The sequence below is a fragment of the Arvicanthis niloticus genome, chromosome 17 (assembly GCF_011762505.2).
Source record: "Arvicanthis niloticus isolate mArvNil1 chromosome 17, mArvNil1.pat.X, whole genome shotgun sequence".
NCBI classification, from domain to species: domain Eukaryota; kingdom Metazoa; phylum Chordata; class Mammalia; order Rodentia; family Muridae; genus Arvicanthis; species Arvicanthis niloticus.
In genome coordinates, this window is record NC_047674.1 from 59,252,453 (window position 1) to 59,324,541 (window position 72,089).

Here is a 72,089-nt window from a genome sequence, read left to right on the forward strand (position 1 = left end):
TCAGATACAAAACAAGCCTTAACAGATACAAGAAGATTGAAATAATCCCATGCTTTCTATCAGATCACTATAGACTAAGGCTAGTCTTCAATAACAACAAAAGCAACAGAAAATGCACATACTCATGGAAATTGAATAACTCTCTACTCAATAATAACTTGGTCAGGGAAAAATTAACGAAAGAAATGAAAGACTTCTAGAATTTAATAAAAATTAAGGTACAACATAGCTAAACTAATGGGACACAATGAAAGCAGCACTAAGAGAAAAATTCATAGCACTGAGGACCTTCATAAAGAAATTGGAGAAGTTTTACACTAGTAACTTAACAGCATATCTGAAACCTCTGGAACAAGAAGAAGTAAACACACCCAAGAGGAGTATATGGCAGGAAATAAATAAACTCGGAGCTGAAATCAACCAATAGAAACAAACAAACAAACAAAAACTATACAAAGAATCAACAAAATTAAGTGCTGGTTCTTTGAGAAAATCAACAAGATAGATAAACCCATAGCCAAAACTAACTAAAGGGTACAGATACAGTATCCAAATTATCAAAATCAAAAATAAAAATGATGAGAGATCTCTCATGCTCCTGAATCACTAGGATTAACATAGTAAAAGTGGCCATCTTATCCAAAGCAATCTACAGATTCAATGCAATAACCATCAAAACTCTAACTCACTTCTTTACAGATATAGAAAGAGCAAGAAAGAGCAATTCTCAACTGCATCTGGAACAAAAAAAATCTAGGATAGTGAAAAAAATTCTTAACAGTAAAAGAACTTATGGGGGAATCACCATCCCTGACCTCAAGCTGTATGTACTACAGACCAATAGTGATAAAACCCATGTGGTATTGGTATAGAAACAGACAGGTCGATCAATGCAACAGAATTGAAAACCCAGAAGTAAACCTACACACCTATGGTCACTTGATCTTTGACAAATAAGCCAAAACCATACAGTGAAAAAAAAGACAGCATTGTCAACAAATGGTACTGGTTCAACTGGCAGTCAGCATGTAGAAGAATGCAAATTTACCCATTTGTATCTCCTTGTACAAAGCTCAAGTCCAAGTGGATCAAGGACCTCCACATAAAACCAGATACACTGAAACTAATAGAAGAGAAAGTAGGGAAGAGCCTTGAACACATGGGCACAGGGGAAAATTTCCTGAACAGATCACCAATGGCTTATGCTCTGAGACCAACAATCAACAAATGGGACCTCATAAAATTAAAAACCTTCTGTAAGATAAAGGACACTGCCTGTAGGACAAAATGGCAACCTACAGATTGGGAAAAGATCTTTACCAACACTACATGAAATAGAGGGCTAATATCCAAAATATACAAAGAGCTCAGGAAGTTAGACTCCAAAAACCCAAATAGCCCAATTAAAAATGGGTTGCAGAGCTAAACAAAGAATTCTCAACTGAAGAATCTAGAATGGCCAAGAAGCACCTAAAGAAATGTTCAACATACTTATTCATTAGTGAAGTGCAAATCAAAATGAACCTGAGATTCCACCTTACACCAATCAGAATGGTTAAGATCAAAAGCTCAGGTGACAGCACATGCTGGCAGGATGTGGAGAAGGAGGAATACTCTTCCATTACTGATGGGATTGCAAGCTGGTACAACTACTCCGAAAATTAGTCTGGTGGTTCCTCAAAAAATTGGAAATAGTTCTACCTGAAGACCTAGCTATACCACTAGTGGACATATATCCAAAAGATTCTCCAACATATAACAAGGACACACGCTCCACTATGTTCGTAGCAGCTTTATTTATAATAGCCAGAATCTGGAAACAATCCAGTTATCCCTCAACGAAAGGATGGATACAGAAAATGTGGTACATTTACATAATGGAATACCACTCAGCTATTAAAAATGACAACTTCACGAACTTTGTAGCTAAATGGATGGAACTCAGAAAGATCATCCTGAGTGAGGTAACCCAGACCCAAAAGGACATACATGGTATACACTCATGAATAAGTGGATATTGGCCCAAAAGCTCAGAATACCCATGATACAACTCATAGACCATATAAAGCTTAACAAGAAGAAAGGCCAAAGTGTGGATGCTTCAACCCCACTTAGAACAAAATAATCATGGGAGGCAGAAGGAGGGAGAGACCTGTGTGGGAGAGAGGAGGAGGAGAAGGAAAAAAGGAGGGGCAGGACCAGGTAAGGGAAGAGACATAAGAAAAATCCAAAAGGCCAGGAGAATGAATAGAAATAAGTAGCAGTGGGGGATGGGGAACTTGGGAAACCACTAGAAAGTCCCAGATGCTAGAGATACAAGAGGCTCCCAGAACCCAATGGGGGAGGAGATAGAGCCTGAAGAGACCACCTCCAGTAGTTAAACATGGTCTCCAATGGAGGGATGGGGTCACCCATCTATCTCAAAACGCTTAACCCAGAATTGTCCCTGTCTAAAGGAAATGCAGAGACAAAAAAATGGAGCAGAGGCAGAAGGAAAGGCCATCCAGAGACTGCCTCACTGTGCCATCCATTCTATCTGCAGACACCAAACCCTGAGGCCTTTGCTGATGCCAAGATGTGCTTGCAGACAGGACTTTAATATGGTTGTCTTCTGAGAGTCTCTGCCAGCACCCGACTAAGATAGATGCAGATACTCACAGCCAACCATTGGACTGAGCCCAGGAACACTAATGGAAGAGTTATGGGAAGGGCTGAAGGGATTGCAACCCCATAGGAAGAACTACAGTATCAACAAACCTGACACCTCAAAACTCCCAGGGTCTAAACCACCAACCAAAGGATATACATGGCCTGGTCCAGGGCTCCCATTACATATGTAGCAGAGGACTGGCTTATCTGTCATCAGTGGGAGGGGAGACTCTTGGTCCTGTGGAGGCTTGATGCCCCAGAGAACGGGGATGCTAGAGGGGTGAGGCGGGAGTGGATGGGTGGGGGAGCACCCTCTTAGAGGCAAAGGGGTAGGGGGTTTGTGGACGGGAGACCTGGAAGGGAGATAACATTTGAAATGTAAACAAATAAAATGATTAATAAATTAAAAAAATAAAATGTTTAAACATTTCTAAAACCAGATACATATCTCCAAAGATATTTAAACTTCAAAAGAAATTCATCATTTTCATCAGTAAAATGCAATTTTTGTAAAGATTTTATTTTTACTTGTATGTGTGTATGTGTGTGTGTGTGTGTGTGTGTGTGTGTGTAGTGTGCACCTGAATGCAGGTGCTTGTGGTGGTCACACGACTGCATCAGATTCCCCAATGCTCTGGAAACTAAACTTAGATCCTCTCCAAGAGCAGTAAATGCACTCAATTGCTGAAACATCTTTTTAGCCCCTATCAAATATAACTTTTAAGACTGAATACATGATAATTAAATAAAAGCTTCATGCTCTGTACCTTAAATATATCTAATATTTTAAATACAAACCAATAGAATCATTTGCTTCTAAACATTCTGCTTCTTTTGTGTCCGTGGTCTTTTGGATACATATTGTATTCAATGAATGTTTTCAAAGGCAAACAAGAAAATGTTCTAAAGTATTTCCTTATCAGCTTTCACTGAGATACTCTGCAGCACAAACAGATTTTAAAGAGCAGGCACGTCTCCCCCAGTGTGTCCTATTGTCTCTGCAGAAACTGAGAATCTGCAAAGCGAGAACCGCCGTCCAGTGTATAGCACTTACAAAGATGCTCTTACTTTTGAGGAAACACATAAGAGGACAGGGCTGGTCTTTCACGACTGTACAAGCTACCGTTGGCATAGTCTGAGAAGGTTCCTGTTCCCGTGCCATAAAACCCTGTTGCTTTAATGAATCTTGGTTTTGTATGTCTGCTTTGTATCACATAAATTTTACTAGGCTATTTTCAGCCTTCTAAAGCAAAGGTAGATTTGAATGATTCACAGAAATTTTATTAAGGCTAAAGTATCTGATCTAGGCAGGCAAATTAAAAGTGTGAACATATATGTATATGCATAATTACAGACAAATATATATACACATACATATGCAGTCACTGTGTGAGCATATACTGATTAAACACACATACCATGTATTAACATACATATATAAAGGAAACAGGGAATAACTATTTCTATAGATAGATAGACAGATAGATGATTTGTGTAAATATAAAAATCATCAGTGGTAATAAGTAGAGTACAGCTTTATTTACTTATATTTATTGATTACATATGGATACATATGTGTACATTTACATGTGCAGACAAGCCAATATATGATAGATCAATAGGTAGGCAGATAGATAAAGAACACGTTGTGCTTGAACCCTATCGGAGATTCTGATTAAATTCATTCTGTTAGGCTCAGTGGAAAAGGGTGTTTTCAAAACTTTGCAGGTGATTATAAATTGTAGCCAGATTGGAGAATTGCTGTGTCAGCGTTAGATAAATGATTAAAAAAAAAAAAAAGAACAAATAGTAAAACTAAATACTAAAAGTGTTGCTACAGTTTGGATGTCTACCTGAAATTTCATGTGTTGGGAACTTAGCCTCTAAATCATACACTAATGGTCTTTAAGAAGCAGCTATGTCTTGGTATCGCTGCCCTCATAGATGATCAGTGGATTAACGAATCTCTCCATAACTGATAAATTGTTGTGTGACTTTGTTATATGAGAACTCATTATGATTATCTTGAACAGTTTCATCATATAATGTCCTAGGCAGAGTCCCCAACATTGAGATGGTACTCACCAGATGGGCACCTCCTCAAAAACTGTACATTATCTGATAGAAATGTATCTTCTCTCTAATACGCTTTGCCCGTGGCTTCAACCCTAAAGCCAAGCTGTATTTTTGCATTTGATTATCCATTGAAAGCTCATCCTCCAGCCCTTCTCCAGGAGGCAGCCCACCCTTCACAGTAAACCTCTCACAAACCCATGACTAAAAACCTCTTGAGATCTAGTAGCAGGAGAGCTAAATTCACTCCACTTCCTGTGTCCACATTCTATATCCATCTGCATTGGAACATTTACTTTATTCAGAAGAAAATTAACCAGTGCCTTCATAGCAGAAGCATAATTTCCAGTTGCTTTCACCGTTCTTTCCTTCACAGTGGGTACTAAATGTTCTTAGCTAACAAAATAAACCCAGGACTCTTCTCTCTCTCTCTCTCTCTCTCTCTCTCTCTCTCTCTCTCTCTCTCTCTCTCTCTTTCTCCCTCTCTCCATCTCTCTGTCTCTCTCTCCATCTCTCTCTCATTCTTGGAAGCCAATAATCACCAATGTACAGGCCTTAGACTGGGTCTTATTAATAATAACCTTTGTATCCAGATTTGTATCTTTACCTACAAATCTAGATTTCCTGATTGTCCCCATCAGCTGGAGTTTTATATTCACATCTTCACAGCACTACTCCTGGGAGCTAGAGCTCTAGTCCCTACAGCCCTAATGTATTCATGATGAGATGGCCTTTCTTTCCACACCCCCAGCGCCCCCCCCCCTGCTTATCCAGGGTATAAGTTACAGGATATCACCACACGGAGCCGGCCTAGACTTTCTTGCTTTCCAGACCTTGGTCTAAATCACTACCATTCTTAAGAAAATACTTGTACTGGTTGATATCTGCCAACTTGACAGAGACTTAAGGATATCTGAGGAGGAAGAATTCGGCTGAGGAAATACCCTTACAGAATTCCCTGTAGGCATGTCTGTGTGGCATTTTCTTGGTTGATGACTGACGTGGAAGGGCTTATTCCATGGTGGACTGTGCCTTCCCTGGGTCGGTGTGCTGGTTGGTGTAAGACTTCAGGCTGAGGTCAGACCAGGCAGCCTGTGATATAGATATAGATATAGATATAGATATAGATATAGATATAGATATAGATTGATATAGATGATATAGATGATATATAGATATATAGATGATATATAGATATATAGATATATAGATGATATATAGATATATAGATATATAGATATATAGATATATAGATATATAGATATATAGATATATAGATATATAGATATATAGATATATAGATATATAGATATATAGATATATAGATATATAGATATATAGATATATAGATATATAGATATATAGATATATAGATATATAGATATATAGATATATAGATATATAGATATATAGATATATAGATATATAGATATATAGATATATAGATATATAGATATATAGATATATAGATATATAGATATATAGATATATAGATATATAGATATATAGATATATAGATATATAGATATATAGATATATAGATATATAGATATATAGATATATAGATATATAGATATATAGATATATAGATATATAGATATATAGATATATAGATATATAGATATATAGATATATAGATATATAGATATCTCCGTCCATCCCAGGGGCCTCAGACCAGCTCCTGGTTGGTGACTCAGTCTCTGGGAGCTCCCTGGGTCTGGGTTAGTTGAGATTGCTGGTTTTCCTATGGGGTCACTCTCCCCTTCAGCTTCTTCAATCCTTTCCCTAATTCAATCATAGGGGTCCCCTACTTCATTCCAATGATTGGGTGTAAGTATCTGCATCTGTTTTAGTCAGCACTAGTAGGGCTTCAGGGGACACCCATGCCAGGCTCCCATCTGTAAGTTCTTCATAGCATCAGTAAAAATGTCAGGCCTTGGTAACCCCCTTCAAGATTCTTTTGTTGTGAATCCTCTGTTTAGCTCTGTATATTTTAATTGGGTTATTTGGTTTTTTGGAGATTAACTTCTCAAGTTCTTTATACATTTTGGATATTAGTCCTCTATCAGATGTGTAGGGTTAGTGAAGATTTTTCCCCATCTGTAGGTTGCTGTTTTGCCCTATTGACGGTGTCTTTTGCCTTACAAAAGCTTCCAGTTTCATGAGATCTCATTTATCAACTGTTGATCTCAGAGCCTGAGCCATTGTTGATCTGTTGAGAAATTTTCTTTTTATGCCAGTGAATCTGAGGCTCTTTTCCTCTTTCTCTTCTATTAGATTCAGCACATCTGGTTTTACATTGAGGCCCTTGAGTCACTTGGACTTGAGCCTTGCACAAGGTGATAAATATGGATCTACTTCTTCTACATACAGACTAACCGACCAGGGCCATTTATTGAAGATGCTGCTTTCCTTTTTCCATTGTGTGTTTTGGCCTCAGTAGGAGACAGTGAGCCTAATCCTCCAGAGACTTGAGGCCCCCAGGGAAGGGGGAAAGCTGGCGGGAGCAGAGCACCCTCCAGAGGCAGCGGGGAGGAGGAATGGGAGAAAGAACTGTAAGAGGGGGGATTGGGAGACAGGCAGAGACTGGAATGTAAATAAAAAAGAGTTTAGGCTGAGGAAACCATGTGAAAGCAAGTCACTAAGCAGTGTTCCTCCGTGGGCTCTGCTTCAGTTCCTGCCCCCAGCTTCCTATATTGAGTTCCCGTTCTCACTTCCCCCAGATGATGAACTATAAGCTGTAAGATGAAACAAACACTTTCATCCTCAAGTTACTTTTGGTCATGGTGGTTATTGCAGCAATAGACAACAAACTAGCAAAGTCCTCGAAATACAGGACATAAGGACATAAAATACACGACATAAGCCACACAAGAGAGAAAAGATATCCTTTGGGTAACAGTTTCGGAGAGTCCAGCCCATAGTTGCCAGGTTCCATTGTCCTGGGACTGAGTATCACAAGGCAGAAAATGAGCCTCTTTGTTTCATGTTATGCAGGAGGAAGAGCAGAATACTCACTTCACAGCTATCCAGAAGGATAATGAACCTAAAACAGGAGGAAGCCAGGGCAAGACACAATGCAAAAGATCTAGGAAGAGTGAAGGAAAATAGGTACTTCCTGGAAAAAATTAAGTATAAACTAGAATTTAATGTAGCTCTCTCCTATTTCATATTGAAGTTGAAGAACTTGGGGTGACAGTGGGCTCCTTGGGGAATCCTGTTTGCATTAATACACAATCCTGTCTTGGAAGAAAGAGCCTATTACATTTTCTGTGCTTTTTGGCAAGACTCACTGTGAGGCATTGGCCAAGGACTTCTGAAAGTATTTTTGTCTGCATGACTCACAGAAGAAAAGTCAAGCAAACACCATACATAATATGTCATTACATAAGGGCTGCAGCTACAGATGAAGAGTAAATTGGCACCTGCTTCCCTTCCATGGCCGTGACTATGTAAAAGGTCGCGTCTCTTAAATGTACTTCTTCCTGTATACGTGAAAACATTCTAAAGAAGGTGGTGAAAAGCTCACACATTAAACACTGCACACTTTATCGTGTAAGAGCTTTTAAATCATTCTGTCAGAATCCAAAGAAGAAATAATCTCCAGGGGATGACTTATTGGGGAGATTGCTCTCACTGTTCTGAGAACAGGAAGCTGATGTCTCCACCTTGGAGTTCCAGTCGCAGATAGGTACGGGTTCACAGACCAGCTTTCAGGAAGCAAATGTGGATGTAAACAAAGATGGTCAATCTGAAGTTTGTTCAGCCTTGGTGCTGTGATGACCTGCAGCGTGTGGAGGTGATCTAGTGTTACTTCACACTGGTCTAAGCCCCCCTGGAAGCTAATGGAGAACAATTCTGGGATCTGGAGGAGCTATGATTTGAAGGCTGGCCCTGGCAGATCAATGACAGTGTAGTTGACCTGCCAGTGCCCACCACTCCCTACTTTCATCTTTCTAGCACTGTGTAAAGTATCTCCTGGGGCCAAAGCTGGAATTACGAATAGAAGAGAAGGCTGAGAAAAGCAGTACCAGTTATACTGAGTCAACAAAGTGTCATCACACCATAGAGCTCAGAAGATTTGTCAACGTTGATTCTCTTGCTCACAACCACACTGGATCCATCCTGTTAAACTTTCCTTTTCAGTTTATTTCCCTCTTATTTCTCCTTTTCTTTCATGACTACTTTCTTCCTAGACAGACTTCCTGATTTGGCTACTCCTTTCTTCAGTGTACGCTGGGGGGAAAACATCTGATCTATTCCTCAACTCCAGAGGCTAATCAGTGTCCTCTTCCTAATGGCTTAAACCCCAGCCCTAGAAACTTGCTTTAGTACTGAAAACTAGAGTCCTGTGAGATGTTACAGTTTGTCTTGAACTTCTGTCCTACTGCTCAAGTCTTATTTGATTACGCCCATCCTTCTTATATCCAGATGTAACTCAACCTGGCTATTCCAAGCTCAACCGGCAAGATGAGATACCATGGGCATCTCAGCTGAGCTATCTTATATTGCAATAGTCACTGATCTACTTGATCTGGCTGTTCTAATACCCTCTTCTCATTTCTTACCATTGTTCCATGTCTAGTGTATTAAGCATGTAGAATTCCTGGCTCTTACATCTCCTGCTTTTCAAAGCTCCTGACACATCTGCTTCTGCAATGCCATGGCTTTCAACAGAATCAACACTGGTGACTGAGTGCCCCTGATCACAGTAGATTGCTTCAGCTCCTATCCAGTTATGGAATCTATGACTTGGAAACATGTTTGACACGTCTCCTTTTCATCCATCACCACGGTCTTCTAATTGTAAGTACCACATTTGAATTTTTCCCATTTCCTCATGCCAATGATTTAATTGACAAAGAACATACATGAAGCCCATACTACACGGCCACTGTTGGTCAGCTGCACTCTGCTGCATATTGCTTGTAATCTGTGATTCTAGCTGACAGAATGTTGCTGATGATCCAGTGGAGAATGTGATGAACAAAAACTTGCTTTCAGAAATCTCAACGTTAGCTGGATATGACGGTGCATGCTTGTAATCCTGACACTCGGGAAGACTGTGAGTTTAAGGCCAGCTTGGCCTACCTAGTAACACTGCTTCAAGAAGTAAACAGAGAAATCCTCATGTTGAACACGGCTCCCATATGGATTTTACTGATCAGAATAACTCACACGGCCATGCCTGGGGTCAACAAGGCAGGTTGCAAGTCTTCTGTCTTGGATAGGGAATTCAGTTAAGAATATTAATCAAGGTAGGGAGACATAGCCCAAGGCTATAGACTGTAGTCTGAGGAGAACTCCCCATAGAGGCTTCTACTCAGAGTGGGATATCAACTTTTACAACAGAATTTCAGGACAAATACGAAGTAAAGCTGGGAATTAATGAGAAGCATATAGTGCATGCTTTATATTCAAGCATGGGAGAAAGTGAGAGAGTGATTGAGAGTGAGACTCTGCCAGTGTCTTAGATACACAACTATACAACTTTATGCAGTTGTGGCTTTTGAGATTATATTGCTGAAAACATAACTTATTACGAGGTTCTAACATTAAACAAAGTCTTAAAGCTTAAGTTTAAAATACAAGATAGTTTGCTCACTTTGCTTACTTTAAAGAAATCCCCCTTTGTAGTAAAGTTACAAAATAGATCATGGAGGTGCATTGTTCAGGTTTAGGGATGAGAGAGGGTGCTGGTAAGGTTAAATTCAATGGTCACGCACATTTAAATCTTCAGCATTGGCCGTTTGCTGATTTAACAGTCTTGTTTGAAACCTCTTTCAGAAAAGAGAGCATTGTTTCTGTACAGGCCATCTTCACAGGGAAGTTCTTCCTCCTGCCTTTTCCCAGCCATATCAAAAAAGAAGAAGAAGAAGAAGAAGAAGAAGAAGAAGAAGAAGAAGAAGAAGAAGAAGAAGAAGAAGAAGAAGAAGAAGAAGAAGAAGAAGAAGAAAAAGAATTGAGTTTTAGCCAGAGAGAAATGCAAATTGCATCCACCTAGGGAGAGTGAAGACTTTTTTTTTCTTCCAAAGCCCCCTTAACTTCCCTCTTGCTATCCTTCCTCAGATGGTCTACATGAAACATCTTTACTATCACCCTACTCAGAATTTCTAATCTAAGCTATTGCAATAGTCCCCGAATCAGGCAGGGTTTTATCACAGAAGCAAAATCACTAAAAGTGATATTGAAGTGATGTATTATGGGACGCTAGAAGTTGAGCAGATGCTAAGGCTGGTGGAGTAGTCTGTGCAGGTGATGAGCAGACAGATGTATGTGTCATTATGTTTAGTCTTGGGCTTGGAGTTCCTAGACAGATCACTCATGGTAGTGGCTGGAAACTGACCTAGCTTGCTTTCTATTGCTACAATAAACACCCCCCCCCAACAAAACAAAACAAACAAAAAGCATGGAAGGGAAAAGATTTCTTTGGCTTACAAGTTGGAGTCTATGATCAAAGGAATCTGCAGTAGGAGCTCAAGCTAGAGGATCTGAAACGGAGACCATGATAAGAATACTGTTTCCGCCCTTGATATTTATGGTTTGTTCAGCTTGCTTTTGTTATATAACCCGAGGCCAACTGCTTAGGAGAGGCACTGCTCATGGTGACCTGGATCCTCCTTCATCAATTGTTAATCAAGAAAATTCTCCTACAAACTTGTCTATAGTCCAACACGATGGAGACAATTCCACAGCTAAGGTTCCCTTTACTCAGGTGACTCCAGTGTGTATTAAGCTGACAAAAATTAACCAGCCCAGAATCAGAAGCTAGGTGTTCAGGACAGCAAAGGTTAAAGGTAAACCAGGGATAAAGCAGACCCATGAGGGCAAAATAGGGGCTTCTCTTTCCCTCTCCACACCCTCGAAGCCTAGGTGACCTGTAGGAGAAGCCAGCCATTTTCCTACTGAAACACATGCACATTCAGTCAGGATCCAGAAGAAAACAAAACAACAACAACAACAACAAAGGAGGGAGACCAGAAGGAGAAGAGGCATATGTGAGCCACTTCACTGTGACTGACCCTGGGAATTCAAAGCATAACTGATGCTCCCTTTTTATCAAGTAAAATGTATCTGTGTCTACCCAGACTGAATGATTGGTGCACAGCTTACCGTCTCACTGCCCAGCTGGTCTACATGTATGCAGCCTTGCATTATTCCTGCCTCTTCTCCACCTGAAACTTGAGTGATATTTTTAAAGTTTAGCAGATCCTATTACTCATCTGTTTAAAGATTCCCTATACTCATGCCCCACCTGGCCTGCACAGTCCTGTGGGGTTTGGTCTTTGCTTCCCTCTGCTAGGGTCTACTTAACATGTGATGGCTTTTCCATCTGAGATATTCTTGAGTTTTGGCTTTTTCTGGTTAGCCCTGACTCATCCTTTAGCTTTGACCTCAATTTTAAATTTTCTTAAGCAATGTCTTGTTGCTCTGATTAGGTCAACTCCTTTTTTTTTCTTTTTTCTTTTTTCTTTTTTTTTCTTGAACTGCCAGGGCAATGAATATTCCACATTCATGGCACTTAACAAAGCCGTGATTGATGTATAATGATTATACATAGTTATGGGATGCGATATGACTTATTTTTGAATAAATTTTTTCTCAATTAATTATTTTATTTATTTATATCCCAAATGTTGTCGCCATCCCTGCCCCCCACCCCCACAGGAATGAAGTCTCTACAGGATTAGGCACACATCGTCTCCCACGGAGGCCAGACAAGGCAGCCCTCTGCTACATATGTGCTAGGGACCTTGGACCAGCACATGTATGCTTTTTGGTTGGTGGCTTAGTTTCTGGGAGGTTCAGGGGTCCAGCTTGTTATCCCCTTCATTTCCTTCAATCCTTCCCCTAACTCTGTTATAGGGGTCCCCATCTTCAGTCCAGTGATTGGTTGTAAGCATCTGCTATCTGCATCTGTCTCAGTCAGCTGCTGGTAGAGCCTCTCTGAGGACAGCCATGCTAGGCTCCTTCCTGTCTGTAAGCACAACATAGCATCAGTAATAGTGTCAGGGATTGGTGCCTGCCCATGAGAGAGATCCCATTTTTCAGACATGTATGTATTCTATATTAATCAAATTGGGGTAATTAGCCATGTCCAGTGCTCTAAAGGTTTATCATTTCTTTATTCTAAGTACATTAAAAGTGTTCTAGCTATTTTGAAATATGGTACAGATTTTCTTCAAAAAAATATTTCCTCTTCTATGCCACAGGTGCCAGATCTAACTGTAACAGGATACCTGTGGACCAGCCTTTCTCCAGTCTTTTATCTGAGACTCTTCAGATTTTGTTCATCATCATTGTGGCCTTAACTGTCCTAAGATCAAAATTTCTAGATAGCTGAGAAGAATGAGGTTCCACAGTACACATCTACACCACTGCCTCATTCTGCAATGTCCTCTGGGATATGCCTGTCGTCACAAATGTCATCAGATGTATTTTCACAACATTTCCTTCCTTCCTCCACTGCTGGATAATTAGGCCGATTCTACCTTGTGCTTAACACTGGAATGCAGGTGCCAGATAGTCTACACTTTTACGTGTTTGTGATTATTTAACTAATATCTCTCTTTTCATATTAATGTATGCAAGACCAGAGATTCATACACAGACACACACACAGACACACACACACACACATATATATTACAAAATAGTGAATATTTTAGACTCTTGCAGCTACCCAACCATAAATTAATCATTCATAACAAAATATGAAAGAATGACTTTGGATGTGTTTTTGATATAATGTAATCACTTAAAAAATAGCTGGGGGTGGGTGGGTGGAGAGATAGTTCATAGGTTAAGTACACTGATTACTCTACCAGAGGTCCTAGTTCAATTCCCAGCAACCACATGGTGGCTCACAATCATCTGTAATAAAGTCCAAAGCCCTTTACTGGTGTGCCTGAAGACAGGCACAGTGTACTCATATAGATTAAAAATAAATAATAAATACTTTTAATAAATAATTAAAAGTAGCTAGGGGCTTATATTAGGTATCCACCTTAATATTTGACACCTGAAAATCTAAGACATTAGACATTTTTTAAATTTTATTTTCCATCATAGCCCCAGTTCATGGGACACTGCTTTATTTATAGTAGGCATTAAAAAAAAGCATTGCTGAATGAATGAATTCTATTTATTGCCATACAAACAAATATCTGTCTTCTTGTCTTTCTAAAATTTATTCAAGCCATCAAACCTTGTACCTATCTCCAATCCAAACACTGTATTTCACTTCCCACTTCTTGTTTACCATTCCCCCAAAGCCATCTATGATTACCTGTCATTCCCTGCCAGACACTGTGATGCATGATTACAACCCCAGCACTTGAAAAAACTAAGAGAAGAGAAGAGAGTTCAAGGCTAACCTGAACTAGGTAAAGAGACTGTTCCAAAAATATAACAATGAACAACCAACATCAACAAATACACAGAAACAAACAAACAACCTTGCTTTGTATCCCAGTAACTAGCTAGAGTTTACTTGTAATAAGACTTTAACTTTATAGATTAATAAAGCAATGTCCTCTAGGTCCTATGTGTTCCTGTGAGGTAAAGGGGGAAAGTAGTGAGAACCAAACACAACAGTAAGTTAACAACTTGCCTTTCTGTGTATGAGCCAGCAAGCATTGCTAACTCTGCAGCCTGCATAGGGCCGAGGTGGTAGTGAGCCCACTTGCACAGGTAAAGATAGATGTTATCAAGAAAATGAGACCTTAGGTAATTTATTCTAAAAATCCATGTGTTTCCTATATTTTGAAAATACCATAAGCTTAATTTGATCCCCTGCATTACCAAAGACTTCATTAAGAAACTTTTCAATCATAACACAAGTTAAACAATGACTACTAACAACTTATTGCTTCTACCCACAGATAAATGCATCTCTGAACTCTCATCAGAGAAGCTTCTTCTTGCAGTAGGCAGCAGTTGATACAGAGATTCACAACTGGTCAACATGCAGAGAGTGAAAGACTGGAGTCCTCAGGCTGTATGGGATGTCCCACTCCACACAAGGCTCCGGGGCCTTTCAGAAGAAGAGGTAAGAGGATTAGAAGACTTAGAGATGGGGTTGACTACAAGCAAACAGTGTTATCTGGGCAAATGCACATATAAACTCACAGTAGCTGCAACAACATGCATAAAGCTCACACAAACTCAAGACAGACAAACTCCCAGCATGGAGGGGAAGCCTGGTGGGCATGGAGTCCACTCTTACCTGAGGAAGTATTGACCTGGGGGACAAAGGGTGTACATATCAATTTCCTTTGAGGACCTAATTCCTGCTAGGTCAAGCACTTCCCAAAGCAGGCCCACATCCAAGAGCATTCGAGCCACAGACATACCCACAGGAGGATACGAAGTTGGGGGAGCGTGGAGCTAGGAGGATAGCTGGGAGGAGACGGGGAAGATGGCTGAATAGAATCAAAATACACTTGTGAAATTCTCAAAAAAATTATAAAAATACTTTTAAAAACCACATTTAAACATTTTTAGAAAGGACTACACAAAAAACTGAGTTTAGAGAACCTACCATTTCAACCCAGCAATTGCTAATGCTTTGCTATGTTTGTTTCTCCTTCTCTCTGTATTTTTTTCTTCTTGGAAGTAACTCACAGACACCGAGCATTCTAGGGAAATGACTTGTGTACATTTCCTAAGAGTAAGGATAGTCTCCTGTGTAACCAAAGCACCACCATACTATCATCTAATAGCCAGGCCACATTCAAATAGCCTACTTACCTCTTAAAATGTCTTTTATAGATGTTTAACAAGATCCAGTCCACTCAGTTATCAAGCGAGTTTGACTCAAAAGAAAATAGAAGTTCTTAAGTACCAAGCAACTGAAACATTAAGAGTAGGCACTAGCAGGTACAAAAACAACAAAGTCTTGAAAGGTTAAAGAGAAAAGAGATATTCTGTGACCAGCCGCCCCCATGCAACTGGGGGAAATGACTTTATGAGGGGGTGAAGAACCAGAGGTTTCAGTGTATTTTTCTCTTGATATTGGTTTTACCATCTATCTTAGGGGTTCCATTACTATGAAGAGCACCATGCCCAAGGCAATTCTTATCAAGGACAATATTTATTGGGGCTGGCTTAGAGGTTCAGAGGCTCAGTCCATTATCATCAAGGTGGAAGCACTGGCAGCTTCCAGGCAGGCATGGCACTGGAGAAGGAGCTGAGAGTTCTACATCTTGTTCTGAAGGGACCCAGGAGAAGACTGTCTTCTAGACTGAAGGCAGATAGGAGGAGGTCTCAAAACCTACCCCCACAGTGACACACTTCCTCCAACAAGGTCACACCTATCTACTTCAATAAGGCCACACTTCCTAAGAGTACCACTCCCTGGGCCAAGCTTATTCAAAGTGACAGTGTCAAGACTGAGTACTGAAGGGGTAATTTCATTAGCATATCTATTAGTATTAGTTTCAATATTCTTTGGCCCCTTTCTCTGAAGCATCTTAGATGATCAGATCTTACTGTGGCTGACAGAGCTGACCTTATTCAAATTTTGCTCACAAGAGACAGCTGGTATAACATCTAGCAAAGGACTTCTTTCCCTCTCAGAGTAAACTAAGTGATTCCAAAGGTCACTGGCCACCTGTTGGGAGCCGCAGTGATTCGCCATTCCAAGATGGTGCGGGCATCCTGTCCTCCCACTAGTAAACAATTGACTGTACAGTTGCAAAAGGCAGAAAGCGTGCCAAAGTCACTGCCCATCCTGGGCGTAATATGGGGTGATGAGTGAACAGCCAATCAGAAATGAACACGTCACTCTAGGGTATATATAGCAGTGCCTTTCCCGGGCTTGGGGCCTTTTCCGCTTCTGCTGTTACAAGAAGTAAAGCCTCGTCTGTAATGATACCCGATTACTGCCTCCGTGTCCTTTTTCGCGGGCGAAGGGGACACAAAAGAGGTGCGCACAACAGCCACCCAAGAACATGACCCCTTCCTCTGCTTTCTTGAATGCCTATCAGAGATTTTATTTACCACAGCCTCTGTGGGGCCAGAGCCTGTTGTGTGCGTTGTTGATAAGGATAACCGTGTGCCTTTTCTGATATGAAAATCTATGTTATTTATACCAGTTACAATTGGATTACCAGCCATATAAACCCTGCATGTAATTCAGTATTTTCCTCTTTTATTCATAGTTGGGGACTCAAAGGTCAACAGAGCTTAAATTGCTTTTCTGGGCTCTAAGTGCAAGACAGTGGTAAATGGCAACCAGAGCAGCTGGCTGGCCCTACCACTGCGTGCCTTACTCATGTGATGTCTCTGGTGCAGTTGCCTGATAGACTCACCTGTTGGAGTCACATAGTATCAAATATCCAGGGAACCTGTGGCTCCATTTTCAATACCTTTTTAAACTGTTCCCATAATCCCACAACACCCTGGCTAGCTGTTACACTTTCATTCTATTGCTTTGTCAAACTATTCTACCCAAAGCCACTTCAAGAGGACAAGGTTAATTTGCCTTATAATTGAAGGAGGTAGTCCATCACTGAGGGAGGTCTGGGCAAAAACTCAAAGCAGAAACCTGTAGGTGGGAATCATGAAGCAATGCTTACTTTCTGGCTTGCTCACTAACTTTCTTATACTTGCCCAAGAATAGCACTGCCCACAATGAGCTGGGTCCTCCCACTCAAACATCGATAGAGACACTCTCTCACAGATGGGGCTAGGAAAGTGCTACAGGTCAAGATCTATATTAACTATATTAACTAGTCAACCATCAGTAGACAGAAAATCTGCTTGAATATTCTGCTCAGTGTGTGGGTTTATAAAAGAGAAAAGCAACAAATATTATCATTCCCCTTTTCCATATTTTTATTGGTTATTTTATTTATTTATATTTTAAATATAAATTTATATTTATTTTAAATGTTATCCCTGTTCCCATTTTCCCCTCCACAAACCCCCTATCCCCTCCCCTAACCCCATGCCTCAATGAGGGTCCTCCTCCACCCACCCACCCACTCCTGCCTCAGCACCCTAGCATTCCCCTACGCCGAGTCATCAAGCCTCCACAGGACCACTCTTACAATTATCATTCCTTTCAGGAGATCATCATCATCCTCATCATTGTGGTCCTCATCATCTCCATCCTCACCTTCTTCATTTGTAGTAGAGTATAATTTAGGAAACAGTGTAGCAGACTCTTAGGGCCAACAACCTGAGTACCCTTTTACTAATTTTCCCTTTGCCTCAGGCTCTGTGGAATGGTACACCCACTGACCTAGTCTTTATTTAAAATTCATGTATTTTGTTCACCATAGATAATTTTGCATCACTTCTGAGTTTAAATAATGCTTTAAAGCATTTCAAGACTGATTACTGAGCTTTTTCGTACCAGGACAACTGCCTCATTTCTTCATCCTGGACTCAGTTCTCCTGTTCTTATGATTTAGCTCTATAAAGCCTTCATTCAGGTCACTAAATGAGCTAAATACTTTCTTTCTTATTAAAAAACATTTTCTTTTTTAAATTACATTTATTTACTTACTTTGAGGAGGTCAAGGGACAGTTTGAAAAAACTTAGTTCTGTCCTTCCACCATGTGAGTGTTGAGAGTCAAACACAGGATGTCATGCTTGGCGTTAAGTGCCCTTACCTTCTGAGCCATTTTGCTGACCCATAGAAATTTTCTGTGAATACATATATCTTAGAATCATCTGTGTACCTATTTACTTATTGATACTACCTCCTTCAGTTATAAAACCCAGTTTTGGTTCACCTTTCCATGATCAAAATTCACATCTATTAAAGCCTACTGTATATAAAATTTTATTTAAAAAATAAAAAATAATATCATGTGGCAGGAACCTTCTAAATACATGTTAGAAGGATTTACACCAAAATGATTCCAGTATTTTATATTTTTAAAATGAAGATGCTCAGATAACCTTTAGACTACACTGGAAATTTACTTGATACATGTATGAAGCAGAATGAATACTCATGCATTTCACTAAACTTCTGTCTTCTTGGCTGGTAGTTTTGAAAGAGAATTGCCCCTTAGGCTCCCGGGTTTGAATACTTGGTCCCCAGATGGTAGAACTGAGAAGGATTAAGAGGTGTGACTTTGTTGGAAAAAATGTGATTCTGGGAGAGGGCTTTGAGCTTTCAAAAGACTCACACCATTCCCAGGGTGTTCTCTCTGCTCATTGTGCCTCAGTGTGTGAGCTCTCAGCTGTTTCTGCTGCTATGCCTTTGTTCCACCACCAGGCACTCTGACCCTTCAAACGGTATGCCCAGTCAAGGCCCTTCTTTTATAAACTGCCTTGGTCATGGTGTTTTGTTACAGCACTAGAAAAGAAAGGAATACACACAGAAGAAAGAGGCATATAAAAGAAATGTACATGGGTAGGAAAAGGAACAGAGAAAAGAGATACAAACCAAGAACTTAATGTTTGTCTATGGTAATCTACAGAAAAGGTTCTATATTCGGAGACTCGGAGTTGACTGTACAATTTATCTTTAAGCAATTGGAGATAGCATTGCCATAGGATGGGCTACGGTAATTTATTTCTAAAATGTTAGGCTGTGTTAGTATTTTCAGATTAAACTTTGTTTACTTCTTGACATAACTGATTACTGCTTTCATTAGGATTTATTTGAAAGTTGATTCTGTACTGAAGAACTTGAAAGGAAAAAGGAAAGTGCACATTTCTCTGTCACGGCAGCTCTGTCTACAGCAGCACAAGGGAGCCTATTATTTTGCTATTTTATGAATCTATGTCTATTGCTGTATTTGTTGTAGAAGAACGACAGTCACACATTAGCCTTTTGGATAAAGATGATTTGGGCACAAAATGGAAAGCATCCTACAATCATTAGTAGCGGTGTAAGATGTGGAACACAGGAATTTCAAGGTGCTCTCGAATGTCTTCTGAAGATGTTTTACTTCTGCTATATACTCAGGTCTTCGTCATGTTTCCATTGTGTGTTTGCATGCATCAGTTAGCTATTGCTGTGTAATAAAACCTACTCAATTTTATTTCTCATGTCCAGCTTCCAATCTTGAGAAATAAATGTATTTGGGCAGGGAAAGGAATTATTGAATTCATAGAGAAGTTCGACTTGCCTGGATCAGGCTCTGCTGGTCCTTAACAGGCTCATTCAAGGGTATGAGGTCAGCTGATGGGCCAGCTGAGGTCTGAACATGCAGGTTTTGCCAAGATGGGAGCTTATTTTTGCTTTACGCACTATGTCATTCATTATGTAGCAGGAAATAAACCTGGGTTTGTTACCGTATTAATGGTATAGTTCAAAGGCAAAGAGAATGGGCATACATGACATATAATTTCATTTTCTCTTTGAGTATGAGAAAGGGACATAATAGAAAAGTCTCTCACTCTTGAGACCAGGTCTCGCTGAACAGCTCTAGCTGGGCTGGAACATGATCTGCCTGACCCCTCCTCTGCTTTTGCTAGGATTAACCCTGTACCTGGCCACGGGAGAGTCACTCCCTGGATCATCAGCTTACAGAATGTGGCAAAAGTGTTCAAATAGTGAGAGGACATTCATGTCATCACAGACTCTGTCTTTGCCAATTGGAAAGGCTCTTCTACTTTTAAAGAAGTAAGCTGCCTCAGAGTAGGATGTGGCATCCGGGGAATGGCAAAGTCTCGGTGGAGTTGACAGTGACCTCTGGTTGACAGCCAGAAAACAAAGACTTCAGTCCTAGAACCACATGGAAGTGGAATTTTGCCAACAGTCACTTGACCTTGAGCTCTTAAAAAGAATATTGGCTTGTTCATTCTCACACTGTAGTTTTGTGAAAGTTGGACAGAATCAAGTAAGCTGTATACAGAATCCTGACCACGGAAACAGTAAGAATAGGGCTATGCTGGAAGCCACTGACTATGTAGTGATGTGGTCTGCAGCAGTAGAAAACTAATACATAAGTGGAGGTGGGTATTTTTTTAAAAAGGCTTTAAACTCATTATAAACAGAATATAAGAAAACGTTATATAAACACCAGAGACAGGGGTTTTAGTTAGGCATCAAGTTGAAAGATAAACTTTAACTCTTAGATTCCTGGTGGCCAATGTTAAGAGGAAAACACAAACATCTGTTATTATTTCTGCATTTGTTTTTGCACATGTAACACAGGATTTCTAATGGCAGATGTAAATAACACAGGTATCATAATATTAAGTACTGGTGCTGGGGTAGCTCCAGAAGGATGCTAATGTATAAGCCTTTGGGCTTATTGGTGAGTAAGACCTCAAGAGGAAAGACTAATTCTATCACTGTTGGGTTGGAGAGCTGAAGAGAGTTGTTTATAATGTCCTGATATAAAAGCACTAGCATGGTGGGTGAGATTGCTCCCAGAGAGCTTGGCAGGTCTCAGAGCTGAGGAAGTTAGAACACTGAATGGTCTAGAGTCCTGCACATATTATGGAACATTTGATATGGAAGTGAACAGTAATTAAGTGCCAATGGTGTGTGTGTATGTGTACTCATGAATATATATTTGCATGCATGTGGATGGGGGCCAGAGGAGCCATTTGTTTCTTCTTCCATAGTGATGGGATTACAAGCCCATACCACCCAGTCAGCTTTTTACACAGGTCAGACTTAAATCGTGTGCGTGTTCAATATACTTTGTTTATGGGCTACACGATCTTCCCAGCTCTAGATGACAGATTGTACTTTTGTTGTTTTCAGATAAGGTCTCACTTTGTAACTTATGCTGGTCTCAAATGCATGATATAACCCAGGCTGGCTTTTAACTTGCAATCATCCTTCCTCTTTAAACAAAGTCTGTATGCCGCCCCTTCTCTCCAAGACCTGGATGAGTGAGAGGGAAGTACAATGGCCCATGTTGTTTGTAACCTACAAAGGTAGAAGAGATTTCATCTCCCTTCTCCACTACTGTATCACATCCTGCCATACTGTCTTACTTGTTTGTTGCTGAGTTACATTGCTGAGAAGAGGTTTCTTAGATTGTCTGCTGCCTGAAAGTGGTCCAGAGCAGCAGTTTTTGTGAGTCTTCAGCCATATTGGGGATGACTTGTTTAAGTCATCCCAGCTCTGGAAATAACCCCTCGCCCATAATTCTGTTAGTAACCCCAATTAAAATTCATTGGTTCACTAAGTTGTTCTGTCATGGGTTCTTTTTCTGAAGTGAATCTCTCTCTCTCTCTCTCTCTCTCTCTCTCTCTCTCTCTCTCTCTCTCTCACACACACACACACACACACACACACACACACACATGTGTAGAAGTCTACCATGTAACAAGGGCCCTCCAAGCTGCAAACAGAAGCAAATGAAGCCAGAGATTGGTTCTCAATAGAGTTGAGTGGCAGGTGATAGGGTGTGACACTGTCAGAGTCTAGGATGAGAGAGGCCATATTTTTTACCTGATAGCAGATGTGCAGAGCTGAAGCCATGGACACTATGTGAGAAGACACAATAACACCTGAGTGTGTAAGCTCAGGGAACTTCTCCAGCCTGACCTTAGACTCTCATCTTTTCACCTTATCACTTTCCAGCTGACTCTAGCTGTTGAACTTCAGGTTTTGGTGCCAGGCCTAGTTTGCATTGAGAATCTTGTCCAGAAGCTAGGACACTCCCTTGAAGGGTCTCAGCCTATGATAGAATTAGTAACTGGGGCATGTTGGGGGCATGGATTACCTTCAACTGTAATCACCAACTAGATGGCTTGGAGCTTGAACTAAAAGAGAAAGTAGATGTGCATTAGAAAATACTTCTGTAGAGATCAAACACTGAGATACACACCCTCAAGACAAGAGTGTAGATAGAGATGAGGAGTAGACTTTCATTTTCAAGACAGTGGCCAAGAACTAGAAATAAGAGCCAAAGTCTGGAGAAATGGCTCTGTGATTAAGAGCACTGACTGCTCTTCCATTGTATCTGGGTTCCATTCCCATCACTCACAAGGCAGCTCACAACTGTCTACAACTCCAGTTCCAGAGATCTGGAATAGAGTAGACAATGTATGCACAAGGTACACAAACATCTATGCAAGCAAAATACCCAAACACATAATTTTTTTTAAAAAAAAATAAAGAAAACATTGAAACAAACAAATAAATAAGAGCTATCTCCAAAATTCACCAAGTGCTTGCTATGCATCAGTGACTGTGCTGAGCCCCACCAAATTCATCCACTGGTCATAGAACATTATCTTAATCTGACCCTGCTGCAACAAGCAAATATTTGAAATTGGGTGATTTATAAAAACAAATTAGCTTCTCTTAGTTCTGGAAGATGAGTTCAAGGTCAAAGTGCTAGTGGCTTCCAATTCTGGGGAGGGCCCGGCTATTGAGACTTCTGGTGCAGAGAAACACTGTCTGCAGGGGTTGGAGGGAATAGCGACAGAATAGAAGAACACCCCTCCCAGCTCTTTTGCAGGCTCCTTCTTCATGAGGGCTGTGCCTCAGACAGAATCCTGTCCTAAAGTCTCTACCTGTATTATATTAATTGATATTATATTAATATAATATTAATACAATATTGTCAGGGATTAAGTTTCAACATGTTAAGTATGAAGGAGACAGAAGGCAGTTAAACTTGAGCAAATTCTATGAGGTGGTCATTTAAGCTTTTATGGATGAGGAACTGAGATTTAGAGAATTGTCTTAGCATTGCTCTGGAAATAGCACAGGTAAACCCAACCATTATCCTCCCACCCAAAGCTAGCCTTCTCACCCATTATACAGCCAAGAACACTGTTGTTTTTGGATGTGGGCGTCTAACCATCATGAACCAGCAGCTTTGATGCAGCTCTCGTCTTTGAGAGGCTTCAGAACATCCTTCTATTTTTATTCCTAGACAAGTGGCTTGAAATGAAGCCACAGGGAAAGTCCAGCATTGTGGATCTGGTTCTGGAAATGTCTATCTCTGCTGAACATTCTGGGGTGAATAGGAGGAGAATTCAAGTTTAGCTCATATTTTGTAATAAAAATTTAGAGTAGTTCATGAAGCTTAAAGGTGGGTATGTAGCTGGATTTCATGCATCCTAGAGGTTTTCCATAGCTACTGGGAACTTCTAAGACAAAGTCTGTAAATCTCTCTCTCTCTCTCTCTCTCTCTCTCTCTCTCTCTCTCTCTCTCTTCTCCCTTCCCTCCCTCCCTCTCCCTTTCCCTCTCCCTCTCCCTTTTTTTCTCCTTCTTTTTCTCCTCTATGATTATAGTTTTCCACCTGTATCTCTATTTTCCAAATTCTCTGATTGTTTGATGGGAGCCATGACATTGAGCCTTGACAGTCCTGGAACTTTGCATTAACCTCAGTGTGTGGTACCCAGGAAAGCACTATTAACCTTACCTGGGAAATTTACCCACATTTTAAAAATACAGGTTCTTCTGGGGATACTGGCTAATGCCTTAATCTCAACAGAGATAGAAGCAAGCATATTTCTATGAGTTCAAGGTCAACCCAGTCATTAATTCCAGACCATCCACAGTTATATAGTGAGAACATGTCTTGATTATTTTTTCAGGTTCCACACCTGATCTATTGAGTCAGAAACTGCCGTGTCTTTTATTAAGCCCCCTAATGTATTCCGTGTTTCAGAACACTGGTTTCTGGTTTATATGTTTATCCACCTAGAAAGACACTGGACAATTTGTAATTCCAGGTGTTATAGAGGACACTATGACTCTGGCACCCATGTCAGGTGGTTCCTGACATGCATCATACATCCTGTTGTATGTAATCTTACTCATCTCCCTGAAAAAATAAAAAGGGACAACTAAGCAATGAAAGAAGATACAGAGGAACTTTGGGAAAGATATGGGGTATGTAGGAAATACTGCTGGGTACAACAATAAGAACAATAAGGGCAAGATTTCATACTATGCTTCTTCTCCTGGGTAAGGCACTGGCACTTCCTGAATGGGCACCTAGGTTGATTTGATAGCCTGGCTATTGGCAACAGTGCAGCCATAAACATGAATGTATGTGATAGCTTGAGATATATATCCTGAAGTGTACCACTGACCTGAATTCTTCTGAGGAGCCAGAAAATAAAAAGGAAGACTGACAAATCTCGGGAGCTTGTGTGCTGATGGCAGCCAGTGGATGAGCTTGTTTCTCTCTTAGAGACGTAGAGGCCAACATGACCCTGGTTTATGGCCTAGGGCATTGACAGTCACCCCAACTTGCCATATCATGGGTCCTCTCTGCTCCCATCAGTCATGCTAAGTTGGTTGTCTGCTTAGGTCTTGTGTGATGGATTATGTGGAGGAGTTGTTAGTGAGAGCTCCCTGGCTCAGGTTGGTCTGTGAAAACTCTACCAGGTGTGTTACAAGGCATTTCTATAATTCTAAGATTTTATTTGTCTGTGTGTTGTCATTTGCAATGATAGTGTAAAAACAATGACAGGGACAATTTCTGGCTCCTCAGAAGAAATCAGGGGAGTGGTACACTTCGGGGTACATATCTCAAGCAATCAAATACATCCATGTTTATTTCTGCACTATCCCCAATAGCCAAGCTATCAAATCAACCTAGGGGCCCATCCGTGAGTGAATGAAGAGATAAAATGGATTCTGTGTACACAGTGGAGTTCTATTCAGTCATAACAAAGAATGAAATCATGCTGTTTATAGGAAAATCAATGAAACAAGGGAACATTTTGTTAAGTGAAGTAAGCTAGTGGCAGAGAGGCAGGGGTGACATGTGAAATGGGAGAGAAAAGAGATAGGGGAGGAGCCACATGAAAGTGTGATAGAAGGGCTGAATACAACAAAGGTGCATCATGGGAAGGTTTAGAGATGTCACATGAAACTTTCTTTGCCAAGTTAATATACATATAAGAAAGGGCAGTGGAGCTGAGAGTGGTGTCTCTGTAATTATGTTCTCTGTGGCCAGACACACACAGAGAAACAAAAGCTTGCTTCACTTATGAATGTCTTTCATAAACAATAAAAATTATTATTATTTTTTAAAAGATTAGTTTTATTTATTTATTTAATGTATGAGTTTTTGCCTGCACGTGTGTGCACCATGTATGTGCAGTGCCTGAGGAGGCCAGAAGACAGCCTAGAACTGTTATAGAAATATAGAGTTATAGAATGTTATGAACTGTTATGTGAGTGCTGGGACTTGAACCTAGATTCCTAGCAAGAGCAGTAACTGTTCTTAATATCTAACCCATCTCTTCAGCTCCTTTTTAATTTAATTTAATTTAATTTAATTTAATTTAATTTAATTTTATTGAGACATGATCTTGCTGTTTATGGCTGGCCTGGAATTCCCTCTCTAATCGAGGCTGGCCTTGAACTCACAGACATCCAACTGCTTGTACCTCCCTAGCACTCAGATGAGACACCCAGTCTTATTTTATTGTCAATTATCTGTTTATATGTGTCTATGCATGTGAGTACAGGTGCCTATGGAGGTCAAACAGGGGAATGGACCTGCTGGAGCTGAAGTTACAGGCAGCTGTGAGGATCCCAACATGGGTGCTGGGAATTGAACTCACTCAGGTCTTCTGAAGAGCAAGTGCTTGCTCTTGACTATCAGACCCCAGCAATAGAAATCGTTAATTAAATCTCAACCTTTGATTACAGGTAATGCTTGGTGAGAAATCAGCTCACATCATGTATTCCTGCTGCTTGGTCAAGTGTGAGGACTGCTGTTATAAAATGCACTGTGTAACTGAGTTGGGAGCTTTATTAGCCACTTTTTTGTAGAAAACCATTATTCGAAAGAAAAACTGACAAACAGGCTTCAGGGGTTGGCAGACATTTTCAGCCACTTTAAGGAAAACAACTGACAGTAGCTCTTGCCAATGATAACAGTTGAGCTTTCAAGTGAACATGGTATGTTGGGAAGATTTTGTATCTACCACCATGAGCCTGGCACTTTCCCTATGTGAGAAACTTGTACAAGTGATATTGATGGTGAAGTTACTCAAAGTATTAACACTAGGAAATTCTGAGGAACTCTGTGAACTACTATTTTCAAAATGACCTTTTCATGAGGTTACAAAATTGTTCATGGGGTAAAAGATCCAGTCACAGTGCACGAGAAAACAATGGGTGCTTAATGTCAGTATGTGTAAGTTTATTGATACGTTTCCAGGTTCTATATTGTGACTAACTTTTAAGAAATTACCAATTATCAAGCTTAAGTACACCATCAAGAAGCAAATCTATAATTGTCTAAAAGAACTATTAAGATACTCTTTCCCCAGTTTATCTGTGTAAACCTACATTTTCTTCATAGACTGGAACCCAAACAACATGGTAACACATGCTAAGTGCAGAAGCAGCTATGATAACCCAACCGTCTTCTGTTAAAACAGATGTTAAAGAGATTTCTCCAAATAAAAAACAATACCTATTCTTTCTTTTCAATGGCTTTTTTTTTGGGGGGGGGGAGGAGTTTAGGAAAACAGTTATATTTTCCTCAAAAAAGTTACCTTAACATGTAATGGTCTTATTATTGTTGTTTTTAATGAATTAAACTTCTTTGAATCTCACATTTAATTTCTAATGTGTTAAATGTGATATATATTATTTATGTTAAGATTATTTGAAGTCCTTAATAAATTCCAGGATTATCATGAAGCCAGAGCCAAATGTTGAGAGAGGCAGTGTGAGAAGGCTCAGCTGTGACAACTATGAGATGTATACAGAATAGGAGATGCAGAGAGTGGTTTAAACAATCCAGTGATTCTCTCTTCTCAAGGTAGCATTCCAGTGATGACTCTAAGGTAGGGATTCTATTCTATGAATCATCCAAGGTCTTACATTCTTCCATGTTACCCTGATATCCCATGGGGTACAGATTCTTAATCTAGGGCCTGTGATTTCAGGGTGTATATGAACTTGGGTAGGACACTTCTAACAGAAATACAAAATTTCCTTCAGTTATAATTGGGTTCATTTGTCAACAATAGTGAGCCACGAGCATTTTCACAGCACATTACACCGACTGTAGGTACCTCAAAAGACTTTTTTTTTTTTAACCATCACTGTCTTGAAACCATGTTGTTAGAAGTCTTTGCTAGATTCTCTTAGGTGATTTATCTATCAAAAGTACATACAGTAAATACTATTCATTTTTAGACTACTTGCTCTTTTTTTTTTTTTATCAACTTGACATAGCTAATTTTGTGTGGGAAGAGGAACCTCAATTGAGAAAATATGTCCATCAGAACTGTCTGCTGTAGGCATGTTTGTGGGCCATTTTCTTGATTAATGATTAATGTAGAAGGGCCTAGGCACTGAAGATGATGCCAATCCTGGTCAGATAGTCCTGGGAGGACTTAAATGGTATAAAATTTACTTTGACTTCAAATTTTAGGTTTTCATTGGTATAAGCTTCTTATTAATATAAAAGTGAAATTAATATTGTTACTCTCGTAGGCATTGTGCCTATATAACACATTTAGGAATACAAGGCTTAGACCCAGTCCTTCTTTAACTTTTCTAACTGATTTGAGGTGGTTAGCCTGTATATAACAAATTCATGGCTCTGAGTTTATTGTTAGGGTGTTTTCTATATTTTATTTAGAAATAACTGAGAGGAATTAACAGACAACAGTCCAGATTGCCTTACATGGATAGTTGGTTTTCAAAACGTCAAAAGTTCACAGAATTGATATTACAAACATTTCTGTATTAATGTTCATTTGGATTAGAGACCTGTCTGCTCATGATAGCTTCCTGTCTTGGATTCTAAGAAGAAATTGAGCATCTTTGGAGTTTCTCTAGTTGTGGTAAGACAGCCACTAGGCAAGAATTGCCTCTTTTCATCTACAGACAAATCACTGTCCAGAAAAGGACACACTTGAGGAATAGTCGACTGATTATATCTGCCATGACAGAGTAATCAGCCCTTAATAATTCTGCATCACTAGGTCTGTCAGATGATCCTGGGCCAGAAGGCTGAAGATCAGATGCTCCAACGTTTTGTAGTAGAGGGACTGTCCAGGTGTTCAGTGGTCTCTATAATTTGGCTAAGTTTTAGAGGATATACTTTGTGCTTCCCATAATTTCAGTTAACTCAGCCATTCTGGATTTCTGATGGAGTTGAAGACTTATAGTATCATAGCCAATCCTGGCTATTTACTTTGAGAGAAAAGATTTGAGAGGATGGTTTTCAGCTGACATTCATTCTAAAGCCAAGAAAAAAAGCCAGGTTCAGAACTAAGTCTTTTAGTTAGGAGGGATGACAGAGGTACTGGTTAGTCGACAAAATGATGGACTGGGTATTAGGTCTGTCTTGTACCTTACTGACCCAAGTTGGTATAGTTATGCTCTAACTGCATTTTAAGAGAAAAGTTTTATTTTAACAGGAAGGGTGATATGTAGGAGGAGCTAAGGTGGGAGGAGTAAGGAGAGGAAGAGGGGAGTAAGGAGAAAAAGAGGAGAAGGAGAGGAGGAGCTAGGTGACAAGAGAGAGAGGGGTGAGGAACATGGAAGCAGATGTTCTCATGTCTCCGACAGTAAAAGGTAGTTGGTATATCTAGGTTGGGTATTGGGTTACACTTCTGATTGTATGGGCATCTTGTTATTGAGCATTACCAAACCATTACCATTATAAAGCCTTTGAGTAACATTAAAAAATAGTATAAAAGCAAAAAGGTATATCTAGGTTGGGTATTGGGTTACACTTCTGATTGTATGGGCATCTTGTTATTGAGCATTACCAAACCATTACCATTATAAAGCCTTTGAGTAACATTAAAAAATAGTATAAAAGCAAAAAGGAGAAGGGGGGATGGGATAGGGGTTTTCTAGGGAGGGGAAATGGGGAAAAGGGATGGCATCTGAAATGTAAATAAAATATCCAATAAAAATTTTCACATCTCCAAAAAAGAAGAAGAAAAGAAAAGAAAGTAATTGTAAATACTGAAAGCAAAGGAGGAGCTATTGAGTACTGGGGTGGGGCACAGTCCAGATTCTCTTCTCAAGCTTTGATGGGGCTGTGACTCCCCCCCCCCCCCCAACATGGAACTATTCTGACTTTTGATCTCTCTTTCCCGAGTCACCCAGGAACTGTCCTTCCTTCTCTCCAGCATCTAGCACCTCTGATAGTACACTTCACTCTCTCCCAACAGGCAATGAACCTGAAGTAGGCACTATAAATTCAGAAATTAATAAACTGCTAGGTCAAAGTTAAAAGGCTGGTAGAACATCCTCAAAACATCCTTCCTCAAATAAATATTTATTATGAAGAAATGTCATTATGAAGGAAAAATAGTGCCTTTCAAGTGGAGAAACCTGGCAGACAATACTTAATCACATAATCAAGGTGAACATTACCATAATCAGACACATCTACATATGTCTCCTGACATGGTGCACAGGGCTGGCACATCTTCTGTGAAGTGTTTCTCCTCCAAGGTATAGCTTTGAGTAACCATGGGGAAGTCTGTAACAACCCAAATGGAAGACCTGCCCAGAGTGGAGGTACCTGAGACACGGATCTTGCAACAGAAAAGCTTACAAAATCTAAATATGGTCTCCAGCTTCACTAAAGCAAAGCTAGTTTCCTAGTTCTGATGTAATTATATGGATGTTACAATTTAAGGGAACTACCTGGGTGTGGTGATAGATCCTGCAAACCCAGCATTCTGGAGGCAGGGGCAAGAGAAGAGTCAGTCCAAGCCAGCCTGACCTACACATGTAATTCCAGGCTACCCAGGGCTATAACAAAAGGTGTCGTCTCAAAAAATCTTAATTTTGTCCCACAGAGAAGAGATGTTGGGATAGAGGGGAAGGGGGAAAGGGAGAGGGGGATTCGAAGAGGTAGGGAGGGGAAAGGGAAGAGAGGGTGAGGGAGGACAGGGAGAAGAGGAAGGAAACAGACAGAGGAGAGGGAGGATACGGAGACGTTGGAGACTGAGAGAGGAGAGAGACTTTTCAGAAGCTGGACTGAAGCTGATGGTCCAGGCAGGGTGCAGGATGAGAGAAAGTTGTGGCTGGAGAGACACCTCAGCAGTTAAGAGTGTTTGCTGCTTCTGCAGAAGACCAGAGTTCAGTTCTAACAGCCATGTTGGAAGGAGGCTCATAACTGTCTGTAACTTCTGCTCCAGTGGCTGTGATGCCCTCTTCATAAACACCTGTAGTTCGTTCTCTCTCTCTCTCTCTCTCTCTCTCTCTCTCTCTCTCTCTCTCTCTCTCCCTCTCTCTCTGAAAGCAAAATAAATTTTTAATTTTTTTTAAAGATTAAATTTCTGAGGCCTAGCAAATGTTAACTAAATACCCATTATCTTACATTGAAAAGAGAAACCTGGAGTCTTTTTAACCATTTAAGTAAGCTTAAGGGAAATGTATGTAAGTGTTTGTACAGTGCCTCAAATGTACCGCATATGCTCCAAGTCAAGTTACCATTAGTGATGGTAAGGTCACCATGGTGCTACCGGCTTTAACTAAACTTACAACACTGTTGGGGAATGTAATTTAATTGAGACACACTCTAATTTGGATTAAGGCTTTTTTCTAATTTAATTCCCCATGCCTTATATTTTCACATAGTTGTTAGTCTATAAATTATTAATTTAGGCGCTTTGTTTGATTATATTTTTTCTGGCACTGCTCATCAGTGCTAACATGTTTAAACATTGGTCTTAGTGGTTGCTGAAAGCAATGTGATGTAGGAAGAAAATACTCCAATGACCCAAATCTAATAAAAACAGTGCTTTGTTTTTTTTTTTTTTGGTTTTTTTTTTTTTTTTTTTTTTTTTTTTTTTTTTTTAAAGTAATGTTTCATGATACAAAGCTAGGCTCTGGGACTGACTACTTTCACGTGCTGCTTTTAGAACTGTCGTCGAGGACTCTCTCTTTAAACAGAAGAGCTGAAGCTGAGGATGCCCTAGAGGTTATCAGTTTTTCATGTATCACTGTGCTCCTTGCTTTGCCAACTTGCTTTTTTTTTGCTTTTGCCAGCTGCAGATTTGGGCCAGTCTCAGATTACTGCTGGTCTGCGATGGTAGCTGGAAGGACATGTGTATAAACACGAGCAGCGATTTGATGGGGCTGTTTGTTGAATGAATTAGAAAGAGGTCCTATATTTAATATTTTTCGCTTTTTCATGCTTTCCTAGGAAGCTATTGTCATTGTGTTTGACAAGCATGTTAGTCTGTGATAGATTAGAGAGAGAAAGCACAGTATCTTATCTCTACCCTAAAGAAAAACTGGTCTGTAGCATCGGGCTTGTCTGGCAATAGACTCTTTCAGGTAATGTGTAATTGAAAGTTAAAAGGCTAGGGAACCTCACCAAGCACTGAGCATGTTTTAAAACAACTAAAATTAAACCTGCTAGCTGAGCCCTGGTGTACAGGTGTATATTCTTTGCAAGGTTCTCTTTTTCTTCTTATCTCTTTATTGTTGTTGTTGGTGGTGCTTTTTTGTCTTTTGTTGTTGTTACTGTGCCTGTTAAGCCAGGAGTCCCCAGGGACCAGGATCCAACAGATTATTAGCTCTTTCCGGTTGGTTCCAGGCTGTGCTTGTCTGGCAGAGCAGGCTGGAGCACCAGTTGAGCCCTGCTACCTTTCTCTTTGACTTGACTTTATTCTGATCATCTCTTTCATGTATTCCAGAAAGCTCTCTCGGCTCTGAGTGCTTAATATGGTTAGTATACACATTCATTTTCTTGGCAAAGGTTTTGCCCTTAACTTCCTTGTTTACAACGACAAAAGCAGGCTGGGTGCCACCTTAGGCTCTTACAGCATTTTCATGGAAACATTTACAGGGGTTCCTTTTGAATACTACTCATTCCCACAATGATCACAATATCATCACCTTTATTGCAGATTCACATACATGTGGTCAAAACAATAACAACAACACAGCTTCATGTTACCTAAAAGGTCTAGAGAACATGTATTTAGTGGGCATCATCTTCCTGTTTATTCTTTGTCAATTTATAGAATTACTGTAAGGTAATTAAACCTAGAGGTCCCTAGAAGAAGCTCCTCTTTGTAAAAATTCTTGACACTTGTGGACCTTCTCAAAGGTTGACATGTGGGATGTAGTATTTATTTAGGGAGTTGCAGACTTCTAGTGTGTGGTGTGCTGAGATTATAGGACTACCCACAATTCTCTACTACTCTACTGACTGTCCGATGCTTTCCATAAGACCTATAATTTAATCTACCTTCCACAATATTGCTGAATAACAATCTTATCGAAATGAAATAGTTATTATTGTGTTCCTCTAATGCTTAAAATCCTCTAGGGACTCTCAACCACTCATGTGTGACAAAGTTCAAATTCTTGGGTTCCTGTTCTGAATTTTGGTTTGATCCTGGCTTATTTCTTCGGCCTATGTATAGCTTCCTGCCTGTTCCTTTCCTTGTCTCTTAGGTCTCTGAAGAGCCTGCTTGGTTGTCATTTGCCCTACAAAACCTTCTGAGTCCCCTCCCATCTCTCTGGGCCACACTGAGTTCTTCCTTCCTCATGGTGCCTGCTGACTTTGGGAACGGTATTGAACTTCTCCAGTAAGGTGTGAAAATGAACTTCAGCCAAACTCAGATCGTTTGCTCTTCAGATGACAACTTGCAAGTATGACGTTGGGTAGGTCCTTTGGGAACTGCTCACAGTGAAGACACAGTGAATACTACACTCTGGTGAAGCTCTGGGAGATGCTGGAAAAGCAACAGGAAATGCCAAATTGTGAACTCCATGGGGGCAGTGCTGCTAGGGGCCTCTTTCTGTAGCAGTTTCCTAACATGCTTCAAAGAAAGGTTCCACTGGGGTAGGTGATTCAGTTAAGCTAAACCATCAGCTGGTTGATAAATGCATTTAGACTGACCAGAGAATGACCAGGGGGTGAGGACTAATGTTTACTTTGCTGTCGGCATTTGACTTATGCCTGCATGCTCTCCTTTCAGATAATCAGATTAAAAGCCCAATGTAAAGTTTTGTTGGCTTGATTAAATGCAATGTCATGGTTCTAAAAAGATAAAGGCCCATTCAAACCCATTACTTATTCTACAGCAGTAAATGAGGCATTTGGTTGCATGATGTCTGATACATGGAAAGAATCTCCCTCATTTGCATTTAACAACCCATTACTTGCTCAAAATTCTATCAATGGTTGTGTTTATTGCAATAACTTGGTATATTGTTGATGCCAGAATATAATTCATTAAATTCAAAGTGTGTTCAGTTTTAATTCACTTTATATTGCTATTCCAATTACTGAGTTTCCCCATTGTACCTTACTCTAATATCAGTAACCATGTGGTCCAATCTCTCTGACTTCTTTTCAAATATTTAAGATTTATTTATTTTAATATTTTGTATGAGTGTTTTTTGCCTCCTGTATGTATGAAAGTGTCCAATGTAAGTGTGTGGTGCTTCAGAGGTCAGAAGGGAGCATTAGATTTTTGGAACTGAAGTTATAGACAGTTGTGAGCTACCATGTGAATGCTAAGAATTGAACCCAAGTCCTCTGCAAGAGTAAAAGACGCTTTCAAATACTGAGCCACCTCCATAGCATTCCAGGCTGGTCTCATACTTGTTGTGACCTTGAACTTCTGAACCTCTTCCATCCACCTCCTGAGTGGTAGGCTTGTGTGCTTGCATGCTAAGCAAGCACTCTATCAACTGAGCCCCATTCCCCAGCCTTCCTTCATGAAGAATCTGAGTGTTACAGGGGCCGTCTGAATTGTCTAACGCTAAAGCAGTCTATTGGCTGATGTAGACCTGGAATCCAGCTTCTAGCTTCATTTTATGAACAAATGTCAGAATCTTGTGGCTTGAATGGGCAATTTTCTGACTTCTGAATTTATTATTGAGGAAGGTCTTTGAAGTGGCTGGAGAGACAGCTCAGAGGTTAACCACTTTGACTGCTGCACACTGACTGCTCTTCCAGAGAAGCTGGATTCAGTTCCCAACATTGGTGCATTGGTGTGCCAGCTCACAATTGTCTGTAACTCTGGTCCCAGTGTATCAAACACCTCCTTTTGGCCTCCATGGGCACCAGGCACACATATGTTTACACAGATAGACTCATGAACAAAACAAAACATAAAAATAAGTAAAACAAACTTTGAGAGACCCTTAGATGCATACACATAACGTTTTGTATACATGTTTTGTACTATGTTTTGTAACATATGAAGCAAAATATATTCACTCATAAACAAATGAGAGTGAGCTGGAGATGAGATATCTGGGTTATCTGGAAAGAGAATGTCAGTTTGTGATCTTGATTCTTCAATTCTTTGCTGGCTTATTATTATTATTATTATTATTATTATTATTATTATTATTACCAACACCCTTCTCTGACGTGGAATAATTTAAGTTGTCAAATGATCACTCATTGTCTTGAGAAGATGACAGATTTGGAATTGATGAGAAGCATGAACTTGCTTGTAGCTAGGAAAGCAAGGTGTTATAAAAGGCAAGCCTTTCATGACTTATGTGTAGGCATTGCTGGAAAGTGCCCCTCTAGTCATGAGCTCCTTCCTTAACGACTGACTTCCTGGCCTTCTCACCCAGCCCTGGCTTTGCAGCTGGAGGAGGCCATTCTGTAGGCTCCAGTAATGGGATGCAAGTGAGATAAGCAAGGGCTTTTAGCCAGTACTTTAGTTCCTTTTCCTTTTTGGGAGCTGCAGGACCTGGGGTGGGGAACTGAGCTATGGACGAGCCTGGGTACCTGGCACATCCCTGGAGATGTGCCTGCTAATTAAGAATAATTCCTTTACACTCAGGGCAACTACAACTCAACCTTACTGTGTTGAGTCTCTATACATTTTTGGTTTGTTGTAGCAGTCAACATTCTCCTAAGTAATAGGGTTTGCTTCTAAATAATTTCAGTTCCACTTGGAAGATGGATGCTCACCTAAAAATTATTAGCATGTATTTTTACAAAATATTTAATATAATTGAGATTGCCAAGTGTTCAGAGAGGCCTCAAATTTTCCTAAGAGATTAATAGAGCAAAATGCATTGAGACACTTGATGAAGCATCTAATAAACAAATTACTACTTGTCTAAATTTTGCTGATATCATGCTGTTCACTTCCAAATAAGTTCATGTCTGATGTTAATATCCTGTGTCAATGTGAAAGATGCTGTTCTTCAGAAACAGGCTGTAATTTTTTTTATAGGCTCTGTTCATTTCACAGTTGTATTTCTTTGTATTTCACCTCTTTCTAGAAGAATTTGCAATGAGCTATAAAAAATGACTTAGCAACAAGGTTAATAAAATAGAAAAGCAGGATGTAGAAAGAGGAATGAGGAAAATATGCTAACTGTAATTATCCTCATGGCTGCTGTGATGGAGTTTCAACCTTGGGTCTAAGATTTTTTGGCAGGCTGGTAAGAGAAAGCATGATAAATTACATATCAGCCTCAGCAAAGAGGAAGCGTGTTCCTGCCCCAGGGGAGGCTAAGCTTTGTGTAGTTTCAAAGTATGCAAGAAATAGTCCTCAACGTTTTCATCTCAGGGGAGCGGGACCCATGGAGAAAGACAGCAGAATGAATTTAAATACAATTTCCAGCTTGAGTTTTATAAAATACATTCTTAATGACAGTGGGAAGGAGATCGGCTGCTGGACTAAGTCACTGACGAAAGCCTATCTCAAGACTGCTTTTCTGTACAGCTTAGCTTTCCAGAACCTAGGTACAACTTACAGATTCTTACGGTCATTTATTTAAAAAAATAAAATAAAAAATTTTCTCATTTTGTGTGAAGTCAGATCAAGTGATACTTTCAAAAGCACTGTGACTAAGTGTCATTAGCCAAGGTTACCTGATATTTAAAGGTGATGGTTTTCTTTGCTAGGGAATTTGGGTTTGTGTTTGTATGAGATATGCATTATGGTAGATTTGGGTTTCATAGGTGGATTTTTAAGATAACACTCCTAATTGAAGCATAAGAATTCCTTGCACATTTTAAAGCACACATCTTTCTCCATTCAGTCTACTGTGCTTTCAAAGTTCAGGGAAAACTGCAGCTAGAGATAGTCTTATTAGCTATCATCTGAGAAGCAAGAAGACTGAGGCTCAGGCAGGTCCATGACCCACAGGCTGTGAAAGAAGAGACTGAGCAGGAACCCCAGTCAAGTGATGGTGAGCTTATTTTCCATACATAATGTAGGCCTTATTCATCTACTATTAGACATAACTCAGCATAATTGAGCCAGCCAGAAGTGAATACCAGTGGCAGAGAAAACCACTCCCAAACTCTTTCTGTACCTCCCAAAATTCTTATTTTTGTATTTCCTGAAACCCTGGATCACTCATCAAATACAGGTAAGAAAAGTAAAAGAATTAAAGCTCAAATATTGAAACGAAAATTACAATTATGATATTAATATCTAATAGAATAATATTTTGCTTAAAGTGGGTGGCAGAGTGTATTGCTTTTTCTACTCTCTGAAGATTTCAAAGCACTTAACATTACCTTAAAACTCATTAAGCTGGTGCTGAATCAGATATTGAATGTTAGAACTTTATTCTTATTATTTATTTAGTACCATCAAAGGAGTTAGTTCTCAGTGGGAATTGACAGCACTAAAGGGTGGAATAGTTCATGTTCTACAAGGACAAATACCAGTTAGCCAACACTGTCATTCCAAAGATAGCCAATAAGAATGTAGGAAATATTAGCAAGTCACCCATAAAGGTCTTCCTAATGAGGTAAACAGATAATTTCTAAAGTATGAAAATGTGCATTGCTTTGACATGTGTTACCATACAGACGTAAAGGAGTTTATTTGATTATATTACTTAAGATAGTAAAGACAATGAAAATGATTTACCAAGTAAGCAGAATTTTTGTGTTTGTTTTTTATTACCGTAGCAAAATACAGTAATGATATTTTGCTAATATTTCCATTTATTATGTATAACAACTAATGATAGTCAACTTGAAAAGGACACAGACTTACTTAGCTCATAGTTTGAGGTTTTTGATTTGTGGTTTGTTGGTCTTGTTGCTTTTGGGGTTGTGACATGGTAAAACTACATGCTGGGAATCCAAGAGGCAGAGGCAAAAATGAAAGAGACAGCACTCCAATATCTCTTTTGAGGGCAGACCCTCAATGCTCAAAACTTTCCACTGAACCTCACCGTGTGTGTGTGTGTGTGTGTGTGTGTGTGTGTGTGTGTGTGTGTGTGTGTAGGACATGCACATATGCATACAGGTAGAGGCCAGAGGTGGGCATTGTATCCTGCTTTATCATTCTTTGCCTTATCCCCTTGACACTATGTCTCTCTGAAGCTGAAGCTTGCTTTTAGACTGGCTGACAAGGGTCCACTTGTCTCTGCTCCCCAGTGCTAGAGTTATGGCCACAGAAGACAACACTCAGCTTTGTGTGTGGATGCTGAGGATTCAAACCCAGGTTCATGCTTGCATCTTATCTGTTCAGCACCTACGGGCCCAGCTCCTAAAGGCTTTACCACCTCCCAATAATGCTAAACCACCGAGCCTTTAACACAGGGTCTTTGAGAACTGTTTGGAGCTACAGCACATCAATTTCTCTTGAGTTAATCCACTGTACTATAAATTATTTCTTGATTTTTAAATGTAGGAATGCTCTATTTTTGAAAAGCGAATAATATTTTAGGTTGGCTGTTGTCTTCCAAAATATATTTCATTGTTTTTATACATTTACATAGTTGATTTTGACTTTAAACATATTGGCATTAATATGAGTTGTATTTCAGTACAAAAACTGGCTACCTGTTTTCTTGGACTCTGTTTTTCTTGATGGAAAATTTGCCAGAATTTGGCTAATTTAATTAAAAACATTAATCCATTAGAACATAGGGAAATAAATGGATTGTCTATTTGTCTCTGGCTAACTTTCAATCTGAATAATTAACTGCTAATTATAGGCTTGTGTACACAGTCTAAGGATTTTTCATGCTCAAAATTAAATTTTCAGGTACTTGCCTTCAGACCTGACCACCTGAATTCAATCCCTGAAACCCACAGAATAGACCCACTATTGCAAATTGTCTCCTGACCTCCATATGTGTGCTCTCTCTCTCTCTCTCTCTCTCTCTCTCTCTCTCCCTCCCTCCCTCCCTCCTTCCCTCCCTCCCTCTCTCACACACACATGCCATGTATACACACTCTAAAAAATTAAAATTTCTACTACCTCTGTTTTTTTCTTTTATTGAAAATAGATTTTTTCAAACAATATATTTTAATTATGGTTCCCCTCTTCCACCCCCTCCCAGTTCCTACCCATCTCTCCTCCCATTTGGATCCATAACCTTTCTGTCTCCCCTTATGGGGCAGGAGAACAGGAATCTAAGGAATAATAATAAGATAAAATAAGAGAAAAACAAACAAGTTAGAATAGGGACAAAACAAACAGAAGAAAAAGAAACAAAGAAAAAGCTTGAAAAAACACACAGAGACACATGCCCCTGCAACAGGAATCCCCACACAAAACTGGAAGCTATAATATATATACAAAGGACCTTTAAGGTAAAAATTGAAAGCAAAATGCCCAGACACAGTATTATGAAAAGAATGAATCTCCAAAGATACCCAGAGTTCCTTTTTGTTGGTCATTTCCTGCTGGACATGGGGCCTGCCCTTACAAGTGATTGGTTTCCTCAGGGAGACTCCCTTGACAAGAGTTAATTTTCATTTGTTAGTAGTTATCAGTTGGATCTAGCTTCTGGATTAGGTTTGGGGAAAGTGTGTTACTTCTCTCAGCCCTTGGAATCCTTGTGGTGGTTTGAGTGGTTTGGCACCCATAGACTCGTGTTTGAATACGTGGCCCATTGGAATGGGCACTATTAGGATATGTGGCCTTGGTGGATTAGGTGTAGTCTGGAGGAAGTGTGTCACTATGGGGGTCTCTTAATGTTCAAGCTCTATGCAGTGTGGAATTAGAGCCTCTTCTTGACTGCCTGGGGAAGATAGTCTCTTGGCTGCCTTCAGATCAAGATGTAGAATTATCAGCTCCTTCTCCAGCACCATGTGCACCATCTGCACACTACCATGCTTCTCACCATGATGATAATGGACTAAACCTCTAAAACTGAGAGCCAGCCCCAATGAAATATTTTCTTTTATAAGAGTTACCTTAGCTGTGGTGTCTCTTCACAATAACACCCTAATTAAGGCAGCCATGTACTGGCTGGTTTTGTGTCAACTTGACACAGGCTAGAGTCATCCGAGAGGAAGGAGCCTCAGTTGAAAAGAAAATGCCTCCATGAGATCTGTCTTGTAAGGCATTTTTTCAATTAGTGATCAATGGGGATGGCCCAGCCCATTGTGGGTAGTTCCCTAGGCTGGTGGTTCTGGGTTCTATGAGAAAGCAGACTGAGCAAGCCAGCACCCCTCATGATCTCTGCATTAGCTTCTGCCTCCAGAGTACTGCCCTGTTTGAGTTTCTGGCCTGACTTCTTTTGGTGATGAACAGCAATGTGGAAATGTAAGCTGAATAAATCCTTTCCTTCCCAACTTGTTTCTGGTCATGGTATTTTTTCACAGCAATAGAGGCCCTGATTAAGACAGATTCCATCTGGTGCAGTCCTATGTCGGTCCTATGAATGCTACCATACTCTCTGTGAGCTCTTAAATTTGTCCATCCTGCTGTGTTTAGAAGGCCTTGATGTCATCAGAGTCCTCCATTTCCTTTAGCTTTTACACTCCTTTTTTTCTTCCTCTTCTGCAAAGTTCTCTGAGCCTTGAGGGGAAGGTTTTGATGAAGACATCCCATTCAGGGCTGACAGTTCCAAGGTCTCTCACTCTCTGCACTAAAAGGAAACTTCTGGTTTGTCATGTAATTCAGACTCATGTGATATTTTGCTGAAGCAGACTTACATGATGTTTTGCTGAGGCAAGACCCATGAGAGGACAGGTGATGTTTGGAGAGAGTATAAGTAGGTCTGAATGGATAGTGACAGGCACTTGCATAGTTAGCTGTGCAACTCTCCATTGATCCTGTGTCTTCCCTGATCTTTACTTCGTTGAGAGAGGCATGGCAGAGAACTCCTGGCATCCCAGCTGATCCTGGTCGCTCCTGCTGACTTATGCTGATTCAGTAGAGACCTGGCAGTTTCATGAAGTTCCTGCTGGACCATGCCACTAGACTGTGGGTATCCTGACACTACTGAACTGGACTGCTAGTATCCTGACAAATGAAAATTGGAATTACCCCAAAGAACTACTTCTGTCTTATTTACCATCTTTTCTTTCCTAACTTTGGATAGTGGGCTAGAAGGGGGATAGAAGTGTTTGAGAACCCTTATTAGAGTACATTTTTTAAAATCTAAGCCTATACTGCACAATGTCTGGTGTGGATCTCTGTATTTTTTTCCATCTGCTGTAGGAGGAAGGTTCTCTGATGATGGCTGAACAAGACACTGATCTACAAGAATAGCAGAATTTCCCTTAGAATTCCTTCATTACTACATTCCTTTAGTAGATATCTTACTTAGGGTTTTATTGATATGAAGAGACACCATGGCCACAGCAACTCTCATTAAGGAAAACATTTAATTGGAGCTGGCTTTCATTTTCAAAGGTTTAGTCTATTACTGTCATGGTGGGGTGGTATGCAGGCAGACATGGTGCTGGAGATGGAACCCAGACTTGCTGAGCTGCATCTGCATACCAGGCTGAGTTGCAGCTCTCTGAGAGGAAGCCACTACTGAGCCTCTCCCAGTGGCTGTCACTGTTCTGGAGTTAGTGGCATTCAGGGAGACAGAGCTAGGGGCCAAGGTCAGGGCCACCAGGCAGAAAGTGGTTGGGGTCAGGCTAATGCACCCAGCTGGTAGAGCTGGGTTGAGGTCCAGCAATAAGAAAAAACTCTCACCTATAGTGTTATAGTCAGTAAAACAGGCACTGTCAGCTGATCTCTGGTGAAATAGCTCATGCACCTTATTCCTTGTGGATAGGACATGATAAACTTTTGGGGATGTGTTGGGATCTAGAGACAGTTGCTTTCTCTTGGCTTGGTCTGAGATGTTAGGGATTCCTCATCTGTATGTGCAAGGACTTCATGTGCTGTCCCTACCTGACTGATTGCCACTGTCCTCTTAATGAGGTATTGTGGTCACGTGTTCCAGGGCAGGAACCTCGTTAGGAGTAGATTTAAATGCCACTGTTCTCAATGATGAGAATTGCCAGGATTCCTGAATCTGCTTAACTTTACCAGGTTTTCTTTCTAGTGGCATGGTCTACTGCCCCACACAGAATTCTACACTTGGATCCACGGGCAGCAGGAAGAGAATGTGACACACCTGCCAGACTTGAGTATCTGAAAACTCAAAGCCTTCATCTAGTGACACACTTCCTCCAACTATGCCTCACCTACTCCAACAAGGCTACACCTTCCAATAGTGCCTATGAGCCTATGGGTCCACTTTCATTCAAACTTCCACATTTCACTCCTTGGTCCCCGTAGGCTATATCATAATGCAAAATGCATTTAATCCAACTCCAAAAGTCCCCATAGTCTACAATAATCTCAACAGTGTTTAAATTTCTAAAGTTCAAAGTTTCTTCTAAGATTCACATACTATCTTAACTGTGAACCCCTGTAAAATCAAAATGAAAAAGGAGATAATATACTTCCAACATACAATAACACAGGATACAAATTACTGTTCCAAAGGGGATGAAGGGGAGCATAGATAGTTAGGAAATGCTGGCCCAAAATAAGACCAAATATTAGCTGGGCAAACTCAAAACCCTGTATCCCCATATCTGATGTCAAAATGACCTTCATATCTCCAACTCCTCTCAGCTCTGTTAACTACAACATGTGTCTTTTTCTTGGGTTGGTTCTCTCTCTGTTCACAGCTCTCCTTGTCAGGTATCTCCAACATTTTGGGGCCTCCAATAGAATCCAGGATTTGCCTTCACCAATTCACATAATGGCCTCTTTAGGCCTCCATGCAGGGACACCCCTGGCATATGCCTTGTGTCAGCAATTTTCCTTAGTTTCTGAGGGAGATTCTATGAACCCTTTCTTGTATCCTTGGCCCTAAAACCAGAACCACGTGGCTGAAGCTGCCAAGTTCTTCTGCTTGCTGGGTCTGGAACATGGCCCCTTGTTCATCTATATCTTCACCAGCTTTCTGTTTTTAGTGGTTTTCTTTACTTCTAATCTTGGCTGTCCTGAAATTCACTCTGTAGACCAGGCTGGCCTTGAACTCAGAGATCCATTGCTTCTGTTTCCTGAGTGCTGGGATTAAAGGGTGTACTGTCATACCTGGACCTAAATTGGTTTTTAATTCCTTTTTAGAAGTTGGGAGCATAGCTGAGTAGAGTCTTGCCCTGAGGTCACCATTCCCTTTATTCCATTTAATAATCAAGCTTTTCTTTAATTTATGCATCACCCTGAATACAAGACTTAGCTTCATCCTACTTTCTGGTGCCCTTTCTCCTTGAACTGTATACATTTTGTATTTTTCATTGATCGGCTTGCTCCTCTACATTATATATCTTCCCAGGGAGATCCACGTTCTCTCCTCCAGTCCTTTACTCTGTATCTCTTCTGTGGTTATACAGATTGTAGTTTGCTAATCCATGACTTAACAGCCAACATCCACATATAAGTGATTGCATACCATATTTGTCTTTCTGGATCTGGGCTAATTCATTCAGGATGACTTTTTTTCCTAGTTCCATACATTCAGCTGAAAATTTTATGATTTAATTTTTTTAATGATTTGGTAATAATGCATTGTATAAATGTACGGCATCATCTTTTCTTGTTCATCCATATCGCTTGTTTCCAATTTCTCACTATTATGAATACAGCAGCAATGAAGACAGCAAATGTCTCTGTAGTAAGATGAAGTGTCCTTTGGGTTCATGTCCAAGAGTAGGAGATCTGGATATTGAGGTAAATCAATTTCCATCTTCTTGAGGAACCACCATATTGATTTCCGTAGCGGCTGTACAAGTTTGCAATCCTACCAGCAATGGAGAAGTATTTCCCTTACTCCACACCCTCATCAGCATCATCTGTCATTTGTGCTATTGATCTTGGCCATCCTGAAATGGTTTAAAATGAAATCTCTAAGTAGTTTTGACTTGCATTTTTCTTAAAACTCTGGTGTTTATGCAATAAGGTTCTTCTCAACTATATGAACACTCTGTTTAGACTTCATTTCTTAATTGGGTTAGTTTTTTTTTATTTTTTTTTTTTAGTTCTTTATATATTTTGAATATTTGATAAATATATTTCCCTATACTGTAGATATGCTTTGTCTGAATGATGGTGTCCTTAGACATACAGGGCTTTTTGGTTTCAAGAAGTACTATTTATTAATTGCTGTTCTTAGTACCTGTGCTATTGGTGTTCTCTTAAGAAAGTTTTTTTCATCATCCCTTCCCCTAACTCCTCTGTTGGGGTCCCCATGCTCAGTCTGATGGTAGGCTGTGAGCAACTGCATCTGTATTGCAGAGCCTCTCAGGGGACAGCTAGGTATACTAGCCTCCTGTCAGCAAGCACTTCTTGGCATCAGCAATAGTGTCTGGGTTTGGTGTCTGCAGATGGGATGGATCCCTAGCTGGGGCAGTCTGTGGATGGCTTTCCTTTAGTCTCTGATCCACTCTTTGTCCCTGCATCTTCTTTAGACAGAAGCAACTCTGGATTAATATTTTTGAGATAGGTGGGTGGTTTCATCCCTCAACCTGAGGCCATGCCTAACCTCTGGATATGGTCTCTACAGATTCTATCTCTTCTTTGTTGGGTATTTTGGCTGTCATTCCCATTGGGTCCTGGAAACCTCTTGATTCCCTGGCATCTGGGATTTTCTAGTGACTACCCCTCATTTCCCCATCCCCCACTTCTACACACCTTCATTCAATTTCCTGACCCTCTGTACTTCTCCCCCATCTCCTCCCACACCTGGTCCTGCCCCCTTTTCCCTCCCCCTCCTCTCTCCCTCCCAGATCCCTCCCTCCCTTTACCTTCTGTGATTATTTTGGTCCCCCTTCTAAGTAGGACTGAAGCATCCATACTTTGGTCTTCCTTTTTTTGTGTGTGCTTTATATGGTCTGTGAGTTGTGTCATGGGTATTCCAAGCTTTTTGCCTAATATCTACTTATCAGTGAGTACCTACCACGTGTGTTCTTTTGTGACTGGGTTGAAACCCCATAGGAAGAGCAACAAAATCAACCAACCAGACCCCTCATAGCTTCCAGGAACTAAACTACCAACCAAAGAGTACCCATGGCTCCAGCTGTACGTGTAGTAGAGGACTGCCTTATCAGGCATCAATGGGAGGGGAGGCCCTTGGTCCTTTGATGCCTCAGCATAGGGGAATGTTAGGGCCATGAGGTGGGAGTGGATCGGTGGTTGGGGAGCACCCTCATAGAAGCAGCAGGGAGAGGGGATGGGATAAGGGGTCTGTGGAGAGGAAACTGGGAAGGGGAATAACATTTGAAATGTAAATAAATAAAATAACCAACAAAAAGAAAAAGAGAAGAAAAGAAAGTCTTTTTCTGTGTCAATGGGTTAAAGACCATTCCACATTTTTTTTTCATCTGTCAGATTCATTGTGTCTGGCTTTACATTAAGGTCTTTGATCAGTTTGGAGTTGAGTTTTATGCAGGATGATACATATGAACCATTTGCATGATTCTACATGTAGCTCTGCAGTTTGACCAGCACCATTTGTTGTAGATGCTGTCTTGTTTCTAGTGTATATTACTGGCTCCTTTTGAAAAATCAGCTATGGTTGATATTAACATGTATTTCTTGGATTCTGTTTTTTAGTCCATTCTATTAGTATGTGTCTTTTAATTGGGGAATTGAGACCATTAATATTGAAAGTTACCTATGAGCAGTGTCTGTTGATCCCAGTTATTTTGTTATTAGGTATGAGAGGTGCTCCTACCAACTCTTTTGATTTACTGGTTGGATATAATTTATTTGTTGTGTTTTCTTGGTTAACTCCTTGAAGTTTTCTTTCTAGTGTCTGCGATAAGGCTGTTTTGATAGATTGATAGTGATTGGATTTGGGTTTTATCATGGAATGTATTTCCTATTCCATCTATTGTGATGGAAAGATTTGCTGGATGCAGTAATGTGGCATCTCTATTGTCTAAAACTGCACGATTGTCCAAGCCCGTTCGGCTTTTAGAGTCTCCATTGAAAAGCCAGGTATTAATCTAATACTTTAGACTTTATATGTTGTTCGGTCTTTTCCCCCTACAGCTTTGAATATTCTTTTATGTTTTATTTGTTATGTGTTGTGGAGAATTTCTTTTCTGGTCAAGCCTATTTGATAGTCTGTATACTTCTTGTATCTTGATAGGCACCTCCTTCTTTAGGTTAAGAAAATTTTCTTCTAATTTTTAAAAAGTATTTTCTGTGCCTTTGACTTGGGTTTTTTCTCCTTCATTTATTCCTGTTATTGATAGATTGGGTCTTTTCATAGTGTCCCAGGTTTTCTCAATGTTTCTGTGTGTGCCTGAAGTTTTTTAGATTTACTCTTTTCTTTGACTGATGTATCCATACCTTCTATGCCTGAGATTTTCTCTTCCATCTCTTATATTCTGTTGCTGAAGTTCACTTCTGGGTTCTTACTGGGGTTCTTACATTTTTCCTTTATGGGTTTCATCAGTTTGGGTTTTCTTTATTGATTCCATTTCCACTTGCAATTCTTGAGCTTGACGGATTTTATAGGCCTGAGCATGGCAAACAGGGCTCTGGCTAGCCTTGCCCTTCTCCTCTTCCCTCTATCTTGTTAAACTGTTAGATTATATTCCTAAGGCTAGACACCAAGGTCCATTTTTGAGTACTTCCTCTTCCTGAGGCTGCCTACCAAGGCCCAGCTCTCAGAAGCTCAGCAATGAAAATCCACCTTTTGACTACCCTAATTATCATGCCCAATCAAAATTAAATGCCTCATCCTGACACAGGGGTTCCCCCTTTCCCTTTATAAACTGTCATTTGCCTTGTGCTACCTCTGTCTCCTCTATCTGGAGGCAGTTCTTTGTCCCTCTGGGCAAATATCCTTTACACCTCCCCTTTGTTTCCTTATTCTTCTCTCTTGTCTTCCCTGCCTTTGTCTCTTATTCCCTGCCCTTTGTCCCTTGGGGACAATAAATCTCCTTTGTGCTTAGAACTTGGTCTTAGGGTGTCTTGTGCAACTTTGACTTTGAGTTCCTTTCAGAACTGTTTTCTCCACTGTTTATTTGTGTGTTCATGATTACATTTATTGGTTTATTTATATCATCTTTAAAGTTCTCAGGTATATTCATGAAAGCTATTTCAAAGTCCTTATCTTATGCTTCAACTACATTGAATGGCCTTGAGTGGGAACATACTGTCTTGCCTATTATGGATTTTGTTTTTAATCCTTGTATTTAGGCATTTGAGTTTGGGATCATTGTAATTTTAGGTGGCACTATCAGGTCTTGTCTTTGTTGGGTAGATCTTCTTTGTATTGTTTTCTGTTGTCGTCTCTGGTTCTTAGGAAAGTGTGGTGACTGTGGATTTCCAGGATGCTTCTGAGATACTACAGAGTGTGGCCATCGCTTTTCTGGGTAGAATGTATTTCTATTTCTCTGGCTCACGTGGCTGGCTGGTTCCCAGAGAATGCCTGTGAAAGTTGGAGGATGCTTTCCTAGCCAGAGTGGATGGGAGAATACCAGGGAATTGGCTGGCTGAGACAAAGGAGATTGAATGTTCCTCCTTAAGCAGGAAGGGAAACAACTCAGAAGAGCTTCAGGAAGTCCCTGAAACTGACCATATTCACTAGACCCCCTTCCTGCCACAGTAATCAATGAAAGCCAAGAATCCTCAGAATAGCAGAGCCTGTATATGAAGGCTTTCAAACCAGACCACCTTCCTAGAAGCAGAAATCAGCAGAACTTCTTGGAAGAGGTTTAGACCATCTAAGTCATTTGGCAAGGACACTCTCCAGCTTGTTAAGCTCCCTGAAGGCTGTGCAGAATGCTCCAGGTTCCCAGCTTAGTGATGCAGCTGTTTTTGATGGTTATTTTTCCTGCTTTTGCAAGTAACCCTCACTGATATTTTTGTAAGTAATATCAATAAAACTCACTGGTTCACCAAGATGGACTTTGGTGGCATCTGTACTTTGGTCTGTCATGGGCTCCCTATCTAAGGTGAGTGGGCATGTGTGTTGCATCTCTATAGGAAACGTTGTGTTGCATAACACAATTGGTGACTGAACAGGGGCATGACTGAACCAAAGATGAGGTGGGAATGCAAGGTTTTTGTTCTGGTGGAAGTGTATCTTAGCAATTGGGAGCCAAGAAAAAGAACAAGTCAGACCATGCAAAAAAAAAAAAATGGTGAATGCCTCTGACCAAAGATAGAGACAACAGAGGACTGGGCAAGGAGGTGGGTGTTTTGGGGTTCTTGGAGCTCCTGTAGTAAGCTAGTGGTAAAGTACAGTGTGGTAGGTTCTATTTTGACTAATAACACTGAGTCATGGAAGCAGGAATTTCAAAGCCTCAGTAGCTATGGGCCAAGCTAGGGGCAGGTGTTTTTCCCTTGGCTCTGATGTCTACAGGGAGCAGTGAGGTCATGTTTCTGGCCATGGGTAGAAAGGCATGAAACTGAGGCTGAGCAATCTGTGTGCCTTTGTGCTATGACAGTGTTTGCATGGTCCTTGCTATGGGTAGTGAGACAGGCAACTAAGGCTGAGTCATAAGGATTAGAAGTATCTGTGAGAAGCATCCTAGGAAGGCAGTCTTTATCTGGTAGCATGCCTGTTTGATGAGTGGGGTTCAGCATGTGAATACAGAGATACTCTGGAAATAGTTAAAAGTTAGGGGGAGTTTTGCAGTAAGTGAACTTAGCACACAAGAGTCTATATTGTCAGCAAGAAGTGGTGGAGGTTGCCTGGCATAGTTAGAAATGCATTTGAGGCTAACATGGCAGACAGGCAGGAGCTTTTTTGTGTGTAAAGGAGAAATTGCAATAAGAGAGGGAGATGCAGTAGCATTCTCCACATTAGCCTTTGATTTTGCAACTAAAATAGAGAAAAGAGAAATGGTAAAAGCAATAGAAGATTCCCCCTAAAGTCCGACCTTTATTAGAAAAAGAGGGAGAATCTCTAATCCAGCAGGCAGATGGGGGCATTAACCATGGTCCTATGCAAGCGACTGGTGTGATCAGGAAATACTCAGCACTTGGACTGCTGGAATTAGGGAAGAGTTTGAAACAAGCAGTAATAGAGTCTGTCCCAGCATGGCTTGTGTGGCGGTGGCACACAGGAGCGGATGGGATTAATCTGGTTGCTGTGAAAGCAGGAAAACTGAGTAAAAAAAAATTAAAGCAAAGTTTACAGTGTGAGGGAAGTCAGTCCCTGATGGACTGGCTTACCAATGCTGTAAGGAGCACTTGCTATCTTCTTCTGAGATCCCCACAAACTGCAGGAGTTGGAGGACCACAGAGGAGAGGCAGATGCTATTGAGGGGACTAGGAGTAAAAGGAGCTGTGATTAAACCCCAGTTCCCTGGATCAGATAGAACTGTGTGCACAGATGAGCTAAAGATGGGGTTGATCCAGTGAGGATCTTGAGACTGGTGTGGAGCATCAGTGGCTTCGCTGATTCCATTGGTAGGACAAGGTCTTTATAAAGCAGGGAAGGCTTTGGCAGATCTCAGTGATTTAGACCTCCTTGTAAAGAGAATTCATAAAACGAGAGAGCATAGAGCCCAGAGGAGATGAGAAAATGGTAAAGCAGACGAAGAGGTCTGTCTGGATTACTCAAAGATAAATGTGGCAAGACTGTGTTGAGCTGGAATTCCTAAGAATTAAATTGATGGAAGACTAATTGTGTGCTAAGAGGCTTCTGGATGGCTTTAAAGCCTGGAGAGCAGTTCACAGAAGATATCCATGATAAAACAATGCAGGTGAAGATGATCAAGCCTGTGCCAGGGGTGAGAAATGATCCCCTCCTCACCAGACTAAAGAGGGTAAATTTCCCTCCATCAAAAGGTTATGCTAGGGTGGAGGCGGTTTGCTGTGTCAGGTATGGTGAGGAGGACCAGGAGAGGCCATAGGCACCATTCTGACCCAGAGCCACTCTAATCCAGGAAGCCAGTGGTGCAGCTGAGGACAGCAAGGCCACATTCACAGTTGGCAGATCAAATCAGGCCAACTGAATTTATTGGATGTGGATAAATGTAGGGAGACTCTGTGGAGCAGCTGCAGAATTTGGGAACACAATGGCTTCGGGAGAATGACTACTTAAGTGAGCACCTTCTACCCAAGCTTTGTACCCAACCTTGGTCTGTAAAGGAAGGAGTTGATACAAATGGGTGGACTCTTCCCATGCTGTTTTAGACCTTGCTTAAGTTTGACTTTGGCTGTGGACTTATGGAATCACCTAACACTTGCAGAGAACAGATGAAAACAGACTTTCAGAATGCTTCACCAGGGTCAGCTTGGTTGTGGGACAGTGGTTTGGGTTGCTGCCTTGAGCTACCTAGCTTCTGGAAAAGGTTTTGTTATACAGATGACACAGAATGTTTTGTACGTTTGGGAAGCCATTGGAGAGACAACTGGGTAGGGCATTACATTCACCTACCTTATAGCGCTACTGAGGCTGGGTTAATTAAAAAGAAAAATGGGTTATTAAAACAACAGTTAAAAAGTTTAAGTCCAAAATATACCCTATATAGTTGAAAAAGGTCACTCCAGAGGCCATAAGGTCACTGAATAAAAACCCCAGTGCCAGGGGTCAGCTACCTCCCTGTGAATTGTTGGCTATGGAAGCCCGGGAGGTCCACAAACCATAGAAGCTGTTGCTACTGCTGTTGGTTGTGTGGCAGAACTAGATGGTAAGAGCCTATTGCTGAAGACTTCACATGCACATGCCTTGACTGCAGGACATATAAAGGCGGGGACTGAAGTGGAAGCTCCCACCCTGCTGGCTGGCACTAGCTGGCTGGCATTCATAGTGCCAGAAGAGTCCATGTGGGCTGCTGAAGAACATTCCTGCTTGCATACTGTATTAGTTGGGTAACTATTGCTTTAGTAAAACACCATGGCCAAAAGCAAACTGGGGAGGAAAGGGTTTATTTGGCTTGTATGTCTACATTGTAGTCCACCGACGAAGGAAGTCAGGGCAGAAACTTAATCAGGGCTGGAACCTGGAGGCAGGAGCTGATGTAGAGGTCATGGAGAAAGGCTATGGCTTGCTCCCCATAGCTATCTCAGCTTGCTTTCTTATAGAACCACCTCAGGGATAGCACCGCCCACTAATGGTCTGGCTTCTCCCCGCATCAATCACTAATTTTAAGAATGCCTTAGAGCTGGATCTTATGTAGGCATTTTCTCAATTGAGGGTCCCTTGTTTCAGATAATGCTAGCTTGTGTCAAGTTGATTTAAGACTAGCCCGCACAGAGATGGACCCTGCATGCCACCAAAATACTGGTACACTAGGCATGATGTGCATGCTTGCTCAATAGAGGCTTGGGTATTGTGGCTAAGGCCAGCAGCTCTCCACTTGGCTTTAAGGCCTGCTTCACAAGAGGGAGTTTACATGTAGAACTGTAAATTAAGACAAAAGCCTATGTCAGGGAGACCATAGATCCCAATAGGGAGACAACGTTAATGGTTTTACCAAATTGATGTGATGTGCCTGTCAAACTGCCTTCTAAACATGTGTGCCTGCACCCACAGATCCCTACTGTAAGCCTCAACTCATAACCACCGCTGATGCAGACGCTGATGCTCCTGAAGACTATTGACTGAGGCTATGGCACAGCGGTCTAATTCCGAGACATAAATAAACATCTTAGTCACTGTCTTAGTCAGGGTTACTGTTGCAGTGATGAAACACCATGACCACGACAACTCTTATAAAGGATAACATTTAACTGAAGCTGGTTTATAGTTTAGAGATTTAGTCTATTATTGTCATGATGAGAAGCATGGTGGCACACAGGTAGACATGGTGCTGGAGAGGTAACTGAGGGGTATCCATCTAGACTGGCAGACACTGGGAAGAGAGAAGGAACCACTGGGCCTGGATTGAGCTTCCAAAACCTCAACGCCCACCCCCAGTGACACATTTCCTCCATATAAGCCAATAGAGGCCATTTTATTCAAACCACCATAGTCACTCTCTCTAAGGCTCAGGGGGATCATTGTGGAAGTGGGGTGGAAAGAACATGAGAGCTGGAGGACAGAGTGGAGTGTTGTGTAATGGCTAAGGGCTTTCGTGTGATAGTTAAGGGCTGTGGTGATCCAGCTGTCTTTGAGTCATTTCTGATCCTGTATCTAACCCCTCACCCATATGCCTGTAAGTAACCCCAATAAAACCCATTCGATTACCAAGTAGGACTCTGGTTGTCTCTATACGTGGTCTATCTGGGCTAAGTAGATGTGTGTGCTGTGTCTCCCTAGGAAACGTTTTGTTGTACAACAGGGGTAATGCAGAAGGCTGTAGAAGATCTGTGTGGTCCACTAGAGATGAGGCAAAGAGCTTATCGACCTCTGAAGTGACAAAAGCAAATGACATAGATGCAGTTTTGAGTAACGATAGACTAGGTCAGAACAAGTTTCTATGAGCTTTTTACGTATGTAGGACAAGCTCATGTTCACGCATGTTTTGATCACTTGCCTAGATGTGAACTTGTCTTCATGCTAGAGGTATTACTGGGCAATTTTTTTTTAGCTTAAAATTAAAACACTAATAAAGCAGCTGTAGATCCACAGACAGAGTCATGTCTATAGCATGCAAATTCCAGACAGTGGGCCAGGGTGAGAGGATTAATGACCACTGCCTGGTGACAACAGTTTCCATTCGGCTGCCATTTATTCATTCATTGGAGGGACAAAGGAAGACGACTACGAGGTCACTAAGAAATACGATAATGATTTGACATTACTTTCAAAGCAGAAATAGACAACATGAAAATAAGGAAAAATTCCCCTGAATTGAACCATTTACAGATAAAAGTATCAGCATTGCTCAATGCAGACACAGTTTGCTCTCTTTTCACCAACTGGGCAATGGCAGAGGTAAACAAAACAAGCTACAAAGAATGTTGGAGTGGTTCTGGCAAAAGGCAACTCGTTCACCGTTGGCAGGATTACAAACCGGTGCAGCCACCTTGGTTTTCGGTATGGAGAATTCTCAAAAAGTTAAAAATAAATCTACCCTATAACCCAGCTTTAACAATCTTTGACATCTGTCCAGAGGCCTCAGCATCCAGTCTACAGATGTTTGGCCAGTACTCACAATATCTAGGAAATGAAAATAACCTGAATGTCCAACAGAGAAATGGATAGTGAAAAGATATATAGGTGCTGTAGAATGCCATTCAGCTGTAAAGAAAAAAAATGAAACCATGAACTTTGCAGGTAAACGGATAAAATAGAGAAGATTATACTAAGTGAGGTAATCCAGACCCAGAAAGACAAACAGCAAATGTTCGCATTAGAGAATCCTAGCTCCAAATCTTCCGATGTGATTACATACGCTGGGTTAACTGCAGAAACCAGGAAAGTAAAAAAGGGCCATTGCTGGGTTAGGGGATGAGGATGAACCCGCAGACTTCCCGCACTACTTCCCGCCAGACTACTTTTAGTCTGCCAATTCAATGGTGGGGCTGGAGCTCCCGTGTTCCCGTCACTGCCATGCCAACCCCACACAATGAGTGTCCACCCCACAGTCAGCCACCACAACACCCATTTACCTGGTAGAAACAAAACTCTTAAACTTATAGTTAACCAAACAGATTTAGATATCAACAATTCTGAAATTCCAAGATGGCAATACAATTATTTCAGAACAAATTGATAATGATAAAAATGCCCAACTAGATTAGACAAGTTATCCCAGTTGTTCTAACGTTAATATTTTAAGTACCCGCGGCTAGTTAAAGCCACACTGGTTCATGTCCACTTCGATCTTGGCCTTCTCTCTCTCACTCCCATCCTTCCCTCTCTCCACAAGTCTTAGCTCTGTCTCCCTTTTCCCTGTCCAATCACAGGCCTCCTGCTGCACTAATATTTAAATAGATTGGGCATGGAAAATCTTGCCACAGGGAAGAGCAGGATATAATTGATCTATTAGGGGAAATTTGAAAACAAGGAGAGTGGCTCTAATTAGGGATGGGAGAGGGATTTATATATGGGAGGGTAAAGTAGTAGTGGGCATGTCTAAAAAAGCCAATATGGATGTCTAAATAAGGAATCATACTTTTTACTATCTACTTATAAAAACATATATATATATATATATATATACATATATATGTATATACATGTATATATAGAGAGATACACACACACACACACACACACATATATATATATATATATATATATATATATATATATATATACACATATGTTTTTATAAGTAGATAGTAAATAGTATGATATATACATGTTCTCCTTTGAGTTTTGGGTTAAGATTGCCCAAAGTATGACTATTTCCCTTGGTTATCTTTGAGAGGTGCAAGGTAATTCCCTATTACTGACACCACCATGTACTTCAGACACAGGAAATAGAGGCCCCTAAGCTGGAGCTGAGCTGAATGCCTCCTCTTGGAGAACTAGCTTTCATGGTACCAGAAGGCACCATTAATGCTTCCAAAACAACCAACAGTCCCATTCAGCTATTATACCTATGAACTACAACTACCGGCATGACAAGATAAGCCTGTGGGTACAGTAGTCACATAAATACCTTAGTGATAATTAAAATCTCTCTATTGGACTTGAAGTCTGTTAAACAAGGGGCAACCATGCCTAGTACTGGAAACCTAGCCAATTATCCAAGTCTAGTGAAGTTATGGATCTTAGAAGAAAACCTACAACCACTCTATCAAAACAGCATAATTCTTGACTACATTCTAAATATTTATAGGAAGTGGACAGGCTAGAGAGATAGCTCAGTGATTAAGAGCACTGAATGCTTTTTCAAAGGATCCAGGTTCAATTCCCAGCACTCACATGGCACCTTACAACCATCTGTAACTCCAGTTTCAGGGGATATGATACCCTCACACAGATGTGCATGTAGACAAAACAGCAATGCACATACAAATAAAAATAAGTCTAAATATTTTTCTTTATACCCAAAGGTAAGTGTAGGCCTTACCCTTCATCAAGAGAACTTTACTTTGCAATAGACAGAGACCATTACAGAAAACCACAACCAATCAATGTGCAGATTTAAGGAGTCCAGTCCCAATGAATATATCTATAAAACAACTTCGGTACCTAAGGCTCAAGAAACGTTGTGGAGGCAGAAGGGATGTAAGAGCCAGAGGATTAGGGAGCTTGCTGTGAGAGTGTGTCTCCTAGGGTTATCAGAAATTATGAGCATAAAGTCTCACCAACGTGAACAAGGACAACACTAGTCATGGCAACATGGACAAGGAAAGTTCCTGGACATTCAACTCTACACAAAAAACTACAGGCAACTAAGGGTTCTGAAAATGGAAGAGATAGTCTTCTCTGTGGGAGAGTACACCCAGTGATTATCCAATATCCAATGATCAACCCTGAAAACATACATACAGTGTACAGACTGAGCAGATTGTATTTATGGATATATGTGTATAACATATATGTATATGAATGTAACAACAATTAATAAAATCACAGGCCAGGAATTTGAAAGAGATCAAGAAAGAATATGTAGGAGGGCTTGGAGGAAACAAAAGAAAAGGGGGAAAATATTAAAATCTCAGGAATAAAAGATTATGTAAAAAAGAACTGTGTGATGTTTATGCACAATTTTAAATGTGACTTTTCTTCATTTAACCTCATGAATTTTCTCTGTTAGTAAATATACTTCTAGCACATTAACAACATTGTATCTCATCAGTCACTGCAGTAACATTTATTGAACAAACCCCCTCCACTTTTGGACACTTAGGTTGTTTAAAAATTTTTTAAGCATCATAAAAATTTGTATCTTGGTGTTTGATATTGATATTGAAAACTTTCATGTAGAGTCTAAGTTTGTATACCCATGAGACATGAAATTCATTTGCCTTTCAAACCATAAAATATTATTCTTTTTCCAATTTTCTTTAACTCTTAAGTATGGCTCTAGTTATTTGTTTGTTTAAGATTAAACTAATGGATCTGTCCTTTTCTTAGTGATTTTGGATTTAATATTTTTATTCATAGATATTTTATTATTATTTTGTGTGTTGCATGCATGCGAGTATGCAGATGATGTGGGCATATGTGTTATGTATGAAGACCAAAGCAGGACGTTGGGTGTACAACGTTCCTCTGTTGTACTCTGCCTCATCAATTTGAGACAGAGTCTCTCACTGTAAGAAATGCACTTTGGAGCTTGGCTGGCTGATCAGTGAGTTCTTGAGATCTATCTGTCTCTGCCCCAGCCCCCACCTTCCCCCACCAGTGCTGGAGTTACAGGAATATGCATCTATATCTGTTTTTTTTACATAGGTGTTGGAAATTTATACATATGTCTTCATTGAAGAAATTAGCACAAGATACAGACCAACTTCTTCATGGGCAAGTTTGTAAGTAGAATCTTCAACCTATCAAAGCTTTAGATGACACTAGCCCCTGGCTGGCATGCAGGCCTTGAGGAGAGTCACTTGCTGAAGCTGCTTAGGAAACTGTATCAAACAATAAATATTTGGTGTGTAAATTGTTGTTTAGGGTAGTTTTGTTATGCAGTAATACATGGTCAGTAAAATAGGCATAAATATTTAAGATGTGTGACCCTTAGTTCACTTACTTTAGGACAGGAAACTCTCCTTATAAAATAGTTCTAAAAATTCAAGTAAAGTCACATAAATGTAGACCATGTAACAGTGCCTGGTGTATAGGGAACTAAAAGCTTTACTGCTATATAACAAACACTCACGTATTGCACCCCTCTAAAGAAAGAAGACATGACTGATAGACTTAAAATTCCTGTCTATTCATAAATGTAAATGATTAATGATTTTAAAATCTAAATCTTATTCTGGTCATGGGGTGAATTAAGAATCCAATGAAGAGCTGGAGAGATGGCTCAGCAGCTAAGAGTACATGGTGTTGCTCCTCCAGAGGACCTGATTTCGGTTCCTAGCACACATGCCAGGTGGCTCATGGTGGTCTGTAACTTTAGTTCCCAGGGATCCAACCCTCTGTCCTCTCATGTAAACACACCTATATGCAGGTGTACATGCATACACGTGATTAAAATAAAAATAATACTTAAATCCAATAATTTTTTTCTTCCAAGTAGACAGCCAATATTCTTGGCATTATTTAGTTTATTTTCAATTTGCCTTGAGGATAATTTTAAGAATCATTCTTTCTTTCATGTGTTAGTTACTTACATGTAATCTTATTTGTCTTGGACTTTCTGTGCTGCCAACATACACATGCTGGTTGAATTACTTTAGCCTTATGATATGTTCTAATATTGATAATACAATTCTCTCATTATTATTTTAGACTTAGTTATTTTATGAGTATGAGTGTATTGCATATATATATATATATATATATATATATATATATATGTATATATATATATATATATATATATGCATCATGTGTGGGCCTGGTTCCCATGGAAGCCAGAAAATGTCCCCTCAATCTAGAGTTATGGTTGGTGTGTTGAGACACCATGTAGGTGCTGGGAATTGAACCACAGTCTTCTTCAAGAACAGTAAGTAAACTTAACCATCAAGCCATCTCTCCAGCTCCCTCCTTTCATTTCTGAGGTAGAAAATCTGAGACAGCCCCTTAGGATCACTTCTTGGAATTCATTCCCATGTTCAATTTCTTCATTTACCATGTGGCCTGGATGTGGTAAAGCTGCTGCTGTTGCTTCTGTGAGTAGATTGTAAGCACACTGTGGCCTCTCTTGGGTGTTAAGTCTTGCTCCCTCAAGCACTTTGTGAGAAACCAGCTGAGCTGACTGTGAGCTGCTCCATGGGGAGATCCACACAGCAGGGACTGCTAAACCTGACAGTAGCTGATGAGGCCGAGTTTCACAGGCATGGGGAATGGAACCCAGAACAGATAACCTCGAGTTTCACAGGCTTGGGGGATGGAACCCAGAACAGATAACCTCGAGTTTCACAGGCTGGGGAATGGAACCCAGAACAGATAACCTCGAGTTTCACAGGCGTGGGGAATGGAACCCAGAACAGATAACCTCGAGTTTCACAGGCTGGGGAATGGAACCCAGAACAGATAACCTCGAGTTTCACAGGCTGGGGAATGGAACCCAGAACAGATAACCTCGAATTTCACAGGCGTGGGGAATGGAACCCAGAACAGATAACCTCGAGTTTCACAGGCGTGGGGAATGGAACCCAGAACAGATAACTTCGAGTTTCACAGGCTGGGGAATGGAACCCAGAACAGATAACCTCGAGTTTCACAGGCGTGGGGAATGGAACCCAGAACAGATAACCTCGAGTTTCACAGGCTGGGGAATGGAACCCAGAACAGATAACCTCGAGTTTCACAGGCTTGGGGAATGGAACCCAGAACAGATAACCTCGAATTTCACAGGCGTGGGGAATGGAACCCAGAACAGATAACCTCGAGTTTCACAGGCGTGGGGAATGGAACCCAGAACAGATAACTTCGAGTTTCACAGGCTGGGGAATGGAACCCAGAACAGATAACCTCGAGTTTCACAGGCGTGGGGAATGGAACCCAGAACAGATAACCTCGAGTTTCACAGGCTGGGGAATGGAACCCAGAACAGATAACCTCAGATAACCTCGGAAGTAGATCACAGCCAGTTGACCCTTTAGATGAGACCAGAACACCAAGCTGATGCCTTGATCACATCCTGCTAAAAGAATTTGACCTGGAACTGTCAAGTTAACCCAAATTTACATTAGTGATTTAGATGCTGGAATAGTAACCATTTCTTATTTTTAGCTGTGAAACTTGGGGGTAACTTGTTACGTGGCTGTAGATAACTAACACAATTATTTTTTTTCAATTTTTTTTTTTGAGTATTTGCCTCTATCCTTTCACTGAGCCTGACATGTTCTCGTTGTTAAAAACCTTTAGAAGGTTTAAATTGGTATCACATAACATTTGTAAATCATCTAATGACCAGTGACACCCTGTAGTAAGTTTTCTGATATTAGTGCATTGTGTTCCACTCCAATTACTCAAGAATTCTTTTCTGTCCTTCAAAAAATTTGAGTTTTCTTTATACATATTCCTTATTAGATTTATTTTTAGCTATTTTGTCCTTTCTGTTGGTATTATGAATGGGGATAATTTCTACTTGATTATTGTTTGTATGTAGAAAATTAATTGAATTTTGTCCTTCTTTCCAGTAATCTCCCACTTAATTGAATTCTATTATTAGTTTTCATTGTTTTCCATTGTGTCTCTTGGGTTTTCTATATAGACAATGATCAACTATTCTTTTTAAAGCAAACTTAAAGACACTGAACACAAAGTTTAAAAAAATGTGTTCATGTGTACCCCTAATACATATATTATGAACAAACTGATTATAATATGGAACTAAGAATTTGGAAATGAATAAAAAAGTGTAATTATTGTATTCATTTATCTCTTTCCATTGTCTGGCACACTTCCTGTAGCATGCAGTTTTTACCACTCTGCTTTAAGCTCCAGGCAGACCATGCTATCAGCCCCCACCCTGGTTCCCTTAGATCCACGGATAAAATGCACACGCACACGCACACGCACACACACACGCACTAGCTTACTTTTAATGTGCTTTTTAGCTCAATGGCCAGGTACTTCTAAGCCTTATGCGGCTAGCTTGCCCTTATCTTCATTCCCAGCTCAACGCCTCTAAGTTTTTCCTCAATTGAGTTGCCTGGTTACCTTCTCCTTGCTCAGCATCCTAAATCTGCCCTCAGTTTAGTTGCATTTCTAATCTCCCACCTGCTAGCCCAGGCTCAGTTGGGAAAACAGCTACCTGAGATCTCACATGGCTGGTGGCTCTCTCTCCCTCTGAAGCATGTTGGAATCTTTCCTCCTCCTGCATCTGCTAGCCTGCCTGCAGGAATCTGGAAGTCTTGCTTCTTCCATCCAACCATTGGCCACTAGCATCTTTATTGATTGATCAAGAAACCAACTGGGGAACAAGACCTTCAGCAGTCATTCCTGATTACAGCATCAGAACCCCCGCAACTTCCTATGTAGAAACTTAGTGCAGAGATGATAAATAAGCATGATTTCTCTTTCCCATGATTTGGTGCCTTGTGTCCCAGTGTGATGTCCTGAGCCTCTTCATCATAAGTTCTACCATGTCCTTGTTGGAGCCCATGTTGGATATTACATTTGCTAAATCCTTGGCATGCTGCCAATATGGTCTAAATACGACCATTACTAACCTAAATAGCCAACAGGTTTTGGAGGTGACAGTATGAATCCATGTAGGCATTAGAGAACATATTGATACTTACTGTATTTTTTTTTCTGAGCTCACATGGGACTAGCATAAATCAGACAAATGCACCTCTCAATTGAGCAGGGTTCTTTAGATGGTTCTGGTTTATACTGAGCCAGGCAGAACATAAAATTGTATAACATTCCAGGAAGAATTGAGAAACTTCGTATAAGAGAAAATTGTATGATCTGTCCAAATAGCAAAGAGAGGTACAGAGTCAGAACAAAACTGAAAACCACATAGAAGTTTTTATCAAGAACTCACTGAAGCAAATGCCATGTCAAAGCTATGGTGACATAGAAGGTTGTCATCATTGCTGCCTGGCATATGAGCATGGGAGGACATGGATACAGGAGAGTCAAAGTGCTGAGCGAAACAGAATGTGAAGGAAAATGTCACTGAGGAGAGAAGTGGAAGCCATGATTTAAACACAAAACTGAGGAACTAGGCTTTATTCCAGGGGATTTGACATTTTCAACAAGGTCTTCCAGTCCGCAGGGTGGAACCTGAGTTGAGATGAGGTTACAAATGGAGTTTGAGGGAATTGGTAGGCATGGTACAAATAGGTGAGCAAGAGAGAGGTGGTTCTAGACTGGAGCCCATTGGTAGTGATGAGGTGAGGATTATCTATGGGGCTATTTAGAAATATTCTCCAGCTAGGACTTTGAGGCCCTTCATCTAGATTCAGCAAGGGTTCCTTGTTATCCTGGTGATGAAAGAATATTGAGGATCTTGTTATTCTGGGTGAATGGACAATCTGTGTGGAATCCTTGGGATATTCTGACATTGAGAAGGAGAGGTTGCAGTCCTGGGAATGAATCTTTCAGTGACCAATAAGTTTGCTTTGGAGTTTTAGGTATATTTTATTTATTTTAATGTAGAACATATTTTAATAAAAATAATGATGTCTGTTACTTCTAAGATAATCCTGTGCAAAAAACTAACTGTGGACTTTATACTATTAATTTTGTATGGCCAAGAAACATAGCAAAATGTCTTTTAAATAAATGCATAACCATACTGAGGAACTTGAAAGTTTTATGACCTGTTTTTTAAGATTATTTTTCATTTTAAGTTTTTTCTTTTAATTCTAATATATTCTGTAAAAAACCATTACTGCTTTTCTACATGTAGTTTAGCTTATTATTAATCTGGTTAAATTAATGTGAAGTTAATGACTGTATTTTAGAATAACCTCCTAGATTGTAATAGTTTTATTGTAACAAAACTATTTTTGCCAAAATTATGTGAAACTAATGAAAAATTAATTGCTTCATAAAATGCTGGCTTTTATCTAAAACTAATAATTCCTGTACATCTCTTAATCCTCCTGCAAACAGTTGGCAGGAAATACGATCAAAGTTTACAAGTTCAGATTCCCTGAGAGCTTCAGAGTCATTTTTATCTTTGTGTGATCCAACCTTTCAACTTCTCCATAACTTTAATCTTAACAAAATAGCTTCTAATTAAATTCAGGACTATTATTCCCCTAAATAGGCGTTGGAAACAGCAAGTGTAACTTAGATTCGGGACCTCTAACCTAGCACTTTTCCTTTTGTTACAGTTCATGTTGGCATTTTTATGCGACATCTGCTAATAAAATTAAGTTTCTACTCAGGGCAGAGCCTTTTATCTATACAGTTTGCTGTGTTTCACTCCATCAGCAAATCATGAGGCAAAAATAAATTACTTAATCCAAAGCTTTGTTTAGAAACATATTAAGGGGTAGACTGCAGAAGGAAAATCCCTTTAAGCTCTTGAAATGCTCACGTCTATGGTCTGTGTCATATTTAAATACTATTAAGGTGTCATCTCCCTGACAATTTCACTCAAGAGCCACTACAGCCAATTTTAACGTTTGTGTTACTTTTGTTTTGCGGCATACTGCAGTAAGAAAAAGCTCAAACTGTCCATTGTAATTCATACTTCTCATAACTCTACTGCTGTAGTAGCATCTCATTTTGTTATAACTATTTAGCAGAAAGATTATTAACCTCCAGCTTTTTATTACACACACACACACACACACACACACACAGAGGCACACACACGTCCTTGTTTTGTGCTTGTGTTTAGCAGTCCACCAGACCTTATTTTATAGAAGATGCTTTCTTAATACTCTGAAAGACTGTTACCTACTTAATGTTTATTAAGCTCTTTTAGCACAAGAAGGAAAGAGTCCAAGTTTGAAGACAGGTTTGGAGAGCACCAGACATATATTAGAGAGAATCATTCCCTTCCACACACAGACTTCTCCCCTGGAAGGTTTTGTTGTTTCCTTCCATACAGAAAATGGACCCAGTTTCTTAGGTTAATTGCTGGAATGTGATCAGGTTCAGTTGCATTTTTAGTAATTTTCAGACTCTATTCCAGGACATTTGGGATAGAGCCCAAGAGCTTAGCGTGTTTTCCTTTTTTCATGGTAAAATTGTGCAAATATGCATTAGAGTGTGAAAACAAACAGTCTAATACATTTTTGCAAAGCTCTTTATGTTTACTGTTTATTGCAGATACCAGATCCTAATTAAAATGCGCTAACAAAAGCCAAGACACAAAGAACAAAGATATAACGAAACTTCATCTTTATAAAATATTTGTGATTAATCCTGGGGGATATATGGCCTCAAAACACTCCAGTGGAATTTTAAAAGGCTTCTTTTCCCACATCAGGAAGGTGATAAAATTCAGTACTATCAGGTGGTCCTAGAAAGATAAACCATTCTGTTATTATTTGGGGGGGGGGTGGGCAGATTTTCCTATTAAAGAGGTTCTAATCATTCTTTAATTTAAGGTCCTGAAGGCTTTTATTTTCATTATATATCCCAAATGAATAGCAAACAACTATAAAGAAGAAGTAAACAAAAGAAGAGACATTAAAAACATTTCTTTTAGAAGAGATGGATTTAGACCTGTATGTTGCCTCTAAGAGTTTCTACTCAAGTGTGGGACAGATTGCTCTTCTGTTTGCATTTTAGGAGAATTGAAAAAGTAAATGGACATATGAAGGGTGGTGTCAACTGTTGGAAATGATAAGGAATCTGAAGTTTTTCCAACCTTAGCTGGGTATATAAGTTACTTTAGTTTTGCTGAGATAAAATAGCATGACCAAAAGCAACTCAGGGAATAAAGGGTCCACAGGGAGAGAGTTCACAATGGTGGAGAAGACAAGGCAAGAACAGGAAGTAAGAGATCACATTTCAAGTGAATGAAGGAAGTACAGAGAGAGAACAAGAAGTAGGGTAAGGCTACAAACCCCCAAAGTCCACCCCCTTTCTCCTAGTGATGTATTTCCTCCAGCAAGGGTCTCCCACAGAAAAGTTCCATAACCTACCTAAATAGTGTCACCTACTGGAGACCAAGTAACTGTTCAAATGCATAAGCCTATGGGGCACATTCTCATTCAACCTATAACACTAGGTAACACTCATCCAAGCAAATCCTTTTATCTTTTGAAGGGAAATACACATGGCAGCTTTAACATGCAAGGCAATGTTAAAGAAACAGGAGACAAAATGCAGGGAACAAGAAATCAGAATCACTACTTTAACCCTGCTCCACTTTGTTTCATTTAAAAAGTTATCTTTTAGTTATTACAAAAGAGCAGATTACAGGAAATGGGTCTGGTGTGTTTTTAAAGATGGAGAAAAGGTGTTGCTGGCTGAATGCCTCTGGGGTTAAGAACACTCAGAGGACCCTGTTTGTTTCCCAACAACCACTTCATTTGAAACTTGAAACTCCAGTTACAAGGGATCTGAAGCTCTTCTTTGACCTCACTGGGCACATGCATGCATGTAGTACACATAGACAAACACACACACACACACACACACATAAATTGAAAATGTTAAGATGTAGAAGTATAAAAAATCTTCACTTACTGCAATGCTCCTCAAAGTGTGGTCCCATGACATCGGTGCATAGTGGGTACAGAAGTGGTAAAAGCAACATTCCTGGTTGGTCTAAAGAGGAGACATTGACCTTGGGGCTTAATGTCTAAGAGGAGCGAAAGAAGGCCAGTGTAGATAAAGAGATAAGACAAGAGCAAAACTTAACCCAGTATCGATGGCTAGTGGCTAGCCATTCAGGGATAACCAAGGAAGGTTTTATTTTCACTTTTTAAAGAACTCTTTAAAATGAGTTTTGGAAAGGAACAGTAATGCCTCAAGAAAACTGTAGGCTGTAGATTCTGTAGTCTGAGAGATATTAAATGTTGGCTTAGCCTATAAGATAGACAGCAGTTCGTTGACTTACTAAGATATGCAATAGAAATAGGGAGTGGAATAAGGTGTGTGTTCCCTGGGTCTGTTTCCTTTTGAAATGGGCAACTCAGAGAGAACAAGTTTGGAGACAGTCATACTCTAGAAGTGAGGCAGTGTAGAGCTCCTCAGTGAAGGTGGGGGCTGATGTATATATAGTAACTAAGCTCACAGAAACGGGCTGATAAGGTTGTCTCAGCAGATTTTAAATAAGAGGATCTCTCACTGAGCTTCACAAAATACATTTCAAACAGAAGAAGACCATGCCCTTACCAAAAGAAGCACAGCTAGGCTGGATGGTCAGAGAAAATATTGGAAGAGAGATGTTCAAGATGGAGGAAGGTTTAACTGGGTAAGGATACAAGGAGCTGGAATGTGTCTATTGATTAATTTAACCAAAGAAAGGTGCTTAGTGTTCCCTATGTAAAGGTGCATAGTGTTCCATATGTTTTTGTGGAAGTAAATAAGAGACAAGATAGAAAGTATGCAGTTAAAAGATTATTTGGTTGGGCAGTGTAAAACTAAAATAAGGGTATAGTTGCAGGGTGACATGGCGTCTAAGGAGGATGGTTATATACAGACAAGGCTGGCGCATGGTTTTAAAATGATGAAGGACATGAAGGAAGGATAGGGCCAGATACACAAAGAAAACGTGCTGACCAATGAGAGATTTCATCACATGGACGGAGGGCTCGTCTTTAAACAGCTTTAAAAAGCAGAGAACAAGAGGCCAGGGAAGGGCGTGGGTTGCAGATGTTGGGGAATTTGTAAGCTTGGTGATAGGAAGCCGAGAGCTCTTTATCTGGTGGCTTCTACTTTCTCTACAGAGTAGGCAGAGCCATCTGGTAACTATAACAGAGGAGGCATGACAGAGATTTGAGGAAACTGAAGATAGTTTGGAATAGTAATTAAAAACCCATGAGAAAGGCCTTGTGAGATAAACGCAGTGTGGTTACTGGACAGAACCAAGTATCTGGAAGAGATTAGCACCTGTAAACTTACAACAACATCCTTGGTTGTGAACTTCTGATGAAAGGCAGACGGACCAGTTGTACATGATGGTTACTAACAACACAGTCTAGGGAATGAAGTCCAAGACATGATGAAGATTTATAGGAAGAACAGATTCTCCCTCGGGAACTTAGGATAAATAAGCATGAGCCACATGAAGAGATGGAAGGAGGGTGTATGAACAGAGGGTGAGCAGGAATGGCCAAGAGATGTGGGAAACACAGGTCCCTGTAGCTGGATATGTGCAGGTGCGGAGAATGCCAACAGGATTGATTAGCAGAGAAGCTGAGAGACAAGATGTGAGCAACTCAAATGTGTCCCGAGCTTGTAATTCACCAGATATGACCCTTGGATCAGCAGAAACAGGGCCAGAGACACTGGAAAACTGCTGGAAATCCAAAGTTTCAGATCTTCCCAAGACCACACTACCAGGAACTAAGGGTGAGCTGTTTTCCAAGCCTTCCATGTGATGTGGGTATGCACCAACATTTGGAACTAGTGTTTTAATAATGGATTCATTGATTAAAATACCAGTATAGCTGTAGTGGTGGTCAGAATCAGGCTTATAAAAATTTCTGACCACAATTAAGAAAATGGATGGCCACGTTCTATTTGTGGTTCCTGGTTAGAAATCTCATCAGGGCTAAATTTTCAGCTGGGTTACTGACCCTGGAGTGGGTCTTCCTGTCAATGTCCACGGTTGACCAGAGTCGTGTGACTCTGCCTGGTGTGTTCACCTTGCTGAAAACCATCTGCTGCCACCCTCCATCTACATTAGTGGTTTCCAGGTCCACTTCCCACACTTTAGCTCTAAGACCCCAGTAGGTACATCCGCACCATTTGACATTCTTTGGGTGGATTGTTGAAGAGAATCCTGTAAAGAGTGATAAGTCACACAAATTTTGAAATGAAGCTACGTTTTTGCATTGTTTGTTCCAATTCCTGGAGTGACCCACTGCTTTGTACACAAGTACTTAATAAATATTTATTGAATAAATAAGTTCATGTTTGTTGTAGGCTTTGACTTTTTAAAACCTATTTTAATAAGTGTTCTTAAACTCTAACCTCCCTTCTACTCCACCACCCATCAGAGGTAGTAGAAAGGAAGAGTTAATAAGGCAAAGGGGGATATTTAGAAATACTTCTTTGGGGTGATTTTAAACTTTATTGTCGGGATATCAGCAGTTCAGTTCACACAAATCAGTAGCAGTCGCTTGAGCCACTGCCAAGAATCAGCAAGAGCAGTTTGATTCAGTAGAAACCACAAGTCTCTGACGATCAGCCATGGAAGCAGCAAGAAGCCACCGGAATATCATGAGAAGTTCTTTGGTGCATTTTTTTCTACAAAGTCATGCCAAACAATAATCAGCAAAGAAGGCAAGGTGAACCAATGCCACAGTGTCATTCACTGTCTGTTGGGATTTATTTATTCCCTTTCCAAACATCACATGTCCACACAAATGTCTGCTTCAGCAAAACATCACATTCTCTTTTTCTAGGCACCTTCCAGAAATAAACACCACATGTCTGTTCTCAGCAAAACATCCTCTTCTGTGTCTGCTTCAACAAAACATCCTCTCATAAGACAGCTTCCAGAAAAACATTAATGTGACACAAAAGAATCTCTAAAGAAACAAGAAATCTTTACTTCAGTCTGCAAAGGCAAACTTTGATGTTAAGGTCTTGCTAGTCTCCTCAGTTGACCAGAAGTCTGATAGTAAAAACAGGCCATGCCTTTGACAAAGATTTTTAACCTTGAGAACAAAACACAGTTTACTTTGTTGGGTATAAAATTTCAGAGGTAGCCTGCACAATTGTGTTAAGTATTACACAAAAGTTCCAAGCTAAAAGGACAAGTGACTGCTTAAATTCAAGCCATTTTTATTCACAAAGCTGTGTCCTTTGGTGAGGGGCTATGGCAGCCCCCAAGAAGTAAGTAGTGTTTTAAATATACTTATACCCATGGGGGGGAGGGAGGGAGGGATTCTCATTCTGTGAGTAACACAAAGGTCCTGAAGGAAGTGGCAGTCTGCACCTCCATCGCTCCACAGGAGTTCACCTGTGCTCTCTGAGCTGCACCTCCCTAAAACAGCTTGAATGAGTGAGTGTCACAATGTCCCACAGCACACCTGGCTTCCTCTCCAGCTGCCTGAAGGATTAAGTTCTGTTTTGGGAGGTGTTTGAGAGCCCAGGAGGAAGGTATAATACAAACTCCAGCCTCCCTATTAAAATACCAAGGAAATTCTATGCACAGCGATACCACCCTCTCCCTAAGTACTGGGTCTGACCTGACAATAGCAAACAAACAGCAAGCTGTGATCTGTTTTTAATTCCAAATGAAAGCCCATCCCAAAGAGAGGCAAGAAGGAAAGGCTCTGCTGGGCCACAATGTGTGCTTTGGCTGAGGACTCCAGAAGCCTTGCCTTCTGTTAACCTCAGTCCACCTCCCTTCCCAGAAGCTTAACTCCCCCCACTGAAATGGTTGTGTATTGAGGATAAGGATATTGACAATAGGGTTTAAGCTGCATAAATAACTGCAAATTGTTGTTTGGCCCAGCAACTGCCAGCAATAAACGTGTGAGAGAGGAGATGATACATGGAGCATAAGCTGTGGGGAAGGGGGGCGGGGAGCAAGGGATGTGGGATCTGGCAGTCAGCTCTGGGTGTAAAAGACACTCTGACAAGGTGATCACAGGCCACCCGCAATTGTTGCACAGCTACAAGAAGTTATTTTGACAGGACATGTGATGCACTCCAAATAGAGAACTTCAAACCGCAGATGACTGGTAAGATGTTAGAGGAGAGGTTCTGGTTTAACCAGCAAGCTACTGTAGTAATAGCAATAGAATGAATGGACTGTTCCAAACAGTCCGCTCATAGGTTTCACTGCATTCTTATGGTGGTGATGTGAGGAGGAGCGAAAGGGAAAGAAAGTGGCTCATGACAAAAGGAACAGTAGGCTTTGTGAGATGGCTCAGTGGGTAAAGGGACTTGCTGCCATAACAACCTCAGTTTGGTTCCTGGGACTCATATGGTGGAATGAGAGAACCACCTCCTGAAAGTTGTCTTTTGACTTCACATTCATGCTGGGATGCTGCACACATACATATCACATGCATACATATCATATGATATCCCATGCATACTTATCACATGCACATATAACACTGTATGCGTATGTAACACATATACATGCACACACATACATACACTATTAAACTAACAGGTAAATGAATAAATATGATTTGCAAGTTATTATATTAAGGAAAACTGCTGATTAAAGCAGCCATTTGTGTTCCCTTGGTTCTCTTGCTTGCCTTGGCAAATTTTTTGATGCATTCCTGAAGGTGTATATATCCATATAACCCTTGTATTCCGTGCAACAGAAGGCCCCAAAGAGCCCAGGCTACCATCCAGTGTATTGCCCAGGTCAGGGTTGATGTCTCTTTACCATTCCACCACCACCTCTTTGCTTCCGTCCACATCTTACTCCACTTTCCATTTTTATATTCATGATCATGAGTCCTTTGATTTTAACCATGAGATCTTCCTCCCAGAGTCTCTCAAAATCCAGTAACCTCAGAAAAGCATTCTATTAAACTGTAATAGAGGAGTGTTAGGTGGGGAAAGATAGAATCTATTGCAGATAAAAAGATGACAATTAAGACAGAAGTCAAAGAATTAGACACTGTAGCACATCCCTATGCATCAGTGCACCTGCATCACCACTGCCACTCCCTTCTGCCAACTATTCCCCGGGTTTGTCATATATAATGCCTGTGCAGAATAGTTTTCCTTCCTGACCACCCCCACTTAGGCCAGCCATAGAGTATTGGGTTCTGGTTTTTATAGTTAATACAAATTGTATGAGAACCTGGTAGCATAAAATAATAAGTTACTCTTACTCATGGATCTGAGAGGAGGTCGGGTGGCTCTGCTTTCTGTGTCTGCTGTGCGGTTGGCTGACATAGCTCTGCTCAGTACTGACTCCAAGCTCAGAGAAGCAGTGACTAGCTATCTGAGAAATGTTATCTTTTAGAGCAATAGAAGAGAGCCCAAAGGGTAAATGGAGACCTATGAGTTTTCTTAAGGCTTTGATTTAGAAGTAACAAACTTTGTAAGACTCCCCCACCCCCCAAAGGGAGGACCTCTCTCAAGCCTCAGGAATTCACGGCCACCCAATAACTCACAAGACACCATTCTTGATGCAACAGCAAGGGGTATATTTCAGGGTCAGTCGACTGAGGCTGAGACTCATAACTCATGCAGGGGCAGAGGAGTGTTGACCCTGTTGGCTGGGAGGGGAGGGCTTATATAGGGAAGCACCACAAACCAAGGGGGGTTGAGGGGGTAACCAAGGAAACATAACATAAAAACAGTGGAAAGTCAGCTAGTTCCTGGAACCACCCAGATGACTTGCATTTTTTTTTGTGATCAGAAATGTGTCTTCCTGCTTTGGGCCTTCCCCACCAGCAGGTGGGTTCTCTTCCCTGAGGTCTGAGGAATGTACTACAGCAAGTGTCCTCTGACTCAGGTATAATGTATCCCTCCTGGAATGTATCCCAGGGCAGTGAAGGCCTGAAATCTTACATTTAGTTCTGCTTCCTTGAACTAGTGAACCTGCATTCTTTTGTTCAGGTCTAGGGGTCATAAAAACTTTCTATATTTTTCATGACTTTTCTATATCTTTCAACTTCACTTTTGCTTCACTGATCAGCAAAATAGCAGCTAAGGGAGGGAGATAGTGTGTGCTCTATCTCTGTGAAACTATGCAAGAATTGAAGCCAGAACATTCACCTGACCTCTCTGGGTCATTTCCTGCCATTTTCTATTTGGTGTTGAGGACAAGAAGTTTTGTCACAACCCTAACAACAAGATATTTTGGAGAAACTTTTCTAGTTTGCTTACTTGTTGCTGTGATAAAATACTGTAACCAAAAGAGACAAAGGGTTTATTTCAGTTTATATTTCCATCCTTAAGGGAAGAAGGCAGGAGACTGGAACAGAGACCACAGAGAAAGGCTCCTTACTGGCTCACTCTACCGTTCACTCTTAGCCCCATCCCCTCTTCATTTTTTCCTTCTATTGAAAATAGATTCTTGGGCTGGAGAGATGGCTCATCGGTTAAGACCACTGACTGCTCTCATAGAGGTCCTTAGTTCAATTCCCAGCAACCACATGGTGGCTCACAACCATCTATAATGGGATCAGGTGCCTCCTTATGGTGTGTCTGAAGACAGTGACAGTGTACACCTATACATAAAATAAATAAATAAATCTTAAAAGAAAGAAAGAAATAGACAGAAAGAAAAAGAAAGAAAGAAAGAGAAGGAAAGAAAGAAGGAAGATTATTGGGGCAGGCTGTAGACACACAGAGATGGCACAGTTGGGCAGAGGACACCTAGAGACCTGTCTGTCACCATGCAACAACACAGCATGGGAGAAGGACATCCAGAGACCTGCTCTTTGCTATGCCATATAAAGTAGATGGGAAAAGATGCCCAGAGATCTGCCTGCTGCCAGACTTTGTAAACGGCCTATCAACACACAGAGGCTGGCAGGCAGAGGACACATGGAGGCCTGCCCGCTGTCACACCACATGGGTGTACTGTAGATACCTACAAGCCCACTAGGCATGTGGCTTACCCTTATCAGAAGCTACGACAATGTGCAAGTAGGTAGTGGACAGATGAGAGAGGGGAGAGAGAGAGGGGAGAGGGGACAAGGGAGAAAGGAGAGAGGAAAGGGGGAGAGATGGGAGAGGGGAGAGGGGGAGAGAGGAGAAGGGAGGGGGGAGAAAGGGAAGAGAAAGGAGAGGAGAGAGAAGAGAAGCAGGTATTAGATGCCGTCTATGAGCATGTGGGAAGAGGGGAAAGGGAAGAGGGAAGGGGCGAGGGGACAGAGGGGGAACAAGAATGCAAGCATGAGTTCAAAAGCGATAGGAGGGGGCAAGCAGCATCTTTTATAGTGGGCCAGGCCTACCCGGCTGTTGCCAGGTAACTGGGGAGGAGCTACCTGGCTGATGCCACATAACGGTGAGGGGTGGAGTTTAGACAGATTGCTAACAGTGAGAGCTGAAGAACTAGCCTAGACTCTGACTGGCTGCAGCACTTGGGAGAGTGGGCCCTCCACTGGGTAACAGTGGAGCTGGCTCTGTTGGCATGAGTGCAGGTGGGCTGGCCCTGTCCTGTGGCTTTGGGTGAGCAGTGCTGGAGAGCTCACCCTTTTGGTGGGGATGGGTGAGAGCTAGTGGGCTGGCCCGCTTAGCTACCATCCAGGACTTTGAGTTGTTCCACCCTCACCTCTGCCTCATCCATGAACTTTTGGAGTGTGTGAAAGGGCCAGTCCCTTTCCTGATCTAGAGCTCAGGATCTCCATGACACAGGGTAACAGCAGGATAACCCAGAGTAGTCCTTATGATGATCCAGTATTGATGGTATAGCAGGGGCCAGAAGCCTCAAACCGAAACAGTGACTCATTGTAGTGAACATTTGCAAGTGAAGATGTGTGGACAAAGGGGTGTACTGTGGGACACACTGTGACATACTACAGACTCCACAAAGAAATATTTCCTTCGCTTTTTCTTGTTTTATTTTTTTAAAAAAATCTTTGATTTTGCTTCTTTCTTTCTTTCTTTCTTTCTTTCTTTCTTTCTTTCTTTCTTTCTTTCTTCCTTGGCAGTTTCAAGGGCAGAGTCTGGATATGAAAGATGAGAAGATGAACGGGACTCGAGTGTACTATGAGAAATGCCCAAAGAAAAAATAAACAAATGAAAAGAAAGGAAAAAAGAAAGAAAATAGATTCTTTTCTCATACAGTACACCCTGATTATAGT

At 40.6% G+C, this 72,089-nt stretch overlaps 1 long non-coding RNA gene across 1 annotated transcript; it reads left to right on the forward strand.

Moving 5' to 3' along the window:
* The first annotated feature begins 9,318 nt into the window (after positions 1-9,318).
* Positions 9,319-33,817, forward strand: LOC143434796 (uncharacterized). Its single transcript, XR_013104555.1, has 3 exons — positions 9,319-9,528; positions 14,607-14,773; positions 33,031-33,817. It is a non-coding gene; the product is annotated as an uncharacterized LOC143434796 (long non-coding RNA).
* Positions 33,818-72,089: the final 38,272 nt, after the last annotated feature.